The sequence below is a fragment of the Papio anubis genome, chromosome 14 (genome assembly GCF_008728515.1).
Source record: "Papio anubis isolate 15944 chromosome 14, Panubis1.0, whole genome shotgun sequence".
Taxonomy (NCBI): Eukaryota; Metazoa; Chordata; class Mammalia; order Primates; family Cercopithecidae; genus Papio; species Papio anubis.
The window spans coordinates 20,251,194-20,317,084 of NC_044989.1; the positions used below are offsets into that span (position 1 = coordinate 20,251,194).

The following is a 65,891-nucleotide window of genomic DNA, read 5'->3' on the forward strand; positions in this document are numbered from 1 at the left end:
CTCAGCCTTCACGTGGCCTTCTCTTCTCCGCTGTGTGTCTCTTCCAGAAACACCTGTGATTGGATTTAAGGCCCACCTGGATAACACAGGATTATCTCATCTTGAGATCCTTAATTTAATTTCATCTGCAGATTCCTTTTCCAAATAAGGTCACGTTCACACATTCCAAGGGTTAGGATGTGAACATGGCTTTTTTGGGGGGAATAATTCAACCCGATATTACCTCCCTAAGGAAAATCCCAAGTCATTACTCTGTGCTTCGAGGCCCTTCAGGATCTGGCCTCATCCCTGACCTCCGACCTCCCGCTGTCTATCCCACCACCCCTGACCTCCAGCCCTGTTCCCCCCCGCCCCCCGTCTCCCTAGCACACCATGTTCCTGCTTCGGGGCCTTGGCAGGTGCTGGCTTTTCCTCCAAGGTCCACATGCTTCCTCCATCACTGTCGTCAGGTTTAGCGATTGTTTTGTATGACTAGGCCCACCCTGGCCACGTTGTCTAAACTTGCAACCTTCCTGGAACACTCCCTCTTCCTCACCTGCCTTCTCTCTTCCCTAGCACTCGTCACCATCACACATGCCAGCCTTCTCATTTATGTGGTTCTTTGTCTCCCCTCCCCTAGGCCGCAGGCTTGTTTTGTCAGTTTTGTTCACTGCTGTGTCCCAGCGGCTAGAACAACGCTTGACACTAGTCGGCCTTGGCTGAATGAATGAGTGAATGAATGAGCAAGAGTTTGCTCAGGCTGAACTCTGAGCTGCCGGCAGCCTTTGTAGACACCCCCAGAACATGCTGGACCCACCTCTGAGCTCCTGGTGTACTTCGATTCTCACGAGGCCCCCACACTTCAGCCTCTGGTGATCCTCTTTTCGATCCTGACATGTTGGCTCAGCAAACAGTCCCTGAGCCCACATCATGAGTCACCAGAGGCCCTTGACCCTTCCTCCCACATCCTTCCCCACTGCGCCCGCTCTCACCCTGGTCACATTTAGCCAAGTGTGTGCAGGGAACTGTGTATGAAGGTCAGGCCTGCCCTGCCGCCCCTGCTGGTCCCTGGAGCCGCCGGGGGGATGGCAGAGTGGGTCCTTTTGATGCACTCAAGCCTGGGATCTGGGCCCCCAGGGCAGGCATTGAGGGAATGTACAAGAGTTGCCCCAGGGCCTGCAACACTAACTGTGAGGAGTTCCCCAAAACTTCCCTGATTCCACAGCCTCCATTTCAGAAGAGGGACATGGCCTTCTTGCCATGTCTCTGCTGCCAGTGGGCTCTGTGACTGGCACCATTTCCCTCCTGTTGCTGGTCCCAGTTTTGTCATCTCAAATCTGGGCATTGATCCCCTTGGGGATGGCTACAATAGGTTGCATCGTACACATTCCAACTCAGATGGCTCTGGCTGTGGCACTGGGTTGAGAAGAATTCTGAGGTTCAATCCAGGCTTAACAGGAAACAAGGGTGGTGATCCATTAGTGACATCTGCCATGGGTGTAGGGGAGAGTGGGGGCCCAGGTGTGCTAAGGCTGGGTTAGATGCTTTGTGACTGGGCTTTGGGCAATATGTCCACGTGAGTCTATGGACACCTGATGATAGAGAGAAGATCCTGGAGGAGGTGAATGAGTCTGAAATGAGTGGCTGACGGCATCACAAATCCTTTTTGAGTTTACTTTGGTACATCTGAGGCAGCTGGTATGGCCTTCCTGCTGGGAAGGCATCAATGACCCAATGGAGAGATGGCTCCTTCCCTACGCTGGGGTTGAAGTCACAGGGCAGTTAGGCGAGGACCCTGCTCTGTGTTTTGTCTCTCAGCTGGCCATAGTGCTTGGCGGCAGAGGCTGTCCTCTGGCTCAGGATTTGCAGCAACAAGGCCAGCCTCTAGCTGGGCCTAGCCAAGTGCCCTCTGAGACTCGCTGGAAGTGAGGTCCCCTGTCTCAATCCATTCAGGCTGCTACAACAAAATACCACGGATGGGGTGGCTTAGAAATGGCAGACACGTATTTCTCACAGTTCTGGAGGCTGAAAGTCCCAGATCAAGGTGTCAGCAGCTCCAGTGTCTGGGAGGGCTGGCTCTCTGCTTCCTGGATGCGGCTGTCTTGCTTCATCTTCATGTGATGGAAGGGGCCGGGGGTTTTCCTCAGGCCTCCTTTATAAGGGCGTGAATCCCAATCAGCAGGGCTCTGCCCCATGCCCCAGTCTGTTCCAAAGACCCCACTCCCATACCCTCACCTTGCTGGTGAGGATGTCAACATACACGTTGTTGGGGGTACAAAAACACTCAGACCATAGCATCTTCTCGGGATAGACACAGAGCCTGGCATGCCACTTACCTGAACAAGGGAGACATTCTTGTAGCCAGTACAGCTGGATCAGGGAGTGAGAGCCTCGGCAGCCTTGGGAGAAGGTGCCCTAATGTGACATGGGCCTCAGTTTCCCAGCTGTGGGTGGAGATCACAGCAGCTGTCTCCTTTTCAGGCTGGACAGATGGCTGCAACCTGCAGAAATGCCATGGCCCTGGGACAGAGCTGTGTCTACCCTGGGGCAGAGCTGTGTCTACCCACAGGAAGGAGGATCCTTTTCTAATCCACACAAAGGTGCCCTGGGGATCCAGGTCATGCATACAAAACTCCTCACCAGGCACTCACCAGGAGCAGAACGCTATTATCGCTATTATCGTCATCCTCACAGTGACTCCTGCTCTAACAGAGGCACATAGGCGCAGAAAGAGGGAGACGTTTCCCTGAGGCAGCAGGAGGGCTTCCTGGAGGAGGGAGGGTTTGGGCTGAGCCTTGCCCATCCTGTAGCAACCGATGATTCTGGCCACAGCCCATGCCTGCCTGTCTGACTCCCCACAAAGGGATTGCAGCCTGCTGTGTGCTGCAGCCCTTCCTCGACATGGCTGGTTTCTTCCCTAGGTCTATATTTGGTTCCTGCTGACTCTTCTGTGACATAAATGCAAATGAGACCACAGACAACTAGCCTCAAAGCCAAGGAAGCTACTGGCTGGAGTTGTCTCCACAGTCCCCTGCTGGGCAGGGAAGTGGGCAGAGGTGATGGTCACGTCCATCTGTCATGGCCCATCAGGGGAGGAGGACTCTTGGGGCCACTGACACCTCCAAGTGGCCCAAAAAAGATCATAGCCAGGAGGCAGAGCCTTAGACTAACCAACAAGAGCTTCCCGCATGGCTGATGACAGTTTCCCAGGTTCTTTCTTAATCACTGGGACCTTAGTTCAAAGGTGATCCTGTATGGAGTCCTGGAATATAAAGCAGAGTGGTCCAGGGCTTACCTCCTGCCCTGAGGCCTTTTCACCAAACCTAGGGCTCCTTAGGGCACAGTAGCTTGAAAACCACTGACCCACAGGATGTGACTCAAACTTCTAAAGCTCTCACAACTCTCCCCTCCTTCTCCGTGACACTGCTCCAATCCCACCTCTGGGTGTACCAGATACCTCCTGCTCCTGCATTGGCCCTTTAGTGTTTTGATACTAGCTGCTTTGTCAAAACTCCTTCAAGATCCCCGCTAAGATACTGCCTCCTCCAGGAAGCTTATTGCTATGATCTGAATATTTATGTTCCTCCAAGATTCTATTCATCTGCTCAAACCTAAACCCCCAAGGCTCTGGTATTAGGAGGTGAGGCCTTAGAGCAGGGATTAGGTCATGAGGGTGAAGCTGTCATGAATAGGATTAGTGACCTTATAAAAGAGGCTCCAGGGAGCTGCCTTGCCACTTTCACCATGTGAGGACATGGCGAGAAGATAGCCGTCTGTGAACCAGACAGCAGGCCCTCACCAGACACCAAATCAACTGATGCCTTGACCTGGAACTTCTCAGCCTCCAGAACTGCCAGCTACACATTTCTGTAGTTTATAATCACCCATTCTATGACAGTTTTCATAGCAGCCTGAAAGGACTAAGAGAATTACTTTGACCTCTTCCCCCCACCCACCTACATGGGCAGTGGTCCCTTCTTCCCCTTTCTGTGCTGTACTCTGTCCTCCTCCCCATCACAGCCTTCCTTCTGCTGTGTCTGAAGCACCCGTTTCCCTGTTTGTCCCACACACAAGTCTCAGCTCCTTCAGGGCCTGGTGGTGTTCCTCCTCTGCGTTTCCTGGGCTAGACTCTCATAGGTGCCCCATCAGAACCGCTCATTGCAGACCCAAGGCAGCCAGTAGGTGCCATGGCTCCCTGGACTCCGTGGGTGTGATTTGGGCAACTTGAATGTGTTTAGGATCCAGCCATGGCTCCCACTGAGGCCACATAAAAGGGCTGAGTTGGAGTCATCCCTTAAAAGGGAGGCCCAGGGAAGACACAGGCCCCCACCCCAGGGCCCCAGGGTCCCCTCCGTGTTTATGACATGGCCTCAGAACATGGAGTTTACAGGCCACGAGCAGCATGAGGCCCTTGGACACAGTCCTGGCCATCCCCTCATTGACCCTCTCCCTGAGCCCAGCAGGAAGCAGGCCTCTGTTCCAGGACTTTGGGGCAAAAGGTCACTTCCTGGACCAGGGTAACTACGGCAACACCAGTCCCCTGACAACCTCGGACTAGTAAAGTGTCCTCATAGCTCTGATTTTGTCTAAATTTATCATTTCAGGCTAAGGAAGGTCTTGTACTGGTTTTAGAGCCCTGGATGGAGCTCCAGACGACCTGGGCCTTCCTTGTTCTACCATCGACTTGCTGGGAGTTTTAGCAAGCCTTCACCTTCCGCGTTGGCATTCTCAGCTCTAAGAAAAGGAAGTTGATTTCCATGAGAGGTGATCAAACTGTGCTGTAGAAACCTCAGCGATTCCACAGAACATTAGAGTACCTCTGCGAAGCAGAATTCTCCACGTGGAGAAACCTCCCCTCTCACTGATTTTATATGCCATGCATGTCAAAGCTCTGGGGAAGATTTTTTTGCTTGAGGAAAAAAAAAAGATTTTTGCTGATTAAAGAAAAACAACCCTGAAAAGTGCTGACTATGATATCTGTGCATTTATTGTGGAAATCTAGACAGTTTGCACTGAAATCAGAGATGTTTCTCATAGAATGGGACTAGGAGGATTCAAGGAAAGAAGACCTGCTTCCTGTTTCCCAGCCCGTAAACCCTTGCTGTTGTTTTCATGATTCTTATGATCCTTCCTGGGTTGTGATGAGAGGCTGGCAGGGGAGCCAGCTGCCTTCTGCCTCAGTGCCTAGAGCCAGGCTCAGCCCTGGTGAGGAGGGACAATCCTGGCTGGGTAGGTCAGGCAGCTAAAAGTCAGGGGTCAGGTCCCCTACTTCAGCGGCCCCTAACTTTCTTGGCACCAGGGAAGACAAAAATCGGAAGACAATTTTTCCACAAACTGGAGATGGAGGGATGGTTTCCGGATGATTCAGGCATTTCTGGTGCACTTTATTTCTATTATTATTACGTTGTAATATATCATGAAATAATGATCTAACTCACCATAATGTAGACTCAGTGGGAGCCTGAGCTTGTTTGCCTGAAACTAGATGGTCCCACCTTCAGGGGATGAGAGACAGTGACAGATCGTCAGGCATTAGATTCTCATAAGGAGCACACGACGAAGATCTCCTGCATGAGCAAGGGCTCGAATACACAATGGGGCTCGCGCTCCTGTGAGATTCTAATGCTGCCGCTGATCTGACAGGAGGCGAAGCTCAGGCAGTAGTGCCAGCAATGGGGAGTAACTGTAAATACACATGAAGCTTTGCTGGCCTGCTGCTCACCTTCTGCTATGCAGCCCAGTTCCTAACAGGCCAGGGACCGGTACTGGTCCGTGGCCCACGGGTGGGAACCCCCCACTCGGTATGCCAGGAAAGCCTCTTTCCTCCCCATGACTTGGGGTCAATGTGAGAATTTCTATCATGTGAGATTTACTTCTTTGAATATATAATTGTGCTCTTTATATTCTTCTTGTAAACGTCCCCCTTTCGTCTCCAGGGAGTACTGAGATGGTCAGCTGAGCTTCTCCCTGGCAAGGGGTCCCGGGAGGGAAGGGGCAGATGCTAGGGAGGGTGGTGGGGGGTAGGGGGAATGGGGTGAGGTCGGTGGAAGCCAGAGACAAGCACAGGAGCCCACAACCTCAGCACCACCCCTGGGGGCTTGTGGCCTGCTGGAGATACTGCTAAACCCTGGTGGATATGTGTCTATTCTTTTCAGACTCCCGGCAACCAATCGGGGCCAGTAACTCGTGCTGTTGGGATTCTGGAACAGGAACTGGGGCAAGAAGATGGAGGAGCTGTCCTGGCCCCAGGGTGAGTGAGGACACAGCAATACCCACAAGTCCCACTCTTCCTCCCTCCCCCTGCCCTGGAGCAGGGAAGTACATCCCATGTTGGCAGTCTTGCCAGCCACAGGCTGCCAATGGATGCCCGCTGTCCCAGCAAGCTGCCTGGGATCATGCCCAGTTAGGGATGTGGCCTGTGTCACCCCAATTGTCCAGGCCACCCAAGGCAGGCAAATGAGCTTTAGGTATTTTAAAATCAGATTTGGATACACACCAAACCGGGATGCTATCTCTGGAGACAGGCTGGGATTGCGGACAGAGGTCAAAGGGGCTTTGACCCTTATCTGCCATGTTCCATTTTATTTTCAAGGAAAATGTATTCATGGACTTCTTGTATAATACACACACACACAATCTCTCTCTCTTTGTTTTTTTTTAAAGATCTGACTTTAAAAGCTTACAGTAAAAATAACAATTGTTTTACAAGAGACTCCAAACGTGTTCTTCTTCAGAGGTGGGGAGGGACTGCCTGATTAGCACTGTGCCCTCGATATGCCGGCATCAGGTCCAGCTCCTCATGCCTCAGTTTCCCCATCTGTTCCCCAGGGAGACAGGCCTGATAATCTCCAAGGTTCTTCCAGCCCTGCCATCAAGTGACAAGAAGCTCCACTCTGTGAAGTCACAGGCAGTCTGCCTGCCTTCGTTCCTCGGGAGCCTTAGTTACAGCAGTGAGAGCTGATTCCAGATGCGAGCCCTAAGGGGCCTGAGAGGCGAGCCCTTGGGGGCTCTTTGGCCAAATCAGCTAAGCTTCCTTCCTGGGGAGAGTAATGCAAGGCCTCAGAAAGCTTCAACAGCCCAGCCTCTGTGGCAGTCGGACCAAACGCTGGCCTTGTAGCCTGTCAGCCCCTTTACTTGCCACGCTTGCGAATGAACAACCATGATCTACGGGTGTCATTAAGACAGAGATGGTCTGGTTAGGAACACTGGCCCAGTGACCCTGCCCCTGGCACCAATCACTATGACAACAGCTCAATAGGGTCCCAAGGGCCTAAGAATCCTGCTTCTACTGAGGGCGAGGTTGGCTGAGGTCAGACAAAGAGGGATTAATAGAGCCCTGTTCTCGTTAAACCACAAAGCGCCATTATTACAAGTTGCAACGGCCCTAGCAGGAGATGTATCATGCTTTCAAGTCACAGAGAACCCAGCAAACCAAAGAGAATGGTTCCAGCATCAGCCACAAAGTCACCCTGGGATCCAGAATCAGAGAAGGAGCAGAAAAATCTGAAATAACGCAAATGTTCAACAGACGTTTGCATAACACACAGACTAGCCATAAAATAGCATGGATTGTGGACATTCAAATGACGATGCTGATTGTATTTTCTACATTAAAATCCTCATGATATGTGGAAACAAGTTCACAAAAACTGTAAATAAGCAACATTTTTGTTTAAAAACTCATATACATATGTATAGACAGTGAAAATATAGAAGAAAAATATTTCAAAATGGGTGTAGTCATCTTTGAAAAGTGAGATCCTGTGTAATTCTTTTTCTTTTGGTTTATCTGTATTTTCGTAAAAAACATTTGTTTCTCTTGCATTTCAAAATTTTTTTATTCTTTTAAAAATTGGTGCAGAGAATTCTAGGGTGGAGTGGTCATTCTTTGCCTCTCGAGTCGAACTTCAGTTAATGAAACCCACAAGAGGGCACTATTTTGGAGAGTGAAACTTTCTTTTACATTAATATTTTATTAATTCAAGTACTAATACTTAAAAATTTGTTTTACATTAACCAGTGTATAAGAAAATTATTCTAAATAGTACCGTATATTCTCATGCCTTCTCGCAATTGAGTACAATAAAAATAGTTTATCATTAGCTTCATCACTGTGAAGGGTGCAGATTCTACCATAACACATAATATGCTGATTTTTAGGGCTATTGGCTAAGCAGAAGGGTTTGTATCGACACTAAGCAGCTTCAGATTACTTCCCTTACTAAGTATCTAGACTTGCTTTTTATAATTTTCCAATTTCTTTCACTACTGATAAACCATCAGTATCAGTATTCTACAGCAACTCCTTGCCACTTTAATTTGGTGCTTCTAATCTGCCGTCATCTTGGAAAAATACAATTACTTGTTAGAAGTGTGAGTAAACTGAGAACGCAGATCTGAGGGAGGGTTTGATATGGTTTGGCTGTGACCCCACCCAAATCTCATCTTGAATTGTAGTTCCCATAATTCCCACATGTTGTGGGAGGGACCGAGTGGGAGGTAATTGAGTCATGGGGGCGGGTCTTTCCTGTGCTGTTCTCCTGGTTTTAAGTTTCACGAGGTGTGATGATTTTATAAACGGAAATTTTCCTGCACAAGCTCGCTCTTGCCTGCCGCCATGTAAGAGGTCCTTTTGCTCTTCCTTTGTCTTCCACCATGATTGTGAGGCCTCCCCAGCCATTTGGAACTGGGAGTCCATTAAACCTCTTTCCTTTATAAATCACCTAGTCTCAGGTGTGTCTTTTTTTTTTTTTTTTTTTTTCAGACGGAGTCTCGCTGTGTTGCCCAGGCTGGAGTGTAGTGGCAGGATCTCGGCTCACTGCAAGCTCCGCCTCCCGGGTTCACGCCATTCTCTTGCCTCAGTCTCCCGAGTAGCTGGGACTATAAGCGCCCGCCACCACGCCTGGCTAATTTTTTGTATTTTTAGTAGAGACAGGGTTCCACCGTGTTAGCCAGTGCTGGGATTACAGGTCTGAGCCACTGCGCCTGGCCTCAGGTGTGTCTTAATTAGCAGCATAAGAAGAGACTTAATACAGGGTTTCAAAGTGAAGGCACTGGCAAGCTGGGATCCAGAGTGGGGAAGTGTCCAAAATGGACGGCTCCTTTGGGCAGTGGCTCACGCCTGTAACCCCAGCACTTTGGGAGGCGGAGGTGGGCGGATCAGAGGTCAGGAGAGCGATACCAGCCTTGGGTGAAACCCCGTCTCTACTAAAAATACAAAAAAATTAGTCGGGCGTGGTGGTACGCGCCTGCAGCCCTAGCTACTCGGGAGGCTGAGGCAGGAGAATCGCTTGAGCCTGGGAGGCGGAGCTTGCAGTGAGCCGAGATCGCGCCACTGCACTCCAGTCTGGGCAACAGAGCGAGACTTCGTCAAAAACAAAACAAAACAAAACAGAAAACAGTCCTGTAAGTTATGTTGAAGAGTTTGGATTTCATCAGGGCAGTTGGGAGTTATTGAAGAATTTCAAGAAGGGAAGCGAGGTGCTCATATGTGTGTTTTTCAAAAGATTACTACAGCAAGGACAATTTTGTGCGTGGCGAAACTGTTGGCAGGAAGACAGAAAGATGTGGGTTTGGAATTACAAAGGAAAGGAAATTGCGCTGTGAGGAGACAGATTATCAGGGAGGTCATCCATGTGTTTGAATTTATCAGCTAGAAGAGAGCAGGTCTTGCTCTCTTCTAGATGATAAATTCAAACACATTCTCCCTTTAGGAGGAGCCACGCGGGGGGGATTTATTTCTGGCCTCCATGCCAGGAAGAGCAACACCTCCTCTAAGCTGTAGATATATTTTTATGTCATATCCCTGCAAATCTTATATTAATAAATAACTATTTTCCTCTTTGCTTTGGTCACTGGGGAGCTTGTGTATGTAATTCTACGCACTGAATTTACTTTTGGTTTCATTGCAAGATGCACACATTCATTTTGCTCAGAATTCTTTATGGTATCTTTTTGGCTTATTTGAATTTTCAAAAGCGGCATCAAATTATTTTTGGGATAAAGTGGAGTATAATAAAGAAGTTTTTAAAGCATTGGCTTGAAGAAACCAAAACATCAATAGCTCTTTAACAGATTCTCAAATCCTTATGATTGCTCATTTTGTATACAGTTTGTGAAATCTGAAGACTGTTTTGGTATGGTCAAATTTGTCTATGTTAAATATTGTTTTTAAAAACTGGGAAGCCGATGACACCAAAAGCACAAGCCCCTGAGGAAAAACTAGATAAACTGGAGTTCATCAAAATTTAAAAGTTTTGTGTTTCAAAGGAACACTAGCGAGAAAGTGAAAATATAGCCCACAGAATGGGAGAAAATATTTGCAAATTATATATCTGATAAGGTTTATCAGGAATACATAAGAAGCTCTTAAAACTCAATAATAAAAAGACAACACAATATAAAAATGGGCAAAAGATCTAGATAGACATTTCTCCTAAACAGATATACAAATGGCTAATAATAAGCACCGAAAATGTGCTCAACCTCCTTAGTCATCAGATACAAATCAAAACCACCATGAGCTGTCACTTCACGTTCGTGAGGATGGCTACCATCAAAAAGACAGACACTAACAATTGTTAGGGAGGAGGTGGAGAAATGGGAAACTTCATACAGTACCGGTGGGAATATGAAATGGCACAATTATTTTGGAAAACAGTCTGGAAGTTCCTCAAAAAGTTAAACATAGCATCACCATGTAATCCAGCAGTTTTACTCTTAGGTATATATCCAAGAGAAATGGAAACATAGATCCACACCAAAACTTATGCATGAATGTTCATAGCAACATTATTCACGATAGCCAAAAGGTGAAAAAAAAGCCAAATGCTTATTAGTAATGAATGGATCAACAAAATGTGGTAAAGCTGTGCAACGAATTGTTATCCAGCCCTAGAAAGGAATGACCCAGGTCTACTGATACATGCTGCAACATGGATGACCCTTGAAAGCAGTATGCTAGGTGAAAGAAGTCAGAATTACCAAAAAAATCCACATAATATATTATCCCATGTATATAAAATGTCCAGAATGGGCAAATAGAGAGAGATACAAAGTAGACTAGTTATCGCTTAACGTTGAGGGGATAGAGAGATTGGGATTTGATGGTTAAGGAGCATAGAGTTTCTTTTAGAGGTGATGAAAATGTAAAACTGTGGTAGTGTTTGTACAACTCTGTGAATATAATACAACTATTGAATGTACACCTTAAGTGAGTGAATTATACGGTACATGAATTATATCTCAATGAAGCTATTTAAAAAAAAAAACCAATGAAAGCCACCGCAGCAGTGTGAAGAAGAGGCGAGAGCGACCCCCAGACCGACTAAAGCCCGCACACCGCTGCATGCCACGTCCAGCACCTACGTCCCGCCGCCGTCGCCGCGGCCACCATGCCCAAGAGAAAGGCTGAAGGGGATGCTAAAGGAGATAAGGCCAAGGTGAAGGATGAACCACAGAGAAGATCCGTACGGTTGTCTGCTAAACCTGCTCCTCCAAAGCCAGAGCCCAAGCCTGAAAAGACCCCTGCAAAGAAGGGAGAGAAGGTACCCAAAGGGAAAAAGGGAAAAGCTGATGCTGGCAAGGAGGGGAAAAACCCTGCAGAAAGTGGAGATGCCAAAACAGACGGGGCACAGAAAACTGAAAGTGTTGGAGATGCCAAGAGAAGTGTGTGCATTTTTGATAACTGTGTACTTCTGGTGATTGTACAGTTTGAAATACTATTTTTTAACAAGTTTTATAAAAATGCAGAATTTTGTTTTACTTTTTTTTTTTTTTTTTAGCTATATTGTTAGCACACAGAACATTTCATTGTTGTTTTTGGGAGAAGGGCCATATGTCACTAATAGCATGTCTCCAGAGCTGGATTGATGTGGGGAAAACACCTTTCCCTTCTAGTTTTCAGAGACTTCCTCTTGGCTCCCAGGGGGAGGGATTCACTGACTTTAACACACATGGCCACCTTGGCACGAAAGCCTTGTGGAATGGAAAACAAAATTTGTTTTTATGTCCTCTTCTCCCTTTCCATCTTTCAGCATAGACTCAACTCCCTTAAGCCCAGACATCTGTTGGGACCTGACCTCTAGTCATTGGTTACCAGTGTGGCAACCTGGACTTTCCAGTGATGCCACTGAGATGGCACCTGTCAAAAGAGCAGTGGTTCCATTTCTAGATTGTGGCTCTTCAGATAAATTCTGCCATTTTCATTTCACTTCCTGAAAGTCAGGGTCGGCTTGTGAAAAGTTGTTAAACAACATGCTAAATGTGAAATGTCAACCCTCACTCTAAGCTTTCCCTGTTCAGAGCATCAGATGAAGACTTCATTGGGTTTTAGAGTGGCTTTCTGATTTTTGGTAGTCCATTGAAGAAGGGAGTTTGAAAGTTGTTGTATACTGTTAACGATTGTCTGCCCATGTCCTTCCCGAAATACCATGATTGTTTATGGAAAGTATATTTAATAAAGCTGGATACAGTTTGGCTTGGAAAAAAAAAATAATGAAAGCCACCATACTTGGCCTACTCAGTAGACTGTTAATGGGAACCCCAGGTCCTACGTGGCCTTTCAGAGATGGGTTCTAACTCCGGCTCAGTCACTTCCCAGCTATGTAAGCTCCTCACATAAATCACTTCATCTCCCTAAAATGGAGACAGCTACGGCTCATGCACAGTGCGCCTGCGCTGGGTCTAGAGAGCGCTGGAACTCCGTAGGAGCCCAGTCCACTGCTTCCCAGAGGGCCCTCCAAGACCCCTGCCCTCAGAAGGTGCCCAACATCCTAAATGAGGGGGCCTGCAGGTTCCCTTTATGGAAATTAACTACAAGTGATCTTGATGATGTTTAAATATTTAAATAACAATTATCAGACTTTAAGGGTCTGAGACACTCAGGGGAGGTTCTGGAAGGCAGAAGCTGCAGTGTAGCTGAGGATACCTCTTTTGCCCCTGTTCCCCATGGAGCCTTGGGGATGGTCTAAGAGGCAGTCTACACTTCAGGGGTCATTCACCCCTCAGGTGCAGAATCAGTGGCTTTCTAGTCTACACCCCGCATTCTGCTTCTCTCAGCCCCTGAATAAGGAGCCTGCTTTTAAAGACTGCCCCGGGACAGCCTTGGGCATGGAGTTTTCTGTCATGAGATTATAGAAAGTCAGCATCAGGCCCCCTGGTGTTAGAGACAGGTTGACTGAGGTCCAGGGACAGGTGGGTCTGGCTCTGTGGCCTCTCAGCCCAATTCTTTCGAGGATTCCACGAGCATGTCCTGAGCCACTCCAGGAAGCTGGGCTCTGGTCATGTTTCATGTGAGCACCTCTCTGAATTGCAACAACAAATCTGTGGAGTAGACATTAATTACCCTTTTTACGGATGAGAGCACAGAGACTGCCCAAGGTGGCTTAGAGAGCGAGCAAGGCAGGATTCACACCCAGCCTGTCTGACTCCAAAACCAGTGTTCTTTCTTCTGGGCCAGTTCCCCCAATTTCTTCATGTCAGAAGCCAAGCAGGTCGCAGAGGAGGGGAGATGCTTCCATCCCCATCCCCTGAGAGAGACTCTGCCACAGAGTCTGGGTTTTCAGGATATTCTTGGGCCTCACCTGGTTGCACTACCTGCCGTCCCATCCCCACTCCAACTCATTTCTCTCCCTAAACACCAGATTCTCTGCAGCCCTGGCTCCTTGAGGTTGGGAGCATTCATTTAAAGTCCCACGGGAGAAAATGAAAAAGAATCATGGATGTTCCCAGTTCCAGCCTTGAGTCTCTCTCTCAGAATGCCTTTTGTTGCCAAGAAGGATGAAACAGATGTCTTGGCAATAGCTTCAAATGTTTCCTGCCAAACCAGAGGAGAATTTGTCTTCAGTTTAGATGCAGCCAAGACAGACAAGTCCCAGCTCATATTATTCACAGGAAATGCACAAACACACACAAGCTTCCCAAACCTGGGAGGCCCGTGGCTCCCCAGCTTCTCCTCACCAGGATTTCAGCATCATCTATAGACACAGGTTGCACCTCCCACTTGCTTCATCCCTTCCATCCTTCCATGGAAACCCTTCAGGCTTTCTATGCCACCCCCTACCCCTCATCATTGATGACTCCAAGGCCTCAACCTGGCAGGCAAGGCCACCTTCCTTTTGTTCCCATTGTGTCCTAGGCACACTTTTTGTTTTTGGCGGTGGCGGTGGTAAAATACACATAACATAAAATTTACCATTTTAGCCATTTTAAAGGGTGCAATTCAGTGGTGTTTAGTATTTTTACAAAGCTGTACAACCCTTGTTGCTATTGACTTCCGGAACATTTCATCACCCCCAAAGGAAAGCCTATATCAACCCAGTAGGCACTCCTCTCCCCTGACTCTGGACTCTTAATTCCATCCAGTTGGTCTATATGTCTATGCTTGTGCCAGTGCCACACTGTTTTGATTACTGTAACTTTGTAGTGACTTTTGACATTGGAAGGTATAAATCCTCCAACTTTGTTCTTCTTTTTGAAGATTGCTTTAGCTATTCAGGGTCCCTTGCAATTCCATATAAATTTTAGGATTAGTTTTTCCATTTCTGTAAAAACTTCACATTGGGATTTTGATAAGCATGGCATTAAATGTGTAGATCTATTTGGAGATTACTGTCATTTTAACAATATCAAGTCTTCTAATCAATAAACATAGAATGTCTTTTTATTTTCTTAAATTTTATTTAATTTCTTTCAGCAATGTTATACAGTTTTCAATGTTCAAGTCTTCCACTCCCTTTGTTAAATTCATTTCTAATTATTTTATTGTGTTTGGTGCTATTGTAAATTGAATTGTTTTCTTGATTTTCCTTTTGTAGTGTATATAGAAATATAACTGATTTTTGTGTTAATATTGTATCCTTCAACTTTGTCAAATTCATATGTTAGCTATAATAGCTTTTTTCTGGATTCTTTAGGATCAGCCACATATAAGATCATGTCATCTGCAAATAAAAATGGTTCTACTGCTTATTTTACTATCTAGATGTCTTTTTTTTTTTTCTTGCCTAGTTTTTCTGGCTAGAACTTCCAGTACAATGTTGCATAGAAGTAGCAGAAACAGGCCAAGTGTGGTGGCTCACACCTGTAATCTCAGCACTTCGGGAGGCTGACGTGGGCAGATCACCTGAGGTCGGGAGTTCAAGACCAGCCTGACCCACATGGTGAAACCCCGTCTCTACTAAAAATACAAAATTAGCTGGCCATGGTGGTGCATGCCTGTAATCCCAGCTACTTGGAGGCTGAGGCAGGAGAATCACTTGAACCCGGCAGGTGGAGGTTGTGGTGAGCCGAGATCACACCATTGCATACCAGCCTGGGCAACAAGAGCAAAACTCTGTCTCAAAAAAAAAAAAAAAAAAAAAAAGTAGCAGAAATGGGCATCCTGTCTTGTTCCTGATCTTCAGGCAAAGCTTTCTGTCTTTCACCAAGTGCTTTCTTGACTCTCATTGGCTCATCCTCTACTTTCTCCAGGGTGTCCAACTGTCACCCTTACTCACTCTGCTGCCCCAAGGAAACCAGTTCTCCAGCCTTTGCCACATCCACATCCTCTAGTCCCCACCTCTGCCCTCCAATTCTTGATTCAGTGCCCTATCTTTCAAACCAACAGTTTTTTGAGGAGTTCCTATACCTCACTCATGTGGTCCCAACTAGTCATGCATCCCTCCTCCCCGACCCTCTCCCATAGCCCTGAACATGAAGAGGCCTGAGGTCCACCTCATAAATGCTGAGGTCTTGAAGAGCCTAAGAGGTCAGGCTTGCTGAGAAGAGCTGTGTCTGAGCTTGCCTGGCTACAGGGAAAACAAACCCCAAAATCTTGCTTTCCTGATTGGCAGGAGCCCAAAGAGAACTGGTGCCCATCCAAGAAACACAGGTGTTCCAGGGCCCCGGCTCTGTGGCAGGTGAAGCCTGCTGACAAGCCACGGACACTCCTGGCTGTGGGCAGGACCTTCTGCTCCTTTCCCTTGCAGCTGGAGGGGAATCCCAGATGCGCCCACCTGCTGCCCATGCCCCTGAGGCCAAGCCCTTCCAAGAAGGCAATGGCTTATGACAACAAAAAGACCACAGTTTAAAAGGTGAGTTTGGAGCATAAACCCAGAGACAGAAGCCAGACAGAGCCCAGTACCGTGAGCGGCACCTTCCTGCGACCTGCTAAGGCAGCTCCTTTGCTTAATGTGGGGTGGCATCCTCCTTAGAGAGGAGCCTCAGCACCTCTCTAAGACCAGGCCAGAGACTGCCGGGACCCTCAGCCAGGACTGGCACTAAACAACTCCCAGAAGAATTTGACAAAACCATCCTCAGAGCCGGACCCTTTAACATCCTCTCTCAGAAATGACCAGTCAAGCGGACCCAGAGTAAATAAGGATGCAGAATTCTGAGAAATACAATCAATAAATTTGAAACTCTATATATTCTCCAAACAGGATACACACACACACACACACACACATATATTATCTATTGAACCAGCCAGGTGCAGTGGTTCATACCTGTAATCCCAGCACTTTGGGAGACCAAGGCAGGAGGATCACCTGAGGTTGGGAGTTCAAGACCAGCCTGACCAATGTGGAGAAACTGCATCTCTACTAAAAATACAAAAGTACCCAGACGTGGTGGCGCATGCCTGTAACCCCAGCTACTCGGCTACTCGGGAGGCTGAGGCAGGATAATCGCTTGCACCTGGGAGGTGGAGGTTGCCATGAGCCGAGATTGTGGTATTTCACTCCAGCCTGGGCAACAACAGCAAAACTCTGTTTCAAAAAAAAAAAGAAAATCTTTTGAACCTTTATAAAAATTTGTAAAGGTTGCAAAGGAAAACTTCTGAGTTGTAGAAAGTAGAATTGTACATTTAATAAAACCAGAATTTAATTACAAATGGATAATAGTGAGAAAATCTTGAGAACAAAAGCACAAACATACAAACATTACTAGTATTTAAAATAGCTTTTTAGTTGTAAACAGGAAACAAACAATGCAAATTTAGACTTTTTGAAAATTAATAGAAATCAGAACAGAACATGATAAAATGTATGAGAAGCGGCCAAATCTGTGCTTAGAGAAAATTTTATAGCCTGACGTTTTTAAAAATTAAACAACAAAAATAAAAGTGAATAAAAATTTGACATGATTTTTAAAAAAGGACTAAAAAAACCCAGAAAAATGAAAAACTAAATGGAGAAAGACCAATAGCATATATTTCTCACAAATATAACCAATGAAAAAGAGATAAAACCCTAGAAATAAAAACTGGACTAACACCACAAATACAAAGACAATTTTTAACATTGTGAGACTAGGATAGATATTTGAGCTCTAGATGAAATGGGCACTTGACTACAAAAATGTAAATGATCAAAATTAACTTGAAAAGAAGTAGAAAAACATGAGTTTACTATCCATAGGAGAAATGGAGATGATTATTGATGAACTAAGTTTCTCTAAAGACCAGGCCCAGGAAGGTCTACCAATGAGTGACAGGCAGGTGAGGATGAGGACAGGATGGGGAGCAGAGGGAAGGCCAGGCCTGGGGACCTGGGCCACGGAGCTGGTTTATTGCTTTGCATTTTTGCAAAGGTCACTCGGCTGTCCTGATTTTCACATGAGCCTGGAGACGCAGTTCTTGGGTTCAGCTGTGGAACACCTCCTTCCCTCCTTAAACTTAGGACCCTTGAGCCTCAGCTCTAAGGGGGAATCCTCAAGTTGAGCCCAAAAGCACTGGTGCCAAGAAACACACAAGTTTAGGAACATGCAGTGGCAATAGCAGGAGCCCGCCTCTCACTCAGAAGCAACAACACTGCCTTAGGCTCAGCTGAAAGGGACACGAGATGAGATGACGGAGGTAAAGGTCCTAGCTTGCAGCCAGCCTTACATAACGATGGGACAGAGCAAAACAAAACAAACACCTTCCCCTTTTCCACCCACAGGTAGCTGCAGGATGAGCACCATCCTGGGGGGCAGAGGCCGCCAGGCGCCGCCCCACGGTCCCGGCCTGCTGCTCTAATAGTGCCTGTGAGCAGTCGGGTTCTCAGGGCTCGATCCTCGCCCTCTGCCACATGAGAACCCATAGCAGCCTTTCTGCATCCCAGCAAAGGACCATGCACTCCCCAAGCCAAAGGGGTCTTGGTGGAGACCTTCAGTAAGATTGCCACTCCAAGCCGCTCCAGGGGCCCAGAGCTCTGAGCTCTCCTCCAGGAAAAGGCGTGTTCTCATGAGGCCTGCTGTAGATCAGGCTCTTGGAGCCTTCTCTAGGGAGCACACTGAACAGTTTTCTGAATACTGAGGCTCCTCTTGGCTTCATTCCAGCAGTGGGGGCGAGGAGGGAAGGGCGGGCTGAGCCGCTCCATGGATTTGCTCATCTGTGTGTCATCCCATACTGCGTCAATAGGCCCCCGAGCCACCATGCAGTAAATTCTCCCCATTCTCCTGTCCAGGACAACACAGGGTAACTAGAGAAAGAAAAAGAAAAGCTGGAAATCATACAGAGGAGAGAGATGCTGTTAAGGAACAAAGGCCAGTTGGTGCCAGGACTTAAGGCCAACCGAGGATTCTGACCCCTCGTTGCTCCAGAGGACCCTGGAGGTGTCTTTTCCTTCAGAGGGTGCCCCCAGTCCCTTGACTCCGTTTTTCCCGTTTACTGGACTGGAAACCCCTCCCACATCAGTGAAACGTTTGCTAAGCCTCACTTGGAGCCCAGGTACCCTGGGGACTGTGGGGGCTACCACCAAAGGCGGGGGATGGTCTGGGGCTACCAGGTATCTTGGAGCGGCAGGCGTCTTCTAGTTCGTGAGCTTCCTCCCTGTGGTTCCTTTTTTATTTTTAAGTCGATTTTTTTAAAGAGCAGTTTTAGGTTCACAGCACAATTGAACAGAGCACAAAGTCCCCACATGCCTCGTGCCCCCACACATGCACAACCTTCCCCACCACCAACAGCCTGCACCAGAGTGGGACATTTACCAGTGAACCTACATACACCTCCTTATCACCCAGAGCCATAGCGTACATTAGGGTTCACTCTTGGTGCGGTGCATTCTATAGATTTAAACAAATGAATGACACCATGGATCCACCATGAGAGTATCATACAGATAAGTTTTTGCCTTAAAAATCCTCCATGCGCCTCCTATTCATCCCTTTCTCCCCTGGAACCCCAGAAACTACTGATCTTTTTATGGTCTCCATGGTTTTGCCTTTTCCAGGTCAGATAGCTGGAATCGTACAACATATATAGCCTTTACAGATTGCCTTCTTTCACTTAGTAATATGGATTTAAGTTTCCTCCATGTCTTTTCATGGCTTGATAGCACATTTCTTTTTTAGCACTGAATTAAATGCTCAGTGGAATTATCATCTGGATGTACTGCAGTCTATTTACTCATTCACCTACCAAAGGACATCTTGGTTGCTCCCAAGTTTTGGTAATTATGAATCAAGCTGCTATAAGCATCATGTGCAGATTTTTGTGCAGACATAAGTTTTAACTCCTTTGGGTAAATACCAAGGAGCACGAATGCTGGAGAGTATGGTAAGAGTATGTTCAGTTTTGTACTGTGGTTTCAACAGGTGTATTGAGATATAATTTGTGCACAATCAGATGTTCCCATTTTAAGTGCACAGTTTGACGAGTTTTGGGGAAAGTTTACAGTCATGCTCACAGTGAAGCACACTTCCATCACTTCCAAAAGCTGCCTCATGGCCCCTTGCAGCCAACCACTCCTGTCTTGCCCATCCCCAGCCCCTGGCAACCACAGGTCTGCTTTCTGTCACTACAGTTTTGCCTTTTCTAGAGTTTCACATACGCGGGATCATACAATATATAGTTTTGGGGTCTGGCTTCTTTCACTTAGCATGTTAGTGACATCCATTGTGTCATGTCTATTAGAGCGTTTTTCCTTTTTGACACTGCACAGCATTGTGCTGCATCCATGTGCCACTGTTTGCTCGTTCATTGACCATTTGATGGATATGTGGGTCGTTCCCTTTGGGGGAGGAACCCTTATGAATAAAGCCGCTATGAACACTCATGTCTAAGTCTGTATGTGTGTGGCTTCTTTTCGAAGGAAAGGGGAACGCTGGCTCACTCTCGCCCAAAGTGGTTGAGGGTTGATGAGGAAGTTGGGAAAGCCCAAGGGGTAAAAAGAAAGGGATACAGGCCAGCCTGGCCACGGGCCACTGGGACTGCCAGAAACCTCTCTCCACTTGACCACATCGTGCTCAAAGGTCAGGGACCAGGAGAGGGAAACCGATGTGTTTACTTCCTGTCTCCACAGTGCTGGGAGAGCTGTTCTTGCTCTGAGTGTGGGGTGGGCTGGGATGTACTCCCCGCTGCCGCAGTCCTGTTGACATTATTCCTTGTCAGAATGGCTCATTTCCAATTCGTTCCATCTACCCTCCCTCTCATAGACCTCCATGACCCACCTGGATCCAGCCCCCAGTCACATACCAGGGCCCCCCGGACACAGGGTCCCTCAATCCCAGGGCCCCTCAATCCCAGGGCCCCTTTATGGGTCTCCAGTGGTTTTGTATGTGCCCATTCCCATGCCCCCCACCCACAGTGAGGCAGCAGAATCAGGCCATCACCCTGCTCAGCAGCCTGGGGCTCAGAGAAGCTGAGAGACAGTAGAAGGTGGCACAGCCTCCTGCATCTACAACCACCCTCCACAGACAGCAAGCCATCAGCACCCCTTTCCATGAAGATGTCTGGCCTCCACTCTCAGATGAAGAGAGGGAGCACTCAAACCCTAAGATTCCTCATAGCCCAATAGACAACAGCTCAGCAGAATTTCAACAGAATTTTAATTATACACATATAATGAATACTATGCATCAGGTATTGTTCAAATAACTTTACAAATATTAACTCATTTAGCCTTATGCTACCCTAATGAGGCAGGTAAAATTGTTACCCCCATTTTATAGATGAGGAAACTGGGGCACAGAGGGGTTAAGTAACTGGCCCAGGGTCACACAGCCAGGAAGCCCAAGAGCCAGGAGTTGGCTCACATTTTCAGACTCTGCACTCTGCTGCCTATGGATTTGTAGGTTTCCTTCTTTTTCCAATCATTAAATTATCCTAACAGTTTTATTGAGATATAATTTATATACTGTAAACATCATCCATTTTAAGTGTACAATTTAACAATTTTAATAAACCTACCAAATTGTGCAACCATCACAACAAGCCGACTTTAGAGCATTTCTGTCACCCTAGGAAAGATTCTTTGTGCCCTTTTGCAGTCACTGTTGGTTCCAACCCCCGCTTGAAGCAACCACTAATCTTTCCGTCTCTGTAGATTTGTCCTGGAAATTTCATATACATTGAATCATACCATAGGTGGTCTTTTGAGTCTAGTTTCTTTCACTTAACGTGATGTATTTGAGGTAGATCCATATTGCAGCATGTATCGCTCCATTCCTTTTTGTGACCTAATAATATTCCATTGTATTGATTTACTGCATTTAGTTTATCCATTTAGCAGCCGAGAGGCTTTTCCATTGTTTCCACTTTTTGACTGTGATAAATAAAGCTGCTATGAACATCTGTGTACAAGTCTTTGAGTGGACATATACTTCTCTTTCTCTTTAGGTATATGCCTCGGAGTGGAATTGCTGAGTTTTGTGGTACATTTATGTTTAATTGTTTTAAAAACCGCTAAATCTATTTCCCAAAGTGCTGCACCATTTTCCATTCCACAGCCATGGATTTTATCGACTGTGAGGTCTTGATGCAAATCCTAGGGCCACCCATACAAGCAGACAGAGCCCAATTTAGGGTCCTGGAACCAGCCTAGGTGTAAAATGAAGCCCTCTGGGGACGGTGGGTGGGGGGACTGAGTTAAGCTCAGCCTCTCTCCAGCTTCTGATGTCTGAGAAACAGGTGGGCAAGAAATCAGCTATTCTACTTTCTAATCCAGAAAAACATTGCCCTCTGGGACCTAGCGCACTCCTTAGGGGAAAATTAGCAAAGTGGCGATAATGCCTAAAGGAAAAACAGAAACACACATGGAGATGTCAAGGGCGATCTCACCAAAGGAAGAAAACCAGCTTGAGGAGGCAGCAGTAAAGGCAGTTGGTCTGCAGCTCCCAGGCTCCGGAAGCCTTTAGTTCCCACTGCCAGCATCCTCAGAGCCCTTTCCGGCTCCCTCGGAGGCCAGCGAGAGGATAATGGGGTGGTGGCAAGGGGGAGCCCCAGGATGCAGCTGCCTGTGGCTCTGAACAGACAGCTCTGGTCCAGCCGGGGAAGGCCTGCTCCAGAGCTGCACTGCCGGAAGAAGGAAGGAAGGGACGCTGCTGCCCCCCTGCCAGCCAGGATAGCTCTGAGTGTCACCAGCTCTCCAGTTTGTGCCACATGTTATCTAAGGAGTCATTTCACTATTTAATAAAGAGACCCAGCTTTTGATGGAGAGAATTTGACGTATCTGGCAGCAGCTGCAAAGGACAGAACTTTATAATGATGGCACGTGGTGGGTGTCTACACACACTACTGCCTGCCCAGCTTCCTCCTGACACGTCCCCTCACACAGGAGTGAAACCGACATGGCACTGCTGAAACACACAGAGTGCACAGGGATGGCAGAGGGGCCATGCCTTGCAGAACAGAATGGGCCTCTTCTTGCTACCGAATGCCACGTGCTCAGGCCGGGTGGTAACTGTACTGAGTCGAATTGTGTCTCTTCAAATTCATGTCCACAAGGACCCTGTGAAGGTGCTCCTATTTGGAAACAGGGCATTTGCAGGTATAACTAAGGTAAAATGAGGTCGTATTAGATTACAGTGGGCTGTAATCCAATGACTGGCATTCTTTCCTATAGGAGGGAAATCTGGATACAGACACAGAGAAGACACCGTGTGAAGACAGAAGAGAGAAGCCCATATGAAGACAAAGGCAGAGGCTGGGGTGATACAGCTATAAACCGAGGGACCCCAAGGGTTGCCAGGAACCGCCAGAAGCCAGGACAAAGCAAAGTAGGATCCTTCCCTAGAGATTTCAGAGGTACCATGGCCCTACTGACACCTTGATTTTAGACTCGCGACCCCCAGAACTGTGAGAGAATACATTTCTGTGGTTTAAAGCCACCCAGTTTATGGTGCTTTGCCATGGCAGCTCCAGGAAGTGGAACAAAAGCTGAGCCCAGGCTGCAGGCAATAAACTGTCCATGCTGGCAGGTGGCAGAGGGGGAGGGAGAGGCAGAGAGGGCCGCAGGGAGGAGGCACCTCCTTTAGTTGTGCCTGAGGTTTGGGCAGAAGGCCCAGAGAACAGAAGTGAAACTAGAGGCTCAGCATGGCTCCTGGTAGAATTGGCTTTAATGGCTCAAGTTTTTTCATCTTTGCTTCTTCCAACGTGCTTGGAACAGGTACTGCACACAGTAGGTGCCCATTACGTGCTTAGTGTTTATGGATGAGCTCTGCATGTGGGAAAATAGACGACGTGATTGGCCAGCTGGGCTGGCGAGAGCTAGCCCAGCTTTATTTAAAAAGCCATTCAGAGGCGGCTGCTATGTGCTGAGTTGGCAGAGAAGCATCAGGCCTCTGAAAGTCATCAGTAAAGAGCCGGCTTACCGAGGCCACATGCCGAGCCCATAGTCCCACTCCTGAAGCTGTGGCTTTAACCTAAGCATGACCTGAGACATGAAATTGCTTGGCTCTTCCCAGCAGCCAGAGCCACGGAGCAGAGAAGTGAGAGGCCGGCCACAGAGGGTGGATATCTGTGTACCGCATGGGATTCTGTGTCGCAGTGCCAGGCCTGGCGTGGAAGTCAGTGGTCAGTGCTGGGGCTGGGGGCTTGACCAAGCTGTTGACAGGCCTGCTGACCACTGTCAAGTGGCCTGCCGCCTCCTGTTAGGAGCTAGCTGGTACCGGGCAGGGAAGTCCCTCTGTGAGGATCTAGCACGACCAGTCCACTGAAATTCCTTCAGGCACATAGAGGACTTTATAGTCTACCTGAATTCCTCCCAGGACCCAGGGTAAGTCTCTTCACTTGGCACTGTGGGGTGAGGGGATGTCACACAGCCAAGCTGGACTGGAACCCTGGACGTTTGTGCCCACAGAACCCGGCTGCTGCTTCACAGGATGCTGTGGGCTGCATGAGAACTCAAGGGCCAGTCCCCACCGCTCCTCCACCGGCCCCTGGGTCAGCGTCCCCAAGTGCAAGGCCTTAGGGTGCTGAGCAGGGAATGGTTTGGAGCGATCAGAGTCTGCAGTGAGTGGGACCATGCACAGCTTGATGCCGAGAGTTCGGCTGCTTGAGGAGGCTCTGAGCATTGACCATGTTTGCTCTGGGCAGCTGTGAACCCACATGAAGCCAATAGCAGCAGGCAGGGCCACTATGTGGGGACATGCTGGTAGCTCTCTTGCCCTCTCTCTTTCCCAGGATTGGCTCAGTTGGGCAGCTGGCGAGCTAGAGAAATGGGAATGAGCCTCCACATCAGCCTGACACTGGGTATTAAATCACTGCACCGAGTATGTCAACACAATGCCGAGGTGGCTGCTGGACAGTAAGGTCACAAGGCCCCAGAGAGTGGCAGAGTGGCTGGACTTTGCTATCTGGTCTGTATCTTGTGTGAGAGCTTGAGACTCAGAGGAGTCTGTGGGGTACACGGAGGTGAACTTAGTCCCAGATACATTGTATGGACGCTGTCATGGGACACCAGTACTCAACAGGTAGGTGCTCTCCAGGGGAGCCCATGACACCGGCCTGGCCAGGGCAGGCCCTAGGGCCTTTCCAGAACTGGCCTGAGTTCCCGGCTTCCTAAGGAACAATGCTGGGAGGAAGGGAGCAGTGGGACCCCAGCCACAGACAGTACATCCTGTCCACAGGCTCACAAAGGGCTTTGAAATAAACAAGTGTCGCTGTCCCGAATTAAACTTCTATTTTCCTTCCACAGGGAGCTCTCAGCTGCAGCCTCCTGGCCTGAGCAGACCTTCTCAGAATGGCCAAACTGCCTGTCCTCAGGAGCCAGGACGCCAGCTCAATCTTAGGTACAAGATTCCAACGAAAATCTTGTGGGGAATAGAGGCCACATTCTGTCCCTGCAGGAGGCCTCTGGGGTTCCCTGAGAACCTGTTTCTAGTTCTCTAGTGGATTTCAGTTTACAGAACTCTCTACTTCAGCATCCCTGGGTCCCAGGGCTGAAGCTGCATCTCAGAACCTGAGGCCTGAAGGCCAGGGCAGGTTTAACAGAGGGGCAGGGCCATCTGATGCCATCTGAAGGGCCCAGGGCCAGTCCGAGCCTAGACCAGCTCCACTGTGGGAGAATGGGGTGTAGGTCTGGAGACAGAAAGGGGTCGACCCTCTTTCTCTCTACATGGGTCTTGGCTGCACAGTTACTGGCTGGATGACCCACACTGGGCCTGGGCCTGGGCCTGGGCCTCTAGCCCTCCTCTGCCTCAGTTGCATAGTGAGAAGGAGTGACCAGAATCCTCTCCTTCCCCTACGCTAAGCAGCAGCCTGGGTGGCTGGGGCAGGGCAGCTTCCCTGGCTGAGTCCATTGTTTTAAAGGACAATCCTCTCCCCCTCTCCCCTCCTTGGTGGTCTGCCATCAGCCTAGGCACAGAAAAGAACATCACTAACACAGGCTGGAATGGGTCACAGGCACAGGCTTTATCAGGCGACAAGGATCATCGATTGGCCATGAACCACAGTCCTACGGGAGAAGAACAAGCCACAGCTGGAGCATCAATACCTGGGGATCTTTGTGATGGTGTCCAGAGAGTCCAGACCACTGAGGAGGTGGGGCCCACAGTGGATGGGTACTAACGAACAGGCCAGGTTCTGCCAGTGACCCCAAGCAGAGCACCAGCCCCTGTGGCCACCCACCCCATTGTATCCTCTGCTCCTATGTCACTCGACTCAAAGCAGGTGGGAAGCAGGAGGCAGGGAGCCGGCATCAGGGTGCAGAAAGGGCAGGGAGGGGACAAAACCCAAGGGAGAGCTGGGGCCACCTCTCTGAGGAAGACCTGGCCCCATCCCCTCCCCACTCCTACTGAGACCGTCCTCTGTAGTCAGCAAGGGACACAGGGCCTGGGGCTGAGTGCTGGGAAGGAGGGACGGGTGTGAAGGGGGAAGGCAAATAGGTGGAGCCCGGGCTGGAGCTGTCCCAGAGCCTGCTCAGAGCCCTGGGGAGGGAGCTGACCCTCTGAGCCTGGGTTAAGACAGAGGAAGAGGAAGTCAGCTCTCGACCCCAAAACCACCAGTTTCCTCTCACTCTCGCAGTGGTGGAGTGGAAGCTGCTCAGGACAGGGGAGCACAGCTGGAGAGGGACGTGATCAGATGCAGGACAGAGCAGACAGGTCCTAGCACGGGCCAGGAGCTGGAGACACTCCACACTGATGGCTGCAAAACACCCGCACCATCAGCTGGGGGCTCCCTCAGGGCTGGCTTTGGTGTCTATCAGAAAAGGGTCTGGGGTCCTAGTTCCACCCGCCCAATGCTTCTGCCAGGCAGGACAGGGCCAAGGAACAATAGTGGTTGCATTTCATTTAAAACTACTGTTTCATTAAAAAGCAAAACAAAACAAAAGAAAAAACTGGCTCTGAACATGAAGAATTATAACCAAGAAAGACAGCTTGACATTTTTTGCTTTATTATGATGATTCACTGAGAATCCAAAGCACTGTGTGGTGCCCAGACCTGTGTGCCAGGGCTCTGGGGGTCGGGAGAAGTCTAAGGCACGGGCCCTGCCCTGGCACATGGCTGCTTCTCCCTGGGAAGGCAGCTCCACTGGTGAAAGGCCACTGACCAAGTCCAGACCCTGAGGATGGCGAAGGCCTCGGGACAGAAGCCTGAGAGCATCACGCCCCACTGGCAGTGGGAGGCAGTGCAGGCTGGGAGCCCTGCCCAGGCTCCAGGCTGAGCTGTGGGGAATGCTATGACCCAGTTTGTGAGAGCTGCAATGACGAACGTTGGCTCTGTGCCCAGAGGCCCAAGAAGGCCATGGACTGGGCTGCCCTTTCCTGGGAAAGGAGGAGGGAGGAAGAACTGGGGCCTGGCAGGGCCGTTTGCACCCTGGAGAGGCAGGGCTGGGCCTCACTTCTCCCTTTAGAGCTCGTATCAAGAGGAGGCTCAGGGGAGACTTGCATCAGAACACTCCAGACAGCTGATCTCCCCCTCATCATCCCTCTCCTGGGAGACCCACAGACCCTGCGGGCCCCTGGCAGCCACGAGGAGCAGAGACCCTGGAGTAATTTGGCTTGGGGACCACCCCGCCACCAGGCCCAGGCCAGTCAGTCACCCAGGCTGCTGCTTAGGGTAGGGGAAGGGGAGGATGCTGATCACTCCTTCTTACTATGCAAACAGAGGCAGAGGAGGGCTAGAGGCCCAGTCCCAGTTTGTGTCTGTGCTGGGACAGGCAGAACCCAAGGGCATGAAGCTCCCCTGCCCCATGTGACACCTCGCTGGGGCCCCATATGTCTTGCTTCATCCTTGGGGCTGGGCTCCTGGTTGGCAAGGCACACCCTCCCTCCCCTCCATGTCCATGGGGAGTAAGACAAGCTGGGCTCCGGTTCCTAGGGTGAGAGCCACTCCCACAGCCTGCAGGGTTCTACTTTGGCCCCACAGCCCAGGAGAAAATGGAACCATGTAGTTCGGGGTGCTGTGACCCAGGCTTCCACCTGGCCTCCCTCGGGGGTGGGGAGGTTCTGACCCTGCAGGGCACAGTCCCCTCCCTTCACACAGATGTCCCCACAGACAGGCCTGCTGGGCCAGGGGCCAGCACGGAAGCGTCAGAAGAGGCTGGGGGCCGCCTGGGGCGGCGTATCGTGGTCCCGGATGTACTGCAAGATGTCCATCTCGTCCATGGCTTGGATCTGCTCCTGCGGCTTCTGCTGCCCAGCCACAGCTTCAGCCAGGCCCGCTTTGCGGGGAACAGCTGGTTTTCTGGGTATCGCCGGCTTAGCTGCCACTGGTGGCTTGGGCTTAGGCTGGGGCTTGGGTTTGGGCTCAGCCCCCAGGTTCAGAATCTGGTCCAAGTCCTCTTCAACTCTAGGGAACCACAGGGAGGAACCCTGAGCATGACACTGCTACCCCGTGACAGGAACAAGACCCCAGGCAATGCCACTGCCCTCAGGGGCCTGGGCAGCTGCAGGGAGCCCAGCCTGGGCCAGGTCAAGGCCCCGCCCTGCCCCGCCCCACCCCATTCCGCTCTGGCCCCTCCACCCATCCTGCCCAGAGGAGACACGAAGGCCAGGGCTCTCCTTCCCTCCCACCCACAGCAAAGCAGGCACAGGGCAGGCCCCACGCAGCCTCCTGGGAGTTGGTCTTCAGGTGACCCCACTTGACACATGCTGGCTTCTGTAGGGGGCTTTCCCTCCAATCGCTTCAGAAATAACCACCAGCTACCATGTACAGGGTTCCCGCTCTGTGCCGAGCACTTCAGACACCTTATCATATTTCATCCTCAAAACACCACTCTGGGGAGGCACGTCTGTGTTTCCATCCTGCAGATGAGGACACTGGAGTCCCAGGAGGCCGAGTGGCCCCGAGGGGATGGTATGTGACAGTGCCTTTGTTGGGAGGAACAGGACATCGGCCCTCAGAAGCTGAGCCCTCATCCAAAGCAAGTTCAACCAGAGAAAGAATAACCAGGGGCACTGAGCCACGGTGGCGCAGGGTTGGCCCGCCCACAGTGGGCCTCTGTGGGCCACATGGGTGCTAGACAGAGCCCAGCGAGAGCTGAGGATGGCCTTGGCCAGGGCCCACCAAGACTCTGTCATGACCCCAGACCTCTGATCTCCCACTGGTGGGTGGGAAAAAAGCCTCGGCAGTGTTACAGTCACTCAGGACCATCCCTGGGTACTGAGGGTAAGAAAGAAGCCAGGCCCCTGATTCTCCAGAACCTGATTTCTGGAGACGGATGCACAGTGGAAGACTCATTCAATCCATTCCATCCACTCAGCCCTGTGCTGAACACCCGTGATGGCCAGACATTCCCACGTTCATCAACCCATTTAATAGTCTCCACACACTGTGTGTGCACAGAGATTAGCCCTGTTCCACAGATGAGAAAACTGAGGTGGAGAGAGGCAAAGGGCCTTGCCCTGAGACCCACAGCTAGTGTGAGGATGAACAGGACTTGGCCTGCCTGTGGCTGGTTCTCTGGGGTGCGTTCCCCTGCCGGGGGCACCCGGACTCCAGTGTCAGGGCGAGGTTTCCCCTTGTGCTAACAGGCATCTCTACGTCTATCGCTCAGTCATGCTGGAGTCCGGTGAGGGAAGGCACAGGTACTGAAGGCAGCAGACCTGGAGCACCCACTTGGTCTCTACAAGCTTCAGCTTCCTCATCTACAAGCAGGAGTAACAGTGTCACTGGCACTGCTGCACAGAACTGCGCACAGAAGCACAGCACTGCGGGTGGAGAACTGGCTTCTGTTCCTCACCCTGCAACTCCTCCATCAGGTGGCTTCAGGCCACTCCTTCTCCCTGGTCCTCAGTCTCTTCTATAAAGTGGGATTGTACTTGCTCTACCACCCTCACAGGGATTCTTACAAGGATCAAATAAGACAACACAAGGAAAGTAGTTTCCAAATGTACAGGAAGGCTGTATGTACTGATGTCTACCGACAGCAGGGACTGAGCAAGTGGGCATAAGACACAGAAAAGCAGCGCCTCTCTCTACAATGGGGACACCCCCAGGCCAGTCAGGCAGGGGCCACGCAATTGCAAAGGCCTGGAAAGAAGGTGTTGAAGTCCAGAGAAGGGAGTGAGCCCTTGGGCCAGAGCAGGCTGGGAAGGCCTCCTGGGAAGGTGGGCCTTTTCAGAAGGGTGAGCCTGGCATGAATAGGGGAGAGAGTCCTGGAGAAGGGAGCAGAGAGCAGAGGTCTGGAGGTGGGAATGAGAATGAACAGGAAGAACCAGGCAGGCTCATGAGCAGCGGCTTCCTGCCCTGGGGCAAGGCCGGGCAGGGATGGGGACAGAGAGGAGATACCTTTGATCAGGACAACTCCTGGCACTACCAGAGAGCCTGTGTGAGTCTGGAGGTGCCCAGCACAGCACCCCCGGGGTGGATGCCTGCCTGCAGCCGGCTGTGGAAGGAGCTCCGGACACCCTGCCTGCTTCCTGGGTCAACCTCTTGTGATGGGGCACAAACCCCAGAGAGAATTCAGAGTCTGTTTGGTCGGCAGAGAAATGAATAAAAGGTGTCCTTCTTGAACAAACCCAGAGGGACTGGCCCAAGCCGGGCCTTCATAGAGAGATCAGTTGTCTTGGGGTAGAGGCGATTTCAGGAGGTATCACTCATGGCCGGGCTGCTCCTGGCCACCTCAGGTCAGACGTGCCGGAGCTCCCTCCAAGTGGCGGCCCTTCCTTGATTCCCCCGGGGCAGGTGCCAGCTCCACTGGCATGATGCAGCCGCCATTGAAGGCTGAGGGGACCTGGGAAAAGCTCAATAGGACTGAATTATCCTCAAATAGGGGCCCTTTGGAAAACAAAGCCGCCGCTAGAAGCTTATGTCAGATTTCAGGATTATCCTGCTTGGCAAAGCAGTGACTCTTTGGAACTCATCAGCAGCTGGATTTGCTCCCAGGTGGGAGGTGTACATGGGTGGGCAGCCACGGTGGGAGGCGGCATAGCTGCTCTTGGGACACAGGTGGCTGCAAGGCACCCCTTTTCCTAGTACCCTATTTCTGAGTCATGACTAGGACTAGCTCTCACTAGCTCCCTTCTCTTCCGGGCCCAGCTGGTGTGAGGTCAACCAGAGAGGGGTAAGGGAGCTCTAAGACCCTGGCCCCATTCCGTCTCCCAGGGTCCCTGCAGAAGACAAGACTCACCTAAACATCTAGACTAGAGGCCCTGCCCTGGTGTGGCTGCACAGCCAGAAAGAACAAAGGCTTCTCAGTCTCAACGCGCTCAGTGTATACCCCACGCTGCCTCACGGCTGTCACGGCTGAAGCTAGTGACAGAATGAACGAAGGGGTGAAAGCATGAAGGAATGAATGACCATCAGAACGTTCTTTATTATGAGGAAGCCCAACTACTCCCTGGATAGTCACAGGGCAGACACAAAGAATGAATGCGGTTCCTGCTCTCAAGAAGCTAATCCCAGTGTTACAGCTCTTTTTGAATTTGCCAGAATTTTAAAAGAAGAAAAGCAGCTAATCCTTTCATTAGCAGGTGTCTGCTAAAGTGAAGGTGGGGGTGCGGGACCCACATTTTTTGAGCAGGGATTCCCCAAGCGCTCTGTGGGACGCTAAGGGGCACCACAGAGGGGAGGGCCCAGGGAGGAATGAGAATGTGAAGTGCCGTGTGGTGCTGGCTCGCGCACTACCAGCCCTGCTTCATATGGCATTTCCCCAATTCATCAGGCCACAGAGCCCCTTTGAAGGTAGCCTTTGACCACCACACTGTACCATGTTCCGCAGAACACAGGTTGGGAAGTAACGGATTTAGAATAAACTAGGCCAGAAAGGTCCCACGAGAACCCCACTGGGACACATGGACTCCTAGACACGCTCGGCCTGGCCCTGCCACTCCCCAGGCCGACTCTAGTATTCTATTTCCCTGTGCCTCGGTTTCCCTCTAATAAAATAACAATCCTGGTTTCCCCCAGCCTGCCGGGATGTCAGGAGTGAGGACACAGGATGAGAGTGAACAGATGCCAGGGGCCTTGGGGACATGTAAATACCAGAAGCCGACACGGTGACTCAGGCTTGGCGGGCACTTGGAGGGCTGTCTAATAGCCCGAGGCTGCTAATGAGGGGTAGAGATGACAGTCTCCAGGGCCTGCATGCCTTGGTGTCACATAAGCCGTTCCTGGAAAGAGGCGGCCTGGCTTCCTGTGAACCCCAGGTACAGTCCTGTGTCCTGGAGCGCGGAGGAGAAGCTGGAGACGTGCACAACACTGAGCCTGCTGAGAACGTGGCCAGTGGAGGTAAAGGCCTGGGGAGAACTGGGGGGCTGGGTGGGGAGGCAGATCACCCAGCCGAGTGCTCAGACAGTCCCTAATGAAGTGGAGAGGCCAGGGCAGAGCAGGGGCCTTAGCCAGGTGGCCTCCCACACTCGATTTCTTATAATATGGAGAAAATAGCATCTACTTTAGGGGGGCCGTCGTGAGGATTACATAGGAGAGCGCATAAGGAGTCTGGCTTACTGCATACACAGCAAGGACTCAGGAAATAGGAGCCATCTCAGGCACAGGTTCTGCCAATTGACTTCCATGTGACAGATGAGGCCTCATTCTCCCTTCCTTCTGTAAAAGCTGCTGACCGGGCCCTCCGGCAGAGAGGCCATCGCCAGGACACCTGCACTTTGCCCCCTCTCTGGGTGGGCTGCGTTCTGCCATGAGTCAGTTTAAGTTGTTCCCAAACCTGCTTGTGCCAGTTATACCTGCTCTTACAATTATATAATTTAATTATTCTTTACATAAATTGTTAAAATATGATTGTGAAAGAAAGACTGGTTGTGCACACAAAGTTCTCTCTTTCTGGAACTAGCTGAGCAGCCCTGGGCTGCAGATCCTCCCCCTGAAACCCCTTCGCTGCTTCTCACCCAATGTGCACCCACAGGTTTCTACTTTTCACAGGTCTGGGGTCCTCCCCTCAGAGGAGGCTGGGGCTGAGACCGGGCAATGCCCCCAGATAAGCTGGGCCCTTGGCTCTGTCCAGGACGTTCTCAGAGCTGGCCAAGTGCCCCTGGGGACAGGCGGTACCTGAACAGTTCCTTGGAGGCGTCCCTGTGGCCGAGGCGGGGCGTGGGCCCTCCACTCTCACAGGCGGCCGGCAGCAGGAGGGAGTCACCCAGGGGCACGGCCCCGCCGAGGTCAGGATCGTCAAACAGCTTCAGGGCTGTGGGAAGGCAGCAGCAGGGGCGTCAGAGGAAGCCCCGGCCCGTCCTCAGCCACCCAAGGTACAAGGTGGAGAAGGCCTGGCCCAGCCTCCTGGGGCACCCAGCAAGGGATAAGGCAGAAAATCAGAGAAGTGGACCAGGTAGGGGCAGGAGGAGGATGAGGACAAGAGCTCACAGAGGCCTGGGACAGCTGTCTGCCTTGGCCTCAGCCGCCTGGCACCTGTGCCAGAGTCAGCTGATGGCATCACTCCGGTTTCAGGTCCTCATGGGCTTCCTATTGCTCTTAGGAGGTTATAGCCTCTTGGGGTCACTGCGCCAGGCATCTCGCCATCCAGTCCAGCTGATCTCAGTGCAACCCCTCAACTGCACCTGGCCTTCAACAAGCATTTACTGAGTGCCACCCACCAGCATGGGCCGCTCTCTCTCTGCTGGGATGCCATGGCCACTCTCTGCTGGAGTGACATGGCCACTCTCTCTCTGCCGGGATGCCATGGCTGCCCTCTCTCTGCCAGGGTGCCATGACTGCCCTCTCTCTGCCGGGGTGCCATGGCCACTCTCTCTCTGCCGGGGTGCCATGGCCACTCTCTCTGCCGGGGTGCCATGGCTACTCTCTCTCTGTTGGGGTACCATGGCCACTCTCTGCTGGGGTGACATGGCCACTCTGCCAGGGTGCCATGGCCACTCTCTCTGCTGGGATGCCATGGCCACTCTCTCTCTGCCGGGGTGCCATGGCCGCTCTGTCTCTGCTGGGGTGCCATGACATGTGGCTGCTGCCTTCAGGAAGCCTGGGTGTCCTCCCCGCACCCTCTCACATGTGAACTGATCGGGGCTGCCCTTGGAGAATGCCGATCATGGCCGCTATACCTGGAGTCCCCTGCTTCCACAAGGCCAGCAAACTCCACTGACCTTCCAGGATCCAGCTCAAGGAGGGCCCCCGCCCCACCCCAGGAAGTCTTCCGGGGAGTCCTACAGGAATTGATGCCTCTGCTCAGCCTGTCATAACTGTTGCTGCTCTGTAACTGTCAGGTGATGACTTGCTTCCCCAGGGGCCCCTGAGGCCCTCAGGATAGGGACTAGGGACAGGGACTAGGTCTCACTCCTCAGCATGTCCTTGGGCCTGGCCCGCAGTGGGGGCTCACCAAGTATGGGCTGACTTAGTGGGTGGCATCAACTCCCCTCACTGGAGGATGACCTGGGCATGTGAGGAAAGGGACCCAGGGATGAGTGGAGATGTCCCAAGGCCGCTCGGTTTTCCCTCTGCCAACTCGGCACAGAGCCCTCCAGGGGAGTCCATGCAGGCGACACATTCCTATTAACTCCAAACCTACAGTCACACACGTGCCCCAGGCAGGCCCTATCACTTTCTACACAAACGGTGCCTGGAAGCCCAGGGCCCATATCTGCCCACAGATGTCATGGAAGCGCTTCTCGAAGCAGCACAGAAAACCACCCTCCTCTTCTGTGGGACGTTTACAGGAAACACACGGCCCGGGAATGGTCCAGGCTGTGGGGAACCAGGTATGAGGCTCAATTCCTCCAGCAGGAAAGCTCCCTCCAAAGCGGAGTCTATCTAACATCTAAATAGGACAGGGGAGATGAGTCCTGTTCATGCCGGGTGAGTCTACACCCTGTCTGGTGACGGTGCTGGGCACCGAGAGGACACCAGGAGCAGACCCTGGGGCTCTACTTACGGTCCACGGATGACACATCCTCCGAGGGGCCCTGCGGGAACTGCTTCCTGCCCAGGCCAAAGAGCCCCTGGTCAGGGTCCACCTCCTCATCAAAGATGGTGAGCCGGGGCGAGGGCTTGGCTTTCATGGCCACTTTGGGATGTTTCTTGGGCTTCTTGGAGCTGGAGAATCACAGACAAAGCACAAGGTGAGGATTTCCCACAAGTGTCCAGGTGGCCCGGTCACACCCACACAAGTGCTGGGCCCTGCAGCGGGGGTGGCTGGATGCCATGGGCCAGAAAAGACCAGGCCAGAGGGACCAGGGAAGGCCTGGAGAGGGCCACCAGAGCAGTCCAGGCAGGTGGAGCTGAAGTCTTTCTGAAATCTCTAACAGATGGTCACACGGCCATGGGAAGGACAGGTCCTCCATCCCAGGGGAGAAAAGCAGGCCAGCAAAGGTGGCTGGGGAGCAGGGTTCCTCAATGACAGAGTGGTAGGGCCCCTGCTACTGTGGGCAGCTGTGCCCTGTGTTCAAGAAATGACCACTGTCAGGAGGAGCAGGTGGCTGCCAGGACTGGACACCGGCTACCAGACAACCCCGGCTCTTAGATGTCTTCAGGCCCTGAGTCTGCCATGCAGTCACAGGCCAGAGATCGCGCTCCCATTCGGAAGGTGGAGATAGCTGCCTGGTCTCAGAGTCTCAGCACTTGGGGGCCAGGCTCAGAGAACCACACTCCACAGCCACTCAGAAATGAGGATGGACCTGGTCTGGAGCCACAAACCTCAGGGCTAGGACTCAGGAGGGCAGAAAGCAGCCTTGGTAAGCGCCTTATTGTTTCCTTTGCATGGTAAAACCACCATTGTTCTAGTTAACACTTGGGTTCTGCGGTGCAGCCCCCTTTCAGGAAGCCTCTCTGGGACTTGCCCACCTCCCCTACTCCGGCTCTGCCACCGCAGGTCCCATTACAGTGCACTTGGCTCTGCCAACCCAGGTCCCACTACAATGCACTTGCCGACTGGCTGAGGAGGTCCTGCTCTGGGCCAGACCCTGCTGTGAGAAACCTGGACAGGGAAGGATGGAAGCTTCTGGGGTGTGGGAGTACTTTAGTTTTGATCCAGGTGGTGGTTCCGGGCTGGATAAGTAAACATGCCTGGAGCTGAATGCTCAGGATCTGTGTCCATCACTGTATGATACTGCCAGGAAGGAAACACACCTGATTTTACTTTAATCACTTTAACAGGCATTCAACGCCTGCTGGTGATGCCTGTTAGCCATTTTAAGGTTCCTGAAAATTATGAGAATGTGCCCTTTACTGGAAACTGAAATTCCATGTGCCTGTCTCTCTGGCGGGCAGATCCACTGGACTGAGGTCACTATGTGAGGTCACCATCTGAGCTCATGTTGGTAACACTCTGCGGCAAAACTGCACCGAGGCTGGCCTACACAATGATACAGATTAACCAACGGCAGATAAAAATAGCAGAATGGCCCTGGGTGCTGGAAGGGGCAGGGCCCTCCAAGGTGACCATTCCCACAGTCCGGAGTCTGAGGTCTAGCAGAACCCCAGTCACCCAGCAGAGGCGAGGAGGAACTATGAAGGCCAGGAACGCTTCCTGCCAGAAGGCTGCAGGACGGAGCAACCTCTGAGCTCAGTGCCCAGTTCCAGGGGAAGGATCTCTGCAGGACTCCTTTGTTGAATGAGGAAACAGTGGTCCAGAGAAGCTGAGTGTCTGCCCAAGGCCACACAGTAGGGATGGGACAGGCAGCCTGGGTCTAGATTGAGGATGGTCATACTTGTGGTCCTATCCTCGTCCCCTCCAAATGTCCCATGAGGAAGGTGATATAGGATGGGGCAGGGACAACAGGATTGATCCTGCCGTTCTCTGGGGAGAAAGTGGCACGTTTCAAGGGTAGTGACGGGGAGCAGAGACGCAGTGGCACGGACTGCTCCAGGAAGGCCCATCTGCCTGGTCCTGTGCTTTCTCCACCCAGCCCAGGCCATGAGGCACCTCCTCTGCTGTGCACCACCCTCAGGCCCTGCCTGTGGCGCTGGAGGTGAGGTGGAGGGAGCCTGGATTCTCCACCCTAAGGGCAAGTGCTTTCCAGAAAGTGCTTCTGCTCCTCTGAGACCTGGAGGAGCCAGGACTCATCTGCTCAGACGTTCTCCCCTTTATTCTCACAAATCAGGCAGAGCCAGCTCGGCTCTCATGACTCCTAGGAAGTGGGTGCCAAACAGGGGCCATGGCCTCCTGGGGCAGACAGCAAAGCCGACCCCAGCCAAGACCCACTGAGTCGGAAACCCCAAGCAGGCCCAGGAGGCTGTGTTCAGTCTCCTGAGGAACTGCATGGTCAGCCAGGCTTGCAGCTGCTGTTCTGCCCGATGCTTCTCTCCACTTCATTCCCCATCTCCGCTGCCCTTTGTGTGGCTCTTACTCCTGGACCCAGCAGGCACTGCAGTGGGGAAGGGTGGAGAGCTGCCCCGGCCCCTACCCAGGTGGCAGCTCTCAGGGAGAGCAAGTCTGAGGCTGCTCTGCAGCCTCCCCCAGCAGCAGCTCCACACCACACCCTCCACTGTCCCCTCAGAAACAAGCAGGCCCTCCCTGGCTCCTGGGGATCAAACTTGCATTGTACCCAGCCACGGGCCCCTCGGGGCAGGGGAGCAAGAGGCTTTGCATTGACCAGAAATCAGAGGGCGCACAGAGGAAGAGAGCCATCTGAAGAACAAAGAAAGCGAGAGAACAGGCGCAAGGAGTTCTCTCTGGAGAAGCTGTGGTGCCCCTGCCTACGCCTGCACCCTGTCCTGACAGCACACAGGAGGCCTAACTTCCCTTCCATGTGAGTTTTCTCCTCCAACTGGATTCGGTCCTTGTTTCTCTCCCTAGAGACATGTTTGCCCTTTTGTTATCTTAAACTGAAATTAAGTAGATCTACAGCACATGCGGGAGGCTCAGGCATGGTCTGTACCCTACCCCACCCACCCTGTGCCGCCTGGGCTGCCTTCTTTACCTCCCCAGCTCTCCAGACCCATCTCCAGGGGAATCGAAGAAGCAGGAAAGATGGAGTTTTATGCCTAAAAGCCCCAGGGTCCTGTCCTGAGCGGCCCAAAACTTTCAGGCTCTGGGGACTTGGTAATGTGCCTGGTCCAGAACAGATGCCTTGATAAACTCTGGATGAGAGGATGGGCGATGGATGGAGGCGGGGAGGGATGGACAGGTGGAGGACAGGTAGGCAGGCAGCAGGCTGCCGGCACATCTCCATCTCAGGATTCTGTTAACCTATTCCCCAAGGCGGGAGGGCCAGGGAGGGAAGAGGGATAGGCTCCCAGCCCCAGTCTCAGACAGTGCCCTATGTGCGGAAGCCCCTCCTCCAAAGATCTCCTGACCGACTCCACTGGCCTTGCCACCAGGCCCTCAGCCACTCTATGAGCAACTCATTCCTTCTCTTGTGAGCACTTTTGATGGCCAGTACTCACTGAGAACCTCCCACCTGCAAGAACTGTGCTGGGGACGAGGGAACAAAGATGAGGACGAGCTGCCGCTGTCCCCAGAAGCTCATGGCAGAGCAGGGTCACATAGAAACTTAGCAACAATAGTAAACAAGGAGTTTACTATTGCTGCCAAAGAGATCATTATGGTCGGACAAGGTGGCTCACACCTATAATCCCAGTACTTTGGGAGGCTGAGGCGGGTGAATTTAAGAATAAAATATGAAAAGTACTTTAGTTTAAAGCAAAAAGTTTGCAGGAGGCCAGGAGTTCGAGACCAGCCTAGCAAAGATGATGAAATCTCATCTTTACTAAAAATACAAAAATTAGCCCAGCATGGTGGTGCATGCCTGTAATCCCAACTACTTGGGAGGCTGAGGCATGTGAATCACTTGAACCCAGGGGATGTGGGTTGCAGTGAGCTCAGATCACGCCACTGCACTCCAGCCTGGGCGACAAAGCAAGACTTTGTCTTGGGTGGGGGAAAAAAAAAGGAAACTGTTCATTAGCACACAGGGTGTTCCGCTCTGCCACGGCAGAGTATAGAGGACAGAACCAAGCCTGAGGGCTCAGGGAGGATGTGATGTGGAGACAGGAAGTGAACTTGGTGGAATGAGAGCTAAATGGCGTCTCGGGTACAGGACCTGCGAGTCACACTGTGAGGGTCTGCAGGGGGCATGACTAGGACATAACTGGGAACCTAGATTCCTCTTGGTGAAAAGGGACCCCTTAGGCTTGCAGCAGACGTAGTGCTGTGAGGGAACAGGCTGAGTCAGGTCTCTCCAGGCAAGCTTTGCTCATGGTCCATAGAAGAAGCGACCGGAGCCCGGACTCAGGGAGCAGTGGTGGTGCGAGGGGAAGACAGGCCGGGAAGAACTTCAGAGCTTATAAATCTGGACAGTTAAGGTGATCAGCTGGCAGAAGGGAATTGCCACTGATCTCAGTGAGGGGGTCAGTAATTCCATAGGAGAGGTGCGTCACTCAGCATCTGAGCCATTTCTTCACCGTTCTCCTAGCACAAACACCTCAGGGTTGTCATGAGCACGGAGTCGGGTCAGGTTGCACACATGTGCTATCACTCGGGGGCCCCCTCAATCCTCTCCTCCCTGGTCCTCCTCCTCCTCCATTCCTATATCAGCATCCACCCAGCCATCTGCAGGCACAGGGCCCGGCTCTGCAGTGCCTGCCCTCCAGCCCGCCCTCTGCGCTGACAGGAGACAAAGCCCCTCACTGACATGGAGGAAGGGTGTCTTCTTCTCCCTTCACTGGAAAGACAGTTGGTCATGATTAGAATCTTGTCACCAGGGATGGGGCAACAGGGGCTTCAAAGAGAGGTCTGCAGGGAATAGGACTGGAACTGCAGCTCCTGGCTTCCTGGTGAGCACGGGGGTCATCAGAACTAGTGCAGGCCATGAGGAACACCAAAACATGAGTTGGGCCCACAGAGGTTGCATGAGGTAGGTGGGGTGCTCCTGGATGGGTTGCAGGCATGTGCTGGTATGTTCTTGTTGCATACACATGTGTGCACAGACAGACACCCGCTTTCCTGCTGTGTGTTCCTGACAGCAGACAGACACGCAGACCAGGCCACGTTCTGCAGGCAGGCGTGCAGCATACGGGGTGAGAGGCGGCAGCTGCCATGGCTGACAGCTCCAACGCTCAGACAGGCTGAGCAGCAGCCCGGCTCCCTGTGGTTCAGGCAGTTCTGGTGACAGTGATTGACATATAAGAGCATCCACCACTGTGGCCACCCAGGGGGCCTGTGGCACCATTCCCGATGTGCCCACCCACGCGGCAGACCACCAATGGACACCAACTGCCCAGAACCAGGGTGTACATGTGTGGCAGAGGCATCTCCTAGACAAAGCCAGCTCAACTGGCTCTGAACAGAAGACTGCTGATCCTTCCACAACCGAGACACATGGACAGCATGAGTCTTCAAAGCCAGGGTGCAGCTGAACCAAATATGGAAATCCACCCTTTCCAATGATGCAAACTGCCTGCTTTAAACTAATGCACTTTTCATACTTTATTCTTAAATTCAGCTGTTTGGTGTCTTTTTGCTTTTTGGGTTTTTGTTTGTTTGTTTGAGACAGGGTCTCTCTCTGTCACCTAGGCTGGGGTGCACGGGCACGATCACGGCTCACCGCAGCCTCGACTTCCCAGGCTCAAGTGATCCTCTCACGTCGGCCACCCCAGTGGCCACACCATCACACCTGGCTAATTAAAAAAAATATTTTTTTGTTGAGATGGAGTCTCGCTATGTTGCCCAGGCTGATCTCAAGCTCCTGGGCTCAAGTGATCCTCCCGCCTTGGCCTCTCAAAGTCCTGGGATTATAGGCATGAGCCACTGTGCCTGGCTGGTTTTATTTTTGCAATGAGAAAATTCTCAGAGTCCCAGTAAACGGACTTCTGAAATTCTTGCCAGGACAATGTTATTTGCAACAGTAATGGGCTTCCATGCAGAAGCAATCACAGGAGTGAGAATCACCTGAGGACCAGCACTAACCCTGGGAGTCCAAGTCAGCCTCATTGGACAGGCCTGGATGGAAAAACGAGCAGAGTCACAAAAGCTGTGCTCCGAGCAGAGAGAAAAGCCCAGTGAAAACGGCAAGGTGTGCAGAGCCTGGCAGAGTGAAAGTGCCCAATAGCTAGGCAGCAGGTGCATGGAGGGTCTGTGGGGATGTTGGCCACCTCCAGCGGGGCCTGGGGAGATTCTGGCCTTTGCTGAGAGAGGAACAGTGGAGGGGGACGTAGGAGAACTTGTATAGGATCTGGACCAGTCACTCAACTTCCCCAACCATGTTTCCTTACTGGGGGTCAATGGGAAGAAGGAGGCAACTGACACAGAAATGCTTTGCAAGCTGCCAAGTGGGTCCTGTTTGCAAGTCAGCACAGGGCCGTGGCAGAGGCCTGAGGTCCCAGGAGCTGCCTGGTGATGTCTAGGCTCACTTATGCCTTCTACTCAGCAGACTTCACTCGGGGCCTTAAAAAGCAAACAGGGCCAGGCCAGGCACAGTGGCTTATGCCTGTAATCCCAGAACTTTGGGAAGCTGAGGCAGGAGGATCACTTGAGCCCAGGAGTTCAAGACCACCCTGGGCAACATAGTGAAACCTCACCTCTACAAAAAAATGGACAAAAGTAGCCAAGCATGGTAGTGTGTGCCTATAGTTCCAGCTATTTGAGATGCTGAGGTGGGAGGATCACTTAAGTCTGGGAGGTTGAGGCTATAGTTAGCTGAGATCACACACCACTGTACTCCAGCCTAGGTAAAAGAGTGAGACCCTATCTCAAAAAAAACAAAACAAAACCAAACAAAAAAAACTGGGGCCAGCCTGAGTGGTCACCATGAACGTTTACCATTTGCTATGGTCCCCAGAGTCACATTCCAAGGACCTGTTTCTCAACAGCCAGAGCCCATTTTCCAGGTCACTGAGCCCTATCTTGAGGGACCAGGACTCAGTGACAATCCCACCTGAGCTTGTGGGTGATGACATTTCTCCTTCTCTACAATGTGGCCAGAGACTGCCCCTCACCCATCCTTGCTCCAGCACCACCAGGGAACCACGTGGGTCCCAGCTGCAGGTCTCTGCAGCCCACGTTCTACAGCAAGTGCCAGTCTCCCCAAGAGTCTGAATACACAAAGGGACAATGGCCAGGCCACATGTAAAGGTGGAACTCTGACCCACAGCCTGCAGTAACCTGCCCAGGAAGCCAGACCACAGCCTCTGCAGCAATCAGCCCCCAAAGGCCAAGATTTGATCAATAACCGCCAACTTTCCTAAAATTTTCCCCATTTCCAGTTTAGTAGCACCATCCAAAGAAAGCCAAACATGCCCCACTTCCGCTCACAGAGAACAAAGGATGCCCCACTTCTTATTGGCTGCTTCTGGATTCCCCACGCCAACAACCTCCAATCAGCACGTATCTGAGCCTTCCCTTTCATCTGCTTCAAAGTGTCCCACTCTCCTGCCTCTTTGCATCTTTGCCAAATGCAGGTGATGGTGGCCGATACCTCCCTGGTCGCGGTAAGCTCTGAGCAAACAACCATTGTTGGTTCTCACGTGAGCACTCCTATGCCCCTGATCCATTCCAAATGGTGACACGACCAGCAGGCAGCTGCTGTCCTTGCAGTGGGGAATGCCTGTCACCCATGGCATCAAAAAACAAGAGCGAACAGGTGAGGGCTGAGAAGCACAGGTGTTGGACTGGGGACAAAGGGAAAAGTCCTGGGCCAGCAGTCAGGAGACCCCCAGCTCTTGCTCTCATGCCTTCCTGTGTGATCCTGGGAAGGTTCCTCAGTTGTCACAACAGAGCCTGGATCTGATCTGCAGTCCTCAGAGTGTAAAGACGCTGTCATCCTAAGAGTGTTGCTACTTGCCAGAACTTGCCACAACGGGTCCTGGGGGAGCGTGAGGCAGGAGAATCGCAAGTATGACCTCCCAGATTTCTCTCTCTCAAGGAACCAAGCAACCACTGAATCCCACTAAGGATTCAGATAAGCAGGCTCCTTCCGCCAGGGCCAGGGGCTGCCCCACCTCCAGAATCGCCTGCTCTAGGAAGCTGTAACAGGTGGCAGGTGTACTGGCGCTCCTGGAGGGAGGTAAAGTTATAGTATGCACATCACAGGGTCCTGATATTTGCATAACAACTATAGGAAGTGGAAAAGCTGCCTTTTCATATTTCAACTGTTATTTAAATACACAAAGACCTCTTTAGAGCAAAGTAAATCTAGAATAGTGATAACATTTTACAAAGGAACTTTCCTGTAGTGCTTCATCTCATTTTATCCTTTCAGCCACTGGGCCTCTACTTTACCCCCACTCTACAAAGAGACAGGCTCAGAGAAGTACAGCAACACACTCAGTGTCTACCAGCTAGTAAGTGGCAGAAAGGGGATTTAAACCTGGGACTGCCCATCTCTAACCCTGCTCTTGGAGTAGCCACACATCCTGGGGTTGTGTGGGGTTTCCAGCTGTCCCACGCACTGTCAAACCATACTCTAAGGGGCCCTCGCCTTCTGCAAAGCTGCCCAGGGCTACCCCAGGAAGTGGGGCTGAGGCTGGAGGGACAAAGATTCAGTCCTCACTTGTCCCAACCAGGGGAAATCCTACTTCAGCCTGTTTTATGTACTGGGATTCTGGATGATATTTCTCTTGAGCCAAAGGTTCTGCTACTGAATTTAAAAAGCAGAAACCACTGGTACATCTGTTGTTCCTAACAGCCCGTTTATTCAGGCAGGACTTTGTGCAACAATCTATTTTTTTGTTTGGTTGGTTTTTGCTTTGTTTTATCTTGTTTTTGAGACGGAGTCTCACTCAGTCGCCCAGGCTGGAGTGCAGTGGCATAATCTCAGCTCACTGCAACCTCCCCCTCCCGGGTTCAAGCAATTCTCCTGCCTCAGCCTCCCAAGTAGCTGGGATTACAGGCATGCCCTGCCACACCCAGTTAATTTTTGCATTTTTAGTAGAGACAGGGTTTCACTATGTTGGCCAGGCTGGTCTTGAACTCCTAATCTTAAGTAATCTGCCCACCTCGGCTGCTCAAAGTGCTGGGATTACGAGCATGAGCCACTGCGCCCTGCCAGGCAGTAATCTGGATGGGGAAATGCAGTTGGCATGCACACTGTGCTGCTGTGGTCACTGTGACAGCCTGGGTGGAATGCCACCTGCGTGATGCTGCAGGGCGGTTGTGGCATCTGCCTCCTCCTTTCCTTATGGCTTTGGGTCCCCAGCCAGGCCAGGGCTAAGTGCTGTACAGGTGCAGGGTGAGGTCAGGCCCAGCCATCCTGGCTCATGGCCCCCACATGAACCCCAGGATGGCACCGCAGAGAACTCCTCCAGCAGGTGGGCCAGCAGACGAGGGAAAGCCCAGCCTGAGCAGGAGGAGCTGGGGAGTAGTCAGTACCGGAAGTGCCTTCCGGACACGCCCTGTCCTCAGCCCACTGTGGACGGGGAATCGTGGTGATGGCTAACCTGCCGCTCTCCACACCTGTTTCCTTTCTGGCATTTCCAACACTTTACTGGAGTTTGGTTTCTGGGAATTCTCAAATAGGAGCTTGCAGAACCAACTCAAGAGCTTGTTAAAACACAGCTTCTGGGGGCCCTACCCAGATCTGAGGGGGGCCTGGAATCTCTCTCTCTCCCAAGCTTTCAGTGGCCCAGAATCCCTAGGTGGTCTCTGCTGCGCTGGTGGCATCAGGGGAGCCCTGGGTGCCCAGGCTCAGGCTGGAATGAATAAAGAGGTGCCAAGCCCTTGTGCAGTGGTCGGGATATTTGGCAAGAGGCACCCTTGGGGGAGCAGCTCCAGGGCACCTAAGGAGGTGGGGCTGAGGCCCTGCTGTCCCCACAGAGCTCCCCTCCACGGCTCACCTTAGGGGACCATCTTGCTGCTAAATCTTGGGTTAGCGAATCTGGGAGCACCTGGTAATGTGCCAGCATTCAAAACCACAGAATCATCCCAGAGAAGTGATTTCATCCAAATATGGAGGGTAAGATATTATTTTTATACTAAAATACATGTGGTTGTTTTATGCAAGATGAAGCAAAATCCATATTAAAAAATTACCATAAAACACGGCCTTCCAGAGAAACATTCAGCTTCACCACGGAGGCCACAGCATGGAGACCCGGGTGTGGGCTCCCCCCATCCAAGGAGTCTGGGAAGCCCAGCCTCGCAGGCAGGTGCATTTGTTCATACAGGAGCCAGCCTGTCCCACCAGACGCTGCCAGTCCTCAGGGACCCAGGGCCTGCAGGGGGTCTCTGTGTGCCAAAGAAGAGATGGGAGGAGTGGGCCCTGGGGCGGGGGCAGGGCTTAGAAAAGCACAGGGGCACTCCCAACGAGGGGCTTCAGCCCTTGGAGAACCCTTTACTGGAATGGTACCCCAAAGTCCCCAGAAGCAGCTTCAGGGACCCTGCTGTGGGTGGGGCACATATATAGGGGAAGGCTCCATAGAATAAAAGCGTTGTATATGTAGAAGTTCCTCAAGTTATTGCCTATAATAGGAAAAACCTACAGAAAACCCCAGCATGTTCACAAGCAGGGGCCTGGCAATGCCACTTACAGCCCATCGAGCTGAGAAACCAGCAGAGGAAGGAGGGAGAGCGCAGCTATTGATCTGGAAGGACCTAGAACATGTAAACTGGAAAAAAGAAAATTCCAGAATGGCACATAAGACAATCTCATTTTGGCAGTAAGATGTGAATATTCAAAGATGCATTCAAAAATTCACAGGGAAAGGAATTTCATCTGTGTTTGCAATTTTTCTATACTAATTGCGTATTATTTGAGTCACAATGTAAAATGTTTCCCGCAGAGGATTTCCAGCATAAGGCAGAACTATTAGGGTAGAATGTCAATTTTCTCAGCACCGTGACATCTCTAAAATAGAAAGTTAAATACAAAACGGGGGCGACATGGAGCAGCAATCGGGACAGACCATAGGGTGAAAAAGCAGAGTACGAAAAGGCGCGTGCACTGTGCCTGCAGTTGCATGGATGGCGCTGGGACGGGGTCAGACGAGAGCCCCAGCAGAAGGGGAGAGCGGTGGTGTCGGGATGGGCCGAGGTGAGGGTTTTTTCTGTCTTTAAGCGCTCTCTAACGGTGTAATAACGCTCTCTTGTCCCTAACCAAAACCAGGTTTACAAGACAAAGAAAAGCCAGGCCGGCCTGGGCTCCGGCTTTGTGCTGGCGACTCCCACCCTCCCAGCAGCCCTGCAGTGGAGCAGCCCTTCAGCAGAGCAGCAGCGCCTCGCCGCGGCCACGGTGGGGAAGGACCGAGGCTGGTTGCAGGGAAATGGTGGCTGCTCCAGGAGCGCCCAGAGCTAAGTCCACACATGGGGCAGGGCAAGCTGGGAAACGGGGGCTGTTGCACTTGCACAGGAACCAAGGGCACGGGAGGGAGAGGGGTGCACAAATAGCCCCCTGAGAAGAACAGAAAGTCCCCCACCAAAGGGCAGGTGGGTGGCACCAAGAGAGATCAACAAGCCCAGCTGGGTGTCTGTGAAAGGCCGAGGTGGAAACCCAACTTCAAGGCACGGCTCTGCCACACACACGGCTCGGGCCAAGATCCTGCTGAACTCCTTTCTCGATTTTCCCATCTGTGAAAGGGGGATAATCCTGGGGCCTTGCCCACCTCCCAGGCTGATAAAGACTGGACTGGAGATGGTGTGGGGTCCTGGCTCTGCTATCTGCAGGCTGCAGGAACGTGGACGAACCACCTGACCCTGAATCTGAGTTTCCCACCACACAGAAGAGGCTGATGCCAGTGCAGGTCTCCAGGGCTCCGTTTCTTGACCTGTGCTCACAGTGGATCCTGAAAGCAGTTTGGTGAGTCATGACCTTTCCAAACATTGAAATAGAATAGAAAATATCCGAGTATGATACACTTAGTAAGGTTTTGTATGAGTTCTGGGAACTTTTGCTTCAGTTTTATGGGATGTTTATACATGTGTGTCCTGGGTCATAGCATATAATATAGTTTTTACTATGGGTTGTAGCAAGCAGTTTCAGAAATCCTGTCTTAACAGATATAATGAGATCATGTAGGCAAATGCTAACTTAGTTCCCCCAGCATTTCATAAACTCTCAAAAAATGTTACTTCTTATTTCTGCCAGAGGTGATAACACTGATTCACCAGCACCTTGTCACACGGGTCCTTAAAAAGCAAGCCCAGCAGAAGAGGGTCTTGAGCCAGCGGGATTACTCTTAGGTGCTAAGCTTTCCCAGGATTCAGGGGCGAGGACCCCAGAGTACAGAGCTGGGGAGGGGGCTGGCCCCCCCCAACCAAGGGGTCCCAGGACAGCTGACACATCTCCCCTGACAGTCTGCTAATGAAGTAAGTAGGAAGTTCAAGGCAGCACTTGCCAGCCCCAAAGAGCATTTTCCTACCCAAAAAAGGAGCCGCTCTGCTAAGTGTGTTCTTCTGCCAAAGGCTGGCACAGACAACCAAAGTCCATCTTGGTTTGGCACTACGTGTGGTTACTCAGAACAACAGAGAATGTGAGTTCAAACAAAGCCTCACCCTTACCAAAATAAAGCCCAAGAAAGGCCTGCAGGGTTGGGCCAGGCTGATAAGGAGTGACTATTACAGGCTTGTCCCCACATCACCCGCTACTCTGGCTGCCTCTCCCTCAGGGCCGCCAACCCCACTCAAGGACAAGGCCAGCCACGGAGGGCCAGGAGGGGTGACTGCAGGGCACTTACTGTGCCTAGGTGCTGCAGGACCCTGGCTCTGGGGCCTGTTTCTGCTGCAGCTCCCCGAGCGCTGTGCACCCTTTTCCAGTGTGAATCCTCACCCCTGGACGCTGGTCTCATGGCTACCCTGCAGCCCACCCTTCCATAACCCTCCCCACGAAGAAGGCCTTTCCAGAGTGGGCTGTGATTTTAGGACAGAATTCTGCATGCTGATGAAGCTGAATTTGCCTCTGCCTAGTTTCTACTGGGCTCTAATTCCTTTCTGGGGCAGGACCTACAAGAAAGGACTCACTCATCTGGCGTCTGAGGACTTCGGTAAACGGCTAAGAGACATTCGTTGTGGTAGAGAGCGGGGAGAACAGCACCCCTGGCCTGGTCTGATTCCATTGAAAGATGGGGCCATGATGATAGCTGATTGCTAAAGTTACATAACTCAGTTCATCTTCACAGGAGCCCTAAGAGGTTGGTACGACCACGAGCCCATTTTCACTGAAGAAAACCGAAGAAAAGAGATTGTAAATGGCCAGAGATCCATGGCTGGTGAACAGCCCTGTGTGGAGGCAGGGCCAAGGTGAATGCTCCTGCTATACAGATGATGCAGGCCCAGAGCTGCAGCTACCTCTGCGAGTTCTGCAGGTGGAAGGAGCACCCAGTCCTCCCACACTAGCCGGATAGGTCCGCAGCCTGCACTGCTGAGCTGTCACGGGGAGCCTCTGCCAAGCCTCAGTGCAGAGCCACAAGCGGAGGACATCCCGTGACCCAGGCAGGGAGGCGATACCTAAGCCCAGCCCCAGAGACACGGACACCACCAAGGGCACACAGAGAGCTGGTTCCCCCAAGCACACCAGGCTAAGGCCTCGTGGCCCAGATGCTTGTGAGGGGGCGACCTGGGATGCTCAGGGCTTTTCTCAGATTCCAGGGAAGGGGGATGTCATCTCCAGAAAGCCTGGAATACACCAAAGGGACCCTCTCGACAACGGGAGACCAACCGCATAATGCCCAGAGGGTCCAGCGCCTCCTCCTCCTCCAAGGATTCCTCAGCATCCTCGCCCTTCAGGCCCTGGATAGGAGGACCCTCTTCCGCCACTTGGTCTTGCTGCTCAAAAAAGTCGAAAGCCTCTTCATCATTCCCGGTCTGGCTGTCTGTGCCATCCAGGACAGAGGAATCTCTGCTGGTGAGCCCTGCAGCCCCTGGGGATCTGGTACCTGTGGAGGAAGACAGAAAAAATGGGACTTGGTAACCACCCCAGAGCCAGGGGAGGCATCTTGCCACACTGCACCCTCCCATGCCAGGATCTGAGGTCAAGGGCTTCCTGCAGCCTCCTGGGACCAAACTTGTCCCTCCTGGGACCTGAGCAGGAGGGAGAGTCTGGGTGGATAGAAGGTGACCTCCGTTTCGGGGGCAGCCAAGTGCCTGCTGCAGCCCCCCAAGGGCTGATGGGCACCAAGGAAGCCTGGAGTGAAGTGGTCACCAGTGAGAGCTTCAGAGCAAGACAGGGGCAGCGGTTCCTGAACCCAAGACCCAGAGCCTGTGTGCACAAGGATGGCCCCACCCTCCTCCTGGGTGAGCCATGGGATAAACCAGCCAGGGCACAGGGTGATTCAACAAGAACCAGTGCAGCCAGAACCGTTTACAGTCGGAGGCGCGGCAAGGGGCTCTGCAGATGGAGACCTGCTCCAAGAGTCTGGGCACCTGGACGGTGGACTGGATGGGTGCTCAGCGTAAGCATGTGGAAGATTCCAGAACAAACGGTGACCACTCCATTACAAACTGGCTTAGATCAGCGCTTCTCAAAGTGTGGTCTTCAGACAGAGAATGCCCCCTGTGTGACCACAATGAAGTAAGTACAGAAAGCGAGAGTAAGCATCCAGAAACTTCCATAGCATCCTGCCACCATCACAATACCCAAGCATGCTTTTGTATTTGTGAAAGTATCCATCTGTGACAGGCTGGGAATAAAAGAGCTAGCCCTTGCCACAGACAGTTTGAGAAGCGTGGGCTCAGACTATTTGTTCTTCTCTATCCCAGTGCTTACTGGGTAGTTTATCTTTAAAACAACTGACTTTTAATAAAATCACATTGTAGGTAAAGAACTTAAGTGTCTGGCATCCAGGATGCACTGAGTGATAATGATGATATTGTATTACGTGATGCTCTGTTATTTTACTTGGACAAATGTGAAAAGGCCATTAAAAATCTCCCAAACCTTCAATTTCATGTCATAAGCATCTTACATTTAAACATCACAAAGGCCCTATGAGAGAGATCCCAACTGTATGTCCATCTTGCAGATGAGCAAAGTGAGGCATAGAGCAGCTTGTTTCTATCCTGCCTCTCCACAAGAGAGGGCCTGGGACATCCTGAGCATCTCTCCCAGCTATGGCTGAACTGGAACCTCTCGGCACAGTCTACCCAGCCCCAGAGATAGGCAAGGAAGGAAGGGTTGTGACCTTGGAAGAAACAAGGGCAGAAGAGAACCCAGACCCGTGCGAGGGGCACCGACATGGCCACAGGACACCTGGGCTGTGCAGCTTGTCCAGTCCTAGGCCTGTGCATTCACCAGTTTTGCTTCTCTTCCCCACCTTTCGCTTTTAAAAATTTGTTTTATTTATGGTCAACTTTCTTTTGAAAACTTCCCTTCTGTCTTGTGGAACTAGGAGATCCACAGTAGCTGGGAAAGAGTTAAGCAGATGGATGTAAAGAGGGGAGAAGTCAAGGGGTGGGAGTCCAGCACCAGCCGTGGTGAGAACCTGCCCTGCCCTGGGGGCATCTGTGAGACGAGGGCCTACTTCTGGGTTGACAAGACTAACTGAGGAGTGGGGTAAAATGGTAGCCACCATTTACTTTGTGGTTGTCTCTGTTCTAAGCACTTTGCATGTGTTAGCTCAGTAACTTCTCATAACGACCTGTCAGCCCGGCTACTCCCACCTTACAGATGAGAAAACTGCGGAGAGAAGAGAGGGCTGGGACACCCATGGGAAGGGTCTGACGTCTCCACCACTGAGGGCAAGGGTGCTGGATCAATTCCTCAGCCTGGAGCTGTCCCCATGACTCTTTCTGTGGGGGCACAGGCGAGAGGCACATGTCCCCAGGGGCTGGTGACCAGCCTGGCTGTGAGAACACAGCTTTCCCGGGATACTGAAGGTCCCTAGGGCTGGCTGGCAGGAGGCAGAGGGGTGTGTGGGGTGTCTGTCAGGGGGTTGTATGTTGTGCATGGTCGGTTGGGGGGCATCGGGCAAGCTCTAGGAATGGGGCTGGCCAGGAAGACCATGGATGGGGGTCACACTATGGAGAATGCCCACTGTGTGAGCCCCCACCTGACACCCAGATGTTCAGGCCCTCAAGGGCAGGCCTCCTTCTGCCCACCATCCAGCCAAGGATGTCAGTGAGGCCGCCTGCCTCATCAGCCTGGCTGAAGCCTCCAGGCTGCAGAGGCAGCTGCGGACATGCTCCCACCGGGGCAGGGCAGCAGGGCCTAGTTCTGGGCGGGGCAGACCTGAGGGACATGGGGCAGAGCCTCGGGTACCTAAGAACTCTAGCAGCTCTGGGCTGCCTGCCAACTCGGCATCCTTGGAGACACAGCGCAGGATCTCATTGAACACGGCTCTCCTCTCCCGGATGTCAGACTCCCCAACAAACAGGACCTTCCTGGGGAGCGGGGGGAGGCTGGCTGCTGCATAACGACTGCTCAGTTTCTGGTAAAACTCCTCAATCTCGCTGTACTTTTTGGAGACCTGGAATGAGAGGAGCATGTGGTTTCTTGAGTGAAGAGTGGCAGGGAGTGCTCCTTTCTCACCCTGAACAGGGGTCCCCGAGGCCCGGCAGCCACAGGAAGCGTGCCAGGCACGCCCGTCTGCTGCCCCTCCGCCTGTCTCCCGGCCTCAGGCTCCAGTCCTTAACCCTCCTGGCCGATAGCAGATTCAAACATCTTAGTGGCTCAGAGGAAACATGCAATAATGGTGCCATTCTGGGCACTGTCACAGGTCCAGGTAAAAAGATTCGATACAGGGAGCCCTGCCTGGCCTGCAGGTGATCAGGGCCACTGAGTTCATTCCCAGCTTTCTGCGTATCAGGAGGGTGATCTCACCGGCTGGCAGGTCATCTTCCTGCAACACCGTGAATCACCTGTTCTCAGCACCGACCTCATTCTCCCGTGAACCAGCGCAGCCTTCAGCGGGCCAGCCCACACAAGCAGTGGAGACAGATATTTCCAAGGCTGATTCTCTGCCCCACGTCAGGCAGGACCTTCGCACGCAGGCACCCGAGTGAGACAGGCCAGGACTCTTGCTGTCGTCAGAAGGCGGCCTTGAACACCATCTGACTCAGAGAGGGCAGCACTGAGCTTCCCGTGGGGCCAGCGGGTGACTCCCGCCGCCTCCTCAGCCTCTCCCCACAGCTCCTGGGCAGCTAAGTCTTCGCTCCTCCACTCATGGAGCTCCTGCTGCATGTTTACTCTGTACACGGACACCCCAGCAGGCTCTCGGCCTCACAGTGGTTTCAGTCCATCACCATGTCTGTAACCCTGTGGGTGCTCAGCAAAGTCACCTGCTGTATACACACACCATCGGTCTGGCACCTACCCTCACTCCTAGCTCCTCTGTACTTTCCCCATAGACTGGGCCTGTCTACCCCGACTGAAGTGTGGATCACTCATTCTTATGCTCCCAGGCCCGGGCTGTGCCCACCGTGTGCCACTGGAGTGCTGGCGTGCAGGGGCTGTGGGCATCTGACGCCCTCTGGCTCGGGGGGATCCCTTGGTGCAGGGTGTGTCTGGAGCACACCCCTTGGCTCCAGCAACACCACCCAGAATGCCCAGCCTGCAAAGGGTCAAGATACCAGGAGGCAGCTGAGGGGACTTCAGAACCTCCAGTGGGGAGTCATCTGGAACAGGTGCTCCTTGCTGTTATCAGCACAAGAGCCTGGCTCCAGACTTTCCTGAAAACAGCCCTCAGGGAAACGCACGTGGACCCCTTCGCAGAGCGATTGCTATAACACGGGCTCCAACAGCAGCTGACTCCAGCCCCGCCCGCAGAGCAGGCCATGGTGGGGGCTGGGCGCCCTCTGCTGGCCCAACTGCTCCACTCAGGCTCAGACCACAGACCCAGCAAACTCAGGCTTCCGGAACCTCCATCTCCAGTGCACTGGCAGCGTGAGTACCCCGGAGCTGTAGGCCTGGGCTCCCACCCCACCCGGGGCCCACGTCCATCAGGGGTTCAGGCAGGGTTTCTCGGGTGGGCTCCTGCGCCAGCAACAACAGAAGGCCAAGTAAGAGGCCCTGAGCAGAGGAACCTCAAGGTTGAGAACTCATATTGATCTGGTGCCCCCGTGTGCCAGGCACTGCTGAGGATGGGGCAGACAGCCCTGTAACTTTAGTAAGCTTGTGGGTGTCTGCACTGCTAGCACACCCAAGAGCCTGCACAACCTCCACTGCAGTGCCCCTCCTGGGGCCACTTTTACTCCATAGTCAGCAAATCAGTACATGTTTATATTAAAACACATATGCCCTTTTAAGTAGATACAAAATGCTCATTAATTCTTTGAGTTAAATCATGAAACATCAAAGAGACTTCAGGCTTGGGGTATGTCACTTTGGGCTCCATCCTGAGATCCCATGGGGAATAAAGGAGTTCTTTGCCCTTGCAGGCACTTTCAAATGTTTGACAAGCCCCTGCACCCACACACACCACAGGGAGTGGGCATCACTGACTAGGAAAAAGTGGCACTAGTGTGATGCATGGAGGTGTTAAAACATCCTCACGTACACCTCACATGTAAGGCCAGCCCTCTGCACAGAACCACGTGGGCTGGGTTGAAGCCCAAGGTTCCCAGAATGCTCCCTCCTTCGTGCCCGGCAACATCAAGCTCAAATACTCTCCTCTTCTGCTCCTGTCCCTGAAAATGTGGGTGGATTGAGCCCCATCCTGGGTCAAGTCAAACTACCAGGAGCTGCAAAGCGCCCTGCAAAGCAGAGCCACTCTCAGAGCAATGCAGGTCCAGAATCACCCCGACATCACACGTTGCTTCTCACCAAGAGTCGGCCACAGAAGCAATCAAATGAAAAACAGCATTGCTATTCTAGACGCTTCCCATGACATTGTTGAATGTCCCTTAAAATCGTGTGGCTGGGCGTGGGGGTTCATGCCTGTAATCCCAGCACTTTGGGAGGCTGAGGCAGGAGGATTGCTTGAGCCCAGTTTGAGGAGTTTGAGACCAGCCTGGACAACATAACAAGACACTATGTCTACCAAAAATAAAAATAAAAAACAAAAAGCTGGGCATGGTGGCGTGTGCCTGTAGTCCTAGATACTTAGGAGGCTGAGGCAGGAGGACTGCTTGAGCTCAAGAGTTCCAGGCTGCAGTGAGCTATGATCACACCACTGCACTCCAGTCTGGGGAACAGAGTGAGATCCTATCTCTTAAAAAAAACATTTGTGCTGTAAATTTCTCTTAAAATTTAGTGTCTCTTTCAACAGGTCACCAGAAAGATGCAACTTGTTTCCCTTTTTATCTTGGCTGCTAGGAGACTCCACGCTAGCCCCATGTCACTCCCCGCTGTACTGCGGGGTCTAGTTCATTTCACCTTTGTCCTAATAATCCTGTACCTGTGTCTCTTGGTCTCCAGCTGTAGGTCCTTTTCACAAGAGGCCAAATGGTAAATAATAAGTGAATGAGTGTGTGATCTCAACCCTCTTGAAATTCTCTCCTCCCTTAGCTCCTGTGACTCCGTAGACATCCAGTTCTCTCCTTTCTGCCTCAGCTACAGACTCCTCTTTCTCCCCAAGAGTCTTAAACCCCTGGCATCCTCAGGATTTCCTTCTCAGCCCTTCTCTCTGCTTTCCATATCTGTTCTCTGAACAACTTCATCCACTCCCAGATTTTTAGTATCACCTGCAAGTTGATGACACCCTAGCCTGCATCTCAGGCCTGAGCCTGTACTGAGCTCCAGCCTCACGTATCCATTCACAGGGCGGACACTTCACACTCCACATGCCCCCTGGATCTGCTCCTCTATCATATTCTTTATTTCAGTTGGTGGAAACAGTCAGCAAATGTGGTGCATGTTACCCCGTAAACATTTCCAACGCTCCCTGTCCCTTCCATACCAAGTGCAATGGCCTGCTCCAAGCCCTTGCTTTGGGAATGACCATATTGGCCATGTATCTGGGGTTGCTGACACCTGTTTTGTTCCTTCCAATCCAACGCCATGCTCACAGCAGATTGGCTGGTTAAAGGCAAAAGGGCCCATGTCACTCTCCTGCTTAAAACTCTCCTTGGCTGAAGGTTAAGTCCAGGCTCCCGCACACTCTCCACAATCTGGATCCTGCCTGTCACTCACCTTCATCTTCCCCACTTCCTCCCAGGACCACACTCAACTGCGCAGAGTTCCCCACTCAACATCCTGCTTCCAGCCTCCGTGCCTTTGCTTAGGCTGCATCATCTGCCAGGACACCCTTCTCGCCTCTTCTGCGGAGCCTCACCTGCTCCTCAAAACACAGCTCAACCACCACCTCTTCCAAGAAGTTTCCCCAGGGTGAGTTAGGTGCCCCTTCTCTATACCCCCAGAGCCCCCCATGTGCTCCTGTCCAGAGGTCTGCCTCTCCATGGACTGAGGGCGTCTGATTCACTCTGTGTCCCTTCTGTCTAGCATGGTCTGGTACTCCAGGCCCTGAGCAAGCAACAGACAGAGAAGCACCTGCTCCGGATGCTACTTGAATCCTGGTGGACAGGTGTGTCTGCCCGCCTGGACCCCGGGCACCCTCGAAACATCCTGGCCAGAGCCTCCGGCTCACCAAGAACTGGACGACATCCTCGGGCCTGTGCTTGGCCGACTTGAACGCAGCCAGGCGGGTCACCACCAGGATCTGGTACTCCACGTGTCCAGACATCATCTTGCCCCGCACCTCCTGGTGCTGGGGCACAGTCAGGTCGAGGCCAGTGTGGGCATTCTGAAGTCGCCTGCCAGAGGAAAAGAAGGCAGGTGGGGTTCAGGGTCAAGGCAGCAGGCTTCCCGAGCAAAGTGTGGGTAGGGCCTCCGGGTGCCTGACAGGCCTGGGTGCCAGGCGACTGCTGGCTGTCCTCGGTGGTCACTGCTCCAGGCCACTCATCCCGCCACACCAGCCCCTCATAAGACTGGCTTCCCAGGCCTCGGGCCTGGTCCTGCCTTTGGGTTGCTCAGGGACAAAGCAGGAAACGGGAAAGGATGGGGCTTGTTGAAAGGGATCGACACAAACTCTGGGCAGACTGGGTGGGAGCAGCGTCCCAGTGCCTGTACTCAGACCAAGGAACATGCCTGGGGTTGCAGAGACAACAAGGGACTGAAATCCCAGCTGGAGACAGGCACCTCTCTTTGGCTAATGGGCAGGAGGGCTGCTATAGGCCCCCTGGGGCAGGGGACAGGGGATGGGCACTGGAGGCAGGGCCCTTGTGACCCCCCGTGGCCCAGAGAGGCACTGACAGGCCTGTCCCTCATGTGGGCAGTGGATGCTGCCCCTCGAGGTGTAGAGAGGATGCATCGGCAAAACATCACCACTCTTGGAGACTTGTAAAATGCAATTCGAATATACTGAATTGTATGACGAGCAAAGAAATGATGAGATGTTTTCCTTGAAGTGGAAAAAGTTATTAAATACATCCCTCATCCTACGTAAGGTGAGACACAGACCTGTGCAGACTAACGTCCCTCACACAAATGCCTCTGGCAGGACATGCCAGGCACCCTCTGAGCAGCTCTGACCATCAAGGTGAGACCTCCTGTGTGCCGGGCAGGACCCTGAAAACACAGGAGGGGCTTCTGGAGCTTAACCTGTGTCTGGGGCAAGGCCCCTCCCTCTCTGGAATTATACCCCAATCCATCAAATCCCCCCGGCCTGAGCACTCCTCCCACACAGACCCCTCACATCCCACGTTAGGCCACGTGGTCACCAGCACGACGCTGCCATCACCAACTGATGAAGCCTACAGTGATGCGCCTCCTATGCCGTGTGTGCCACCCAGTGACTGTGTGCTGTACACACAAGGAATATCCTTCCGCAGTGTAGGGCACCCCAGGAAACCTGCCTTCAGGTGGTGAAAAGTGGGCGAGGTCCGAATGGGCACTGGGAGGTGCACATGTACAGCCAGCCCTCTGCCAATGGCACTGAGTTCACGTGGTGTGCACTCGCGGCCTGGTGTCGCCCACGGTGTCACTGTCACCAGTGTGGAGGAGGAAGGTGAGGCTGGATGCTGAGGGGAGATGCGCTGGGCTCTAGGAATGTACCTTTGTGAAGTCACTTCCGCTTCCTGCAGCCCTGCGAAGGAGCTCTGCTACTCAGACCCACTTAAAACACAGGGAAACAGACCCTAACGGGAAAGAGGCTGCCCAGGTCTCACCCGGCATGAGGTGGAGCTGCGTTCAATCCCAGACAGCTGCTCCAGAGCCCAGGTGGCCTCTCATGGGGCAGGCATGAAAAATAAGCCAGGCATCATTTCTTTAGGATCATGATGAAAACGAGGTACACGGGGGTGAAAGTGACAAGAAGGGCGGTGCCTGAGCTGGGGGGAGGTCCTCTCAGGGGTAGGAAGGGGATGGAGCAGATCCAGATGGGCATCTCCCACCATCCAGCTCCCTCACAGCACCCCACATCCAATGGTTCTCTGACCACGCCAGAACCCACAATCCATAACCCCACCCCTTTTCCAGGGTCCCATTCCATTGCTGGAATCCCTCTGCCTCAGGCCCAGCTCCCCTGACTTCTTACCCAGGGCTGAGCTGGCCTGGTCAAAGCCCGCTTCTCCAGTTCTCTGCTTCCTTCACCCTGTGCCCAGGTGGCTCAACGTGACTGGGCACAGACATAGTGCAAACATGCAGCCTGTTCCCATTGAAATTCACGGCTGCAGACTTGAAGGCACAGCACCGCACCAGGCTTGACAACCCTACCTCGCCCTAGATGTGGGGTTCTCAAGGTGTGGTCCCTGGATCAGGATCAACATCGCCTGGGAACTTGTAAGAAAGGCATGTTTGGGCCTAGGGTGGCCAGCAATCTTGTTTTCTCAGTAAGCCCTCCAGCGACTCTGATGCATCTGGGCCTACTCCGTCACCCTCCCACTTCCCTGAACCCACAGGAAAACTTTTTCTCTGCAGGGCCAGGTAGCAAATATTTCAGGCTATGCAGGGTATCTGGTCTCCGCTGCAGCTGCTACGGAGAGTACATAAACAAATGGGGGTGTGGTGGGCAGGATGTACCCTACACCAAGCTTCTCCAACTGTAATGTGTGTGCAACCCCCTGAGGATCCTGTTAATATGCAGATTCTGGTTCTGCAGGCCCGGGGTGGGCCTGAGAGTCATCATCTCTAGTAAATTCCCAAGTGATGTGGACACTGTTGTGTGCTGCTCCAGAGACCATCAGAGAACATCCTGGGCTTCACTGTCACATGTGCCCATCAGCCTGCAGCTGCTCCCTGATAGCTGCCCTCTCCTGGGACTGTAGACAAACTGGCTGGCTGCTCCTAAGGCCAATTTTCTATAAGGGCAGCGGCTCCGAGCCCTTCCCACCTACTCAAGGACATAGCTGCTGCAGCTCACCCCTCTTTTCCGAACCATCGATTTTCCTTCCTTAGTGGCCCACTCGTTAGCATGCAACCACGCTCTGACCGCTCATGTAACAAAAGCTGTGCTTTGACCTGACATTCCCCTTGCTCCGTTTCCCTCCTGCCCTTTCCAGCAGAACTTCTCAACAGAGAGCCCCATATTCATGGGTTCCTCTCCTCCTGTTTGATTTTGAACCTGTTCCAGCCAGACTTTGGTCCTCATCATGCAACAAACTGCCCACGTCCAGGTCACCTGTGACCTCCGTGTTGTTAAATCCAAAGGTGAGTCCTCATTTCTCCTCTGGTCTCACTTGTCAGCAGCAGCGGGCACAGTCAGCCGCTCCCTCCTTCAAGCTCTGCCTTCACTGGCGGCTGGAGCGCCCCTTCCCTCTTGCTTCTTCTCTGCCCACCCTGGCCACTGTTGCTCAAACAGGAGGAGAGGAACTGCCTTGGATGGTTTCCCTTGATGGCATCCAGAGCACCCTCCTTAGATCTTCCTCTCACTGTACCCCTCCCCAGGTGATCTCATCCAGGCTCCAGGCTTTAAATACCGTTTCCGAGCCAATGGCTCCCCAACTCCCATCTTTAGCCCACTCTCCCCTCACGGCCAGCCCCCTTCCAGCTACCTGCCTGACATTCCCACTGGGCTGTCAACGAGCTTCTCAAACTCACCTGTCTACACCAATGCTGCTCCCACCTCTCCCCAAGCCTGCTAAATGGCAGCCTCTTTCTTTCAGCATCTTAGGCTGAGAGACTTGCTTTGAGTCTTGACTTCTCTTTCTTGTTCTCATATCCAAGCAACAGCAAACCTGAAAGCTCAATCTTCAAAATATATCTACAACCCAAACATTTCTCACCCTCATGGCCACCATCACCCTGGGCCAAGCTACCACTGGCTCTATGTGGAATCCTACAAGCAATCCTGCTCAGCATAGCGGTCAAAGGATCTCTATAAACCATAAGTTGGGTCCTATTGCACTTGAAATAAAACCCGATGGCCCCTCCACAGCCTTCAAGCCCTTTCCTGATGATCCCTCACTCCCAAGCTTGCCTCTTCACCCCATCACCTAACACTCTCCCTGGGCTCACTCCACTCCAGCCATACCAGCCTCGGGATCCTGCTGTCCTGTCCTCCGAGTACACACTTTTCCAAGATTTCTTTTTCATGGCTGTCTCCCTCAGGGAGCTTGTCAGGCATCTGCCCAGGGGCCACTCCATCAGAAAGATGCCCCTTGACCACACCGTAGAAAATAGCATGCGTGCCTCCTACCACTCTGTTGCCCCCACTGTTTTGTTTTCCTTCATAACATGTATCATCCCTGACATGTAGATTTGCCTACTGTGCCTGTGCCCCCATTAAAGCTCTCTGAGAGGGACTTGTTTGTCTCCTAGAACTTGGGCCAGTACCCGGTACAGAGGAGGCTCTCAATAAACACCTGCTGGTTGAATTCAAGCTTGAGTGCATGTGGCAATGACAGGTGGGAGGAGGCTGCACTGGAAAGAGGAGCTGGGGTGTGACTGGGAAGGGCCGGCCTTGCTGCTGGGCTAAGGCGTTTGAACTCACCCTGCAGGCAAGATCCTTGGGTGTGCTGGTGCCCTCAGCAAGAAATGAGCACGACTCATGTGGCCTTACCACCGCCAGCGCCCCCACGCCTGTTAACAAGATATGTCCAGGCTGTGCAGCTGGGCAGGGAGGGAAGCCACCCACCCCTTCCCAGCACCCAACACCAAAGTCACATCCCATCCATCTGCATGTGGCCGACGGGCATATACTACTGACGTTGCCCATGCCTGCCAATCTCAAACCTCCAATTCACAAAAAAGGAAACTGAGGCTTGGTGAGAGGAGGTGACGTAAGCGGCAGTAGGGCAACCTCTTCTGCCCATGAAGATACATCTGTAACCACACTTGATCATGCAAGACCAGGCAGGCTCCGACACCAGGGTTTACAAAAGGAATCATACCTTTCTAGACCTTAAGTCGCAGGGAATTCCCGATTGCAACTGGAAGATCAACAGTTGGCTGGGTAACATGTTCATTTATGTCATAAATTGGCATCTTAGCCTAAGACTTTGTGTAGGGAGAGCAAGGGTGAAGTGTATGAAAATATTTGAAGTAAGTCACTTTACAGCGTTTTAAAGGCGGAAAGAAGTAAAAGCCTTGTCAGGATCCATCCTAGGCTGAGTCCTCTAGGCCTTGATCAGGAGCGATCCACTCTGCATCCTCCACCTGGACCCCTCCGAGGCCTTTTCTGTAACTTGCGCTTTCCTGAGCTGCCTCGCAAGCAGCGACCACCTCTCCCTGGTCTCTCATCAAAGTCATCCTCCCAGAAACCGGGTTCCTGCCCTGTACTGTGTTCCCATGGCAACCTGAGCTTACTACCTGCTGCTGGCATCACCCCCTCTCCACCGCAGCCCCCTGCCGGGCGAGCCTGTCTGATTCACCCCGGTCCCCTGTGCCCAGCACGGGGCCTGGGACGCAGGGAGCGCTGAAAGGATGGAGAAGTAGGTTTTCGGGCCCAAAAGAGAAGAACCCAAGCCGATAGGAAAGAAGAGCAGAGTCCCCACTGCGCCCGCCTGCACTGAGCCAGTCAGTCCCAGGCCTCCCGCAGTCTTTGGCGAGTTCTCTACCCTCTAGAGGGCCTCAGTTTCCTCATCCGTAAATCGGGGGCGCCACCTCTCCTGCAGGACGGTGCAGGGGCCCAGCCGGGATAAGCCACCGAGGGCGCTGGGGAGACCTGCTCCGGGTCCCGGGCCTGGGAGGCGGCCGCCTCCCCCTGCCTCTCCGCCCGGGCGCCCCGGACTGCGAGCTGCGCGGCGTGGGGCACGGGGGTCTGGCTCACCTGGAGGTGACGAGCACCGCCGGGGAATGCATGACGGCCGCGGGGGCTCAGGGCGGGGCGCGCAGTCACGGGACACGGCGGTGCCCGCGTCACCGCGTCCCCGCCCCGCCTCCCGCCGCCCTGGCCCTCCCCCTGGCGGCCGCGGCCGCGCAGTTCGCGCCTGTGTGAAGGCAGGGCGGGGCGGGCAGGAGCCTGGCAGGCAGGAGCGGCAGGGGCGGGGAGCGCGGCGGGGCGAGGCAGCGGAGGCGGGCGCGGCAGGGCCAGCCAGAGACGCGGCAGGCAGGAGCGCGGCAGGGGCGGGAGCGCGGCGGGGCGGGACGCGGCGAGAACAGGACCGCAGGCGGGTCTACACTGTCGTGGTCGGTCTGCGCAGTTCGGAGCTTCCGGAGTTCCCGGGCTGAGCCGCGCCCGCCGCAACCACCTAGAAGAAGCCCAGCCTGGCCCTGGCACGCGGTGAACCTGTATCGGTGTGTCTGTTTTGCGCTAAAGTTTAGCCGCTAGAGTGACGGGACTCTGCTGTTTCCGCCGCCGGTCCCCATTACAAATGCACTCCACCTCTCCCCAAAGAACATTTCATTCAACCGATTGGTCAACAAATATTTACCAAGCCGGGGCTCTGTCCAGGCCTCGTGGGGTCTTCTTCAAGCTGCACAGTGAACGCCACGCAGCAGCCCAGTACCCCTTGAGCTTGCTGCCTCCAGCTAGCTCTCCTCTCTCCTTCCTACTGCCTGCCGGCTCCATAACTGACCGGCACTCTCCCGACAGAGGATCTTCAGAGAGCCACCCTCTGCTGCTTGGCAGAACCCTGGTGGAGGCCTCCTGGGGCCAGGCCTGCCTGGGATGGCTGCACTTGGGTTCCCAGCTGGAGCAGGGCAATGGGGTCCAGGAGCCAGTTCCCCTCAGAAGGGGAACGTACAGACATGCAGACCCTAACAGACCCTCTCATTTTAGATTCACCTCTCCGTGGTGTGAGAAACAGAGATCGTATCACCTGCCAGCGTAGCCCAGGGAAAGAAAAGCTGAGTCTGCAAACAGGGCCTGCAGAAGGTGCAAACTGCTGCCCCTCTTCTGTTACTGTCTCCACCCAGAGCCCCAGTGACAAAAAGCAAGAGAAGCTGAGCTTAACCATACCCGAATTCACGGCAGGGCGATATTAGCCCTGTTTCCGAGCCTGTCGACCACCGCCACCAGCACCACCATCTACCTGTAGTTACAGATTTTAGTGAAGAGATCCTACAGTAAAAGATTTTGAAAAATGACTTTCCCCAATGTATCTCTTGAATAAATACGGATATTCCTGTGCCTTATTATTTGTTTCAAATTTGTTTATAGGCAAGATGAGCAATCATGAATGAAGTATGACAATGAATGAAAGTTCTGAGGGAGACCCTTGAAGGCTACAGCCAACAGCTGGGATGATGGCGGGAACCCCTGTCTGCTCTGCTGCTCATCGGCCTGTGTGTCTGCAGGGCAGTGTTCGGGGCTGCAAACGGTCCTCCGTGTTGTGTTTACATTGGCATGCCCCACTTTAGAGAAAGGGAGTTCAGCGTCTGGACAGAAAACAGTAAAGGCTTCAGCATTCCAGGAGTCTGAGTGTAGTGCCAGGCAGTCCAGCAGTCACCATTGCACGTACGTTTATCCAGCAGACAGAAACACACTGAATAAGACACTAGCTGCCTTCAATGGACTTCCTTGCCTTTCTATGTGGGGAGCAGGTGGGGGTCTGGAAAGGCTTTCTGAAGGAGCCAAAGTCCAAGGTAAAACCTGAAGAAATATGGATTGAATAGAATAGAAGGAATGTCACAAGCAAAGCCCTAGAGACAGCATAGGAACACCAGGGAATGGGGGAAGAGGCCAGCAGGAGCCAGGGTGTGGACAGCCTAGTGCACCAAGGCCAGGGCTTTGCCTGATCCTGAGGCCAATACAGCGCCATCAGAGGGTCAGGGACATAGGAGTGACCGGGCCAGCTAGGCTGTAGGCAGAGGTTCAGAGCATGTTGAAGGTATGAAGACGTGCTGGACTGCAGAACAATCCAGACAGGAGACAATGGTCCCATGAACTAGGGTGATGGCCACCCAGGTGGAGAAGAGGGGACAGGTGAGAGGACCTTAGCAGAAGGAGTTGGTCAAGACTCGGGAATCCAATGGTTGAGGGCGGGAACAGATAAGATGCCACCGTGGTTTGGCTCTTGTGAGTGGCTGGACATTGGTATCATTCTCTGTGGCAGGGCACCTGGAGAAGGAGCATATTTTTGGTGGGATGATGGGTTTTGTTTCAGACAGGCAGTGTTTGAAGGGCTGGGCCTATTGATACGATTGGATCTATGGCCCTGGGCCTCAGGAAGCCGACCTGGGCTGGAGACTGACATAGGAGTCATGGGTAGAAAGGAGGCTGTTGAGCCTGAGAGTTGAGGTGAGCCCACCGAGGAGGGTCTACGATCCAGAGGTATGCAGTGGGGGGTGGGGTGGGTGCAGAGAAGGGGACTCCCCATCATTGTGGGAGCTGGTAGCATGTCTGTCACCAATGCCTTGTAAGCAAATGAGAGGGTCTCACCCATGCCCCTGGGGTTGCTAAGTGTGCACCTCAGGAAGACTTGGCCCACCTGTCAAGAATGCAACTGGTTTCCCATGAAAGAACAAGCCCATCCCCGACAGCAATCCCATTTTCTGCCTCTGTGGGTCCCACGTGCCCATCTATGGCTCCAGCACATAATTGTATACAATGCAAGGAATGTGGGATCTAAATCTGATATTTTCTGCTTCCTGTTTAATTCAAGGAGCCCCTTCCATGGCTGAAGTTGCGGTAACACAAACCACATTGCAAAGGATTTTCTATTTCTCTCTTTCCCACTGCCCTGGGAGGAACACTACAGGCCTCAGTCTCCACCCAAGAAGTCGCTGGGCCTCGGGACACTGCGGTCAGTGAGAGACACTCACAGCCTGCAGGGGGCGCTCTGAACTCTGGCTGAGCCATGCACCAACATTTCCCACGGTGGCTCGGGTCTTCTGGGACCTTATAATTTGTCTCTGTTCCCTAATGTGATACTTTAGAGCTTCAGGGTCTGGGCACCTCCACATGGAGCAGGGCCACCACCTTGCTTGTCACTTAGCAAACACTCAGGGTACAGCTCTAGGCCTGTTACCTCCCCAGGCCTTGGGGCTGCAGAGCCTTATCCTGTGGGGCTCACAGACCACTGCAGGGGCTCACAGGCTACTCTAGGACAGCTGGAGATTTCAACAAGGATGCACGCCTAGGGTACTATGGTGCACAGAGGAGGGCATATAACTAACTCAGCCTGGGGTTGGGCATACAAAGAAGTCTACCAGGAAGAGGTGATGGCAGACCTGGGTAGTAAAAAGTAGGTATTATTTTTTTGAGACTTGATTTTCTCACTGGTGAAATGGACATAACAGAAACCTTTAAATCATAACATTGCTTTGAATTACATGAGGTAAAATGAGACTGAAACAAGATGAAATGTATGGCAGGCATTGGAGATGAGCTAACCGGAAGCCATTCACAACCCCCTTCTTCCTGATTTTTATTACCATAGAGGTAATAAAATAGAGAAGTAAATAGAGAAAAAAATAATAGAGAAGTAAAACACACATGTCCCATTTCAGTTACAAGGAGCCATGTGACATAACTGACCACATATACTTAAATTCCTGTGGAGGATTTATTTTGCTAGGAGAAAACGTTTTGCTCCTTCCTTGTCTTCTACCTGGGAAGGGGATACAGTGCTGGAGACACAGCAGCCATCATGGGAGCAGGAGGCACAGACATGAGTCTGGAGTCTACCATGTTAAGGATGAACGAGCCTGGGGAGCTGAGGGCATATGAACTTGCATACCAGTCCTGGACTTTTTCTACAAAGTTCTCCTTGCACAAATGCCTAAACCACTCTAAATGGGGGTTTTCTGCAGTGGATTTCCTGGTGGTATAGTTGTAAAGTACTTATATAATGCCTGATATATAAACTGCTCCATAGGAGATGCAGGGATGACTGAGGAGGAGGAAGAAAAGGGGTAAAGTGTGTACTAGGAAGCACACTCAAAGGCAGTGCGTTTTTTTTTTTTTTTTTTTTTTGAGACAGGGTCTCACTCTGTTGCAGTGGCATGATCACGGCTCACTGTAGCCTCAACCTCCCTGGGCTCAGGTGATCCTCCCACCTCAACCTTCCAAGTAGCTGGGATCACAGGCATGTGCCACCATGCCCAGCTAATTTTTGTAGAAACGAGGTTTCCCTATGTTGCCCAGACTGTCCTTGAACTCCTGGGCTCAAGCAATCCACCCGCCTGAGCCTCCCAAAGTGCTGGGATTACAGGCGTGAGCCACTGTGCTCAGCCTAGTATGTCTTAATAGAACCAGAGCATATTTGAGGAGCTGGTGAGAAGAACATGTGGAGGGATTGCTGGGGGAGGAGGCAGCAGAGGCCAGGAGGAGCCTGTGTTCCCGCAGCATAGAGGGCCTTGTGTGCTATGCAAAAGAGCTCAGGTCTTATCCTGAAGAAGGAGGGAGTAGGTTCATAGAACAAAAGGAAAAGAGTGTCTCAGGAAGAGACTGGGGTGTAATCACCAATGCCAAACACTGCTGAACATCCAGGAAGATAAGGAGGTGTTCAAGAAAAACAAACAAACAAAACCCCACAGAACTAAAGCAGATTTTATTTGGAACTACTGAAATAGGGGTAAGAGACCCCAGCATAGAACTGGGCTAAATTCCGAATGCAGCATGAGAAAGTAGGAATTTATAGCCAAGGAACAGGGTGGGAGTGGTGACTGGAACATTACTAAGAGGAGGATGGGGGACTCTGGCTATGCTGACCTAACAGGATTCTTGCTGAAGATGGGCAGGATGGTCAGACATCACCTGGGGATGGTGGAGGAAGAGGAACCCAGTTGGATATCGAGGGTGATCAGATAGGCAGAGTGAGAGGATGTTGGTAACCTGACTTAACCAGGTTCTTCCTAAAAGTGGATTTTATAAGGAAGTGCATGCATAGGTCTAAGAGAAAGTTCAGGAGCTTAAAGCTCAGTTTGGTCAAGAAGAGAATCTTTGTAGAGAGAAAAGTCTTCTCTGGCTTCGAGGAGGGCAGGGTCCCAGTGGGTGGAGAAGGGGATAGGAGGTGGGAAGGGGAGAAGGGAGTGGGGACCCCTCTTCCAGAGGAGGGCATGCAGATGATTTTTAGAAGCATTCTATAGAAACAATTCATGCTCATGGTAGAAAAGCTGGAAAATAGGGATAGTAAGATAAAAAAGTAAAAATCGCCTCTCATTCTATGTCAGATATAACAATTGTGCTAATTTTTTGTTCCTTCTCTCCTGACATTTTTTTCTATGCCTATACTTAAGTCTTTTCTTTTAAATAATACAGAATC

General features: G+C 52.2%; 1 protein-coding gene and 1 pseudogene across 1 annotated transcript; one reads left to right on the plus strand and one right to left on the minus strand.

The window, feature by feature from the left end:
• Positions 1–11,272: 11,272 nt before the first annotated feature.
• Positions 11,273–16,027, plus strand: LOC116270333 (annotated as a pseudogene).
• Positions 16,028–26,533: 10,506 nt separating this feature from the next.
• On the minus strand, positions 26,534–60,616 carry HS1BP3 (HCLS1 binding protein 3). The gene is made up of 7 exons (XM_003908323.4): positions 60,512–60,616; positions 54,893–55,058; positions 50,629–50,836; positions 48,091–48,307; positions 34,440–34,600; positions 32,612–32,747; positions 26,534–27,952 (listed from the first exon to the last, which is right to left on the minus strand). The coding sequence occupies exons 1-7, from the start codon at positions 60,541–60,543 to the stop codon at positions 27,694–27,696; spliced, it is 1,179 nt and encodes a 392-aa protein (XP_003908372.2). The 5' UTR covers positions 60,544–60,616; the 3' UTR covers positions 26,534–27,693.
• Positions 60,617–65,891: the final 5,275 nt, after the last annotated feature.

Excerpts from the sequence above, each read along its gene's own strand:
- HS1BP3 (XM_003908323.4), bottom strand. The coding sequence starts at position 60,543 with ATGCATTCCCCGGCGGTGCTCGTCACCTCCAG. Across the intron at positions 50,837-54,892 it reads AGGATGTCGTCCAGTTCTTG|GTCTCCAAAAAGTACAGCGA; the intron begins GTGAGCCGGAGG and ends CTCTCATTCCAG. Across the intron at positions 48,308-50,628 it reads AGAGCTGCTAGAGTTCTTAG|GTACCAGATCCCCAGGGGCT; the intron begins GTACCCGAGGCT and ends CTTCCTCCACAG.